General features: G+C 36.4%; 4 protein-coding genes and 2 pseudogenes across 6 annotated transcripts; 3 read left to right on the forward strand and 3 right to left on the reverse strand.

The window, feature by feature from the left end:
- Nucleotides 1-7197: 7197 nt before the first annotated feature.
- On the forward strand, nt 7198-7827 carry LOC306639868 (olfactory receptor 52P1-like; annotated as a pseudogene). Its single transcript has one exon. The product of its transcript is annotated as an olfactory receptor 52P1-like (transcript).
- Nucleotides 7828-13381: 5554 nt separating this feature from the next.
- On the forward strand, nt 13382-14007 carry LOC306640539 (B-cell CLL/lymphoma 7 protein family member A-like; annotated as a pseudogene). The gene has a single exon. The product of its transcript is annotated as a B-cell CLL/lymphoma 7 protein family member A-like (transcript).
- Nucleotides 14008-19212: 5205 nt separating this feature from the next.
- Nucleotides 19213-20148, reverse strand: LOC306640527 (olfactory receptor 52E1-like; the record flags this gene model as incomplete). The annotated part of the gene is made up of 1 exon (XM_079104812.1): nt 19213-20148. One exon carries the CDS (start codon nt 20146-20148, stop codon nt 19213-19215), a length of 936 nt encoding a protein of 311 aa, XP_078960938.1.
- A 19913-nt stretch (nt 20149-40061) lies between these two features.
- Nucleotides 40062-41015, forward strand: LOC306640465 (olfactory receptor 52E2; the record flags this gene model as incomplete). The annotated part of the gene is made up of 1 exon (XM_079104749.1): nt 40062-41015. One exon carries the CDS (start codon nt 40062-40064, stop codon nt 41013-41015), a length of 954 nt encoding a protein of 317 aa, XP_078960875.1.
- An 11707-nt stretch (nt 41016-52722) lies between these two features.
- OR52J3 (olfactory receptor family 52 subfamily J member 3) lies at nt 52723-53658 on the reverse strand (the record flags this gene model as incomplete). Its single annotated transcript, XM_079104811.1, has 1 exon — nt 52723-53658. The coding sequence occupies one exon, from the start codon at nt 53656-53658 to the stop codon at nt 52723-52725; it is 936 nt and encodes a 311-aa protein (XP_078960937.1).
- A 10753-nt stretch (nt 53659-64411) lies between these two features.
- Nucleotides 64412-65353, reverse strand: LOC306640513 (olfactory receptor 51G2-like; the record flags this gene model as incomplete). Its single annotated transcript, XM_079104798.1, has 1 exon — nt 64412-65353. One exon carries the CDS (start codon nt 65351-65353, stop codon nt 64412-64414), a length of 942 nt encoding a protein of 313 aa, XP_078960924.1.
- Between the last annotated feature and the right edge of the window lie 6736 nt (nt 65354-72089).

Below are 72089 nucleotides of genomic sequence, written 5' to 3' on the forward strand. Positions count from 1 at the left end.
ACAGACACACAGAGATCTGAACCAACACAATGGAGAACAGCAGGTCACTGGTAGACCTTTGTGACACACTAACATATTTACAAATTTCCTTTTGTTCACCTTTTAACTAAATTCCCTTCTTAAGTATATAACTTGACCTTCATCATACACTTTTGCTACATAAAGTTTGCCTTCTCTGTTATCAGTTCCTCTGAAGATTTCATTATTTCACCCTCATTCTTGAACTATACTTTTGTAGCTACCCAATTTGATTTTCCAGTTATAACATTCTGTTAGTCTTTTCCAGTCACTGTCCTCCTCTTTAAAATATTATTGCTATAAAACATCTATTGGCCAAATTGTCATTAATTCATAGATAATTATTCTTTCTCACTGATTTCTATTATGTCTTGTGCATTTTTTTGATATTCTGTTATTTCACATGGCTAAATCTCACAGGCATTGTTAAGTGATGAAACTCAGACACATAAAAACTACATGCTACATGAATGTGTTTGAATGGAACTAAAGAAAAGACAAAACTGCAGTGGAATAGTGTTCTGTCACTCATGCTCTAAGGTTCTACATGCAATTTTTATAAGCAGACTAAAATAAATAAATACTGTCATTACAACAACATGCATAAACCCGAAAGATATTATGTTAATTAATCAAGGCACAGAAAGATAATGCCACTTGTTCTCATATAATAAATGTGAAGAATCTTAGCTCTTAGAAACAGGAAAACAGGGCTACAAGAGATTAGAGACCTAGGACCAAGAGTGAAGAATCTTAGCTCTTAGAAACAGGAAAACAGGGCTACAAGAGATTAGAGACCTAGGACCAAGAGTGAAGAATCTTAGCTCTTAGAAACAGGAAAACAGGGCTACAAGAGATTAGAGACCTAGGACCAAGAGTGCATGGTGATTTAAAATGCAACATTTAAGTCAGAGGAATGGACTCAAGAAGTCATGTGTACACCATGATGAGGATTGTTAATAACAATATATTGTATACTAGAATATAGGTAAGGGAACTGATTAAAAGTTTCTCAACTTCCAAAAATTAAAAATGTGATTTATGTATTAAATAGCTTGAAGTCTTCATTCTAAAATATATACATAGGCCAACACATCATGTTGTACACTATAAATATGTAGACCTTTTCTTTCAAATTAAAAGAGTGAACAATTCTTGCCATCGACATATACCTATTTGTATATTTACAATATCAAAGTCAGTTCTCATTGCTCTCAGTAGTTAAGCTGTATAAAATCACTTGAATTCCTAATTAGCAAATATGAAACTATTCATTACAGTGTTAGGTTCATATAGCCTCAGATTATAGAATTTTCTCAAGTGATCAAAGTATAACTTTGTGTTATGGGTATGTTTTATTGGGAACATCTTATTTAATCTATAGTTCTTACAAACAAACCACACAATCTGATTTAGTGCTGGTGCTCAAGGGACCACTTGTATTATATAAGTATTTATGCTAACATCCTGCTATGATCTGCCACCACTCTTCTCAGCATTGAAATCCTGCTCTTCCACATAATTCTTTGTCTGTGCAAAGCATAGCAGGTATTTTAAAAATTCTTCTGCAGTGTCCTGACATGTATAACCAGCCTCTGTTGGAAGGTTTTTATTTTTTTGTGTGTGTTATTACCTCTTAAAACCTGCAATGAGATGCACCAGCCAAGAAGAATTGGTCATATCTCAACTCTGGTTAAATTGAATGTAAATGACTTTAACTCTGGTTAAATTGAATGTAAAGGTCTTCCAGCCTCATAAGAAGACTGTTCTCTATACCAGTTTTTAGTGGTTGTTATCTAAAGATACACAAATGTGCCCTTTTCTTCATCAATTAAGAAATTTTCAACAAATTGAGTTTAAAGATCTAATTAACTTTTATTAGTGATCAAATAATGGGACATCATTCCATCTCAAAACAGAGAGAACTCTGCTGAGCAGACAGAACAGTTGGGTTTGTAGAGTAGATTGAGCAGGAACAAGAACACAGAGTATGAGAAAAAAGTGAGTTGGTTAAGATCAGTTTACTTTCCTTGTAAGGGTCCAAAGAAAGGGACTTCTTTATGCTGCATGGTCAGGTCAACTGGTCCCTTTCTTACTGGTTGATGAATGTCCTATTTGTAGGAGAAACTGATCTGCTTAGAGATTTCCTATTAGCATCTCATTTAATTACACTAAGCACAAGTGACTCCTTGCTATTTTGTTCAGGAATACTCATACCTAGTGCAGTGCCTCAGTCCAAACCAAGGGTCTCCAGCAAATTTTATGTAACAGAACTTTCTTACATCTTTATCACACATGAAAGGTGATACTTTAAAACTGATAGGTCTCAGTTACAATGATCCCCTCCTTTCTGGGATAATATTTTGGATTCATTACCTTTGAAGTTATAATCTAAAGAACTGTAACCCATTTCAGGATGAAGATTATCTAATAAAATTATTTTCTCAAAGATTTTTTTTAAGGCAAATGAGAAATTTCTGGCACTTGGGAACAATGCATAGAACTTCAGCACTATACTTGGAGGCTGCTTTAAAGATTAGCATTTATAAAAAAAATGGAAAAGAGAGAGGACATGTTATCATAATAGATAGCATAAAGGACATTCATTTACATTATGAACAGAAACTAGATCTCAGATCCTTATCTTGGTCAACCTCAACTTGAACCATCCATGTCAGGAATTGAAAATTTTGACAGATATTTGCATGTTGAAAATGACTTTGACCATCAAAGTTGACTTAGGGTTTCAAATACATTTTAAGGACTAGACATATTTTCAGTTGAGTCTCAAATTATATATATGTAATTTCTATTAAATGCATACTTAAGATATACATGAACAATATAAAGAATTGATATAAAATGATAAAATCCCAAGTTTTACAATTAACAAAATTGGTGTCAAATTTTCCACATTAGTGTTTAGATGCAATTTAGTTCTCATCATTTTGTTTAATATAATTAGATTATTTTATGTGAGATTTATTCCGATTATTTACAAAAGGAATATGGTAAATATCACAACACATGCTTTGGATTATGATATAAAAATTTTGAAAGCTAATGTGATGTAAGTATTCAAAATTACACAAATAGAAAACTATGTAATAAAATTAATCCTGATATCCAGATGAAATAAATTATATTAGTATATTTTATACTTTTCTATTAAAGATAAAAAGACATTTTAAACAAAACTTTGAGTCATAATATTCTTTTTGTATACCAACATGTATATTTTTAGTAACCAATAATCCTGAGTTTCTGCAATCCTGCTGAGATGAAGACTTCCTAGACAGACAGTGAAGACTCACTCCCTCCCCCTTTCTGGATTCTCCATTTAATAGATGTTGACTAGTGCACAACTATAGAAATGAAAAGATATGTCCAACTTGTGTACAATGAATCAAAATGTGGTCTGTAAAAATTAAAAATTAATTTTAAAAAAAGAAATATATAGAAGCTGCATTCAGAATTCAAATCTAAAACTCCCAATGGTTTCTTACCCTGACACAGTGGGGAAGCCATCCACCTCCCTGCTCATGGAAGCTTAAGCACCTAGAAACTGTCTATGACTGAGTTCATTCAGAAAGGGAGAATAGAAGATGTGCTCAAGTCAGGTGGGTGCTCTTTTTGATCCACACAGAACCCTAGAAAGATAACAGCAACTCTCACCACATCCTGAACTAGTTGGACAATAGTCAGTAGGTTCCAGGGCTCTACTGAGAAGAACCAGGCACTGAAAACCTGATGAACATAAGATTTCTAGGGAGAATAAATGCTACTGATTTGGGGGCATCCTGAAAAGGTTCCATCTATTGTGCATCAATGCCATCTCTACTTTTATATCTTGAGACTGGGCTGCAACTTTCTTAAAAATACACATGTATGTGGGTTTTACTGTATAATTCAGTTCATCAGTGGAAGAAGGAAGTGCTTAAGGGAATATGCTGAGAAAATCTTAGAAATCTATGCATTTTCAACAGTTCCATCCTACTCAAAGTAGTCAGAAATGCACCATGCCATTTTACGTTTATAAAACCTTATGGGGTACATATAGTTGAGGATTTAATGGAAGCATTAAAACTCCATAATTGCTGGAGTTCAAATGTCAGGTTCACTAATTGACAGTAGAATAGCTCTGGGAAACCAACTGGTCAGTCTTAACTACTTTTCTTATCTATGTCATAGTAGGATCACCTACCCCAGAACTCCCTTGAGGACAAAATGGGAAAAAGTCAATAGTACAACTAATATATTACATAATAACAACATCTATTAGATGCTCAATTCATGTCAGATTATATTATTTTATTTTTGTGAAGAGATGGATATGGGGCACAGGATTTCCCCAAGAGTCATTATAGACCATTCATTTATTCTTCTCCAAAAGCATGCATATGTTTCTTTCTCTTCCATTCCCTTCCAATTTCCTCATCATGTAGTCAGAAGACAAATAAAGGCTAACTAGATTTAATATTGCTTGAAACTTATCCCTGTATATGTCTCGAAAACTCAATATCACAATCAGGAGATTGTTAGTATTGCACAGGGTTTGAGAATTTTTACAGACTATAATATATTAACACTGATAAATTTATAATTATTTAAGATTGCTTATCTTAAAATTATGCTGAAATTACTTTTCAGAAAAATAAATTACTCCTTCACCTTTCCCCTTCTATTCTGCATTTATTCAATAGAATGAAAAGTAAATATATGGAAAAATACAATTTCAATCCAGTAAGAATCTGAAATATAATAAAAAAAGACTTGATGAAATATAGAATACAATATGAAAATGTATGATTATGAGTCAAGTGCACATACCAAGTGACAACCAAGGAAGTTGTCAATGATTTTTCAAGTATTTAGAAAAATAATCTTAGAGCAGTTGATATGTGAATGGAGACTTCCTTCTAGTCAAAAGCTCATAAATGATTTTTATCTCTGGAAAAAGAAAAACACATTGAAGAATGACACAACATCATTGTTATCATCCAATGCACACAGATGTGGAGAAATGTATTTCAATGATTAGAAGAATCAGTAATACAAGACACGGGAAACCACATCAAATTAATGTCCCTGGTTTGTATTTTTATGCAATTAATGCTATTTCAACTCTGCATTTTTTATTTTATTATCTTAAACACTACAGGTGACCATAAATATGTTAAATACATTGTGGCTGTTACAAAAAACACACCAAAGTTGTGCTGGGATAGTAGTTCAAGGGTCAAGTGCTTGCTTAGCATGGGGAGGCCCTGGGTTCAATTCTCAGCAACACAAAAAACAAATAAATAAAATAAAGGTTAAATTCTTACACACACACACACACACACACACACACACACACAAAACAGTGACAAATGTAAATTATTCTGTCTATGCTCCACTTTATTCATCACATGTTTTAGCCTACTCCTAAGTTTGGTGCAAATTCACTTAGGTTCCTTTCTGTGTCTAAAAACATTTCAATTTCAGTGAATTCACATTATATCCATACATATATGTTTTATATATATATATTCCAAATAATAGTGGAAAATATCAAATCAATATACATTTTATTTGAATACCTTGGATATCAGTTCATAGAAACATGACTTACTTTCAGAATATTGAGTATAGCATAATCTAAATGTCACAAATTTTTAAATTCAACTATTACTTTTATGAAGAATCACTACTATTAGTAATTCAAATAATTAAATTATTATTTGATTATAGATATTGTATTATTAAAAAACTTTCCAATAATCTGGTTTCTCCTATATTCTTGTTCTGTCCAATATATACTTTTGGGTCAGAAATGACATTTCCAGACTTTCCAAAGCTCCCTTAACACAATATGCAGCTCTTTCCACAGGCAAAAGATAATCACTATTCCTACAGAGTTTGAAGTTCAAATAGTGAGAGCAAGCAGAAACTTGGGACTTTTTGAAGACTGGCTTAAGGGTTGTTTTTCATTATTACCGGTACTCCATAACTATAAATATCTATAATAATAAAGAAAGAGTTTCTGCAACATGCTAATCATAATTCTAAAAAAGAAAAGTTAGAAGAGTCTACTGAGGAACCTGTATGATTTTTAAATGCTGTTCTAATAAAAGGAATAAGTGCAATAAGTAAATTGCAGTATGGAGCTACTGGTAAGGTCACAAAATACAGAAGTATGAAGAGGAAAGGGGAAATCATAAACTGAAGCTTAGGTAGAATAGAAGCATGGAGAATGAATTTACTCAAGATCAAGTTTTTTTGACTAACTACATAAATGAAAGTAAATGATGAAACCTCAGACATCAGGTTGTAATCAAATTGTTTTAATAATATTCTGCTAAGGTGAAGAGTAACATGCAACTGTGTGGCCTGAGGAGGGTCATGGAAGTGCAATGATTTGTTCATTTCCTAACAAACTGTGTCAGCCTTCTCCTGTTTTCATCTTAATGAGTTTCATGCAGTTGTGAGTAAATGTCCTTGTGATCATTCCATAAACGACACATCCGCTGTGTGCTGCTTTTTCAGCACTATCTCAAAGCCACACGAGATTGCTTGGCATTTGTGTAAACTACTAATGCTACATCCTAAAAAAAAAAAAAAATATTTTTCTAGTCAAAACTTTCCTTCTGTCTCACACTTATAACTGCCCTATTTCTTCCTCCTACAAACTCTTAAACATTCTTTAATTCGTGATTGTTAGCCCCATGATAGGATTTTGACACATTTAACTTTGAATTTTTATACTTATTTTTGCACATTTAGTATCCATACATCATTCATATTAGAAATTAAAAATTCATATATCAATGTCAATATACTGGTAAAAAATATTAAAACTATTCCATGCATGCTTCAGAAGATTCCCAGTATTCAGTATATCTTAGTCAGAAGAATTGAATACTTCTTGAAGTTCTCAGTATATAAACACAAACACACACACACACACACACACACACACACCATTTTTATCTATATTTAAGTGGTAATAACATCTAACTCTGTAGACAATGAAAACTTTTCTATCTAAAAATTTACAGGTATGGTAATTACTCAATGACCCATAGTTTTTTGCATTTTGATTTTTTTGACCATCTGTAAAATTTGTAAATTATTATTTTGTCAGTTTAGAGGAAACATCCATAAAGAGCAAACTGGAATATCTGATCACATCCTTGGATGTCAGCATACAATAAGACTGATGTCCATCCAACAACTTTCATGGCTTTTGATCGTTATGTAGCCATTTGCTATCCACTAAGACACTCAGCTATCCTGACACTCAGTGTAATTGGGGAAATAGGTCTAGCTATTGTACTCCGGGGCACAACACTTCTCAGTCTTCATCCCTTTCTGCTACGTTGGCTTCCCTACTGCAGAACCAACATAATTTCCCACACCTACTGTGAGTTCATGGCCCTCATCAAGATTGCCTGTGCTGAGACACGGATCCGCAGAGCCTACAGCCTCATTGTTGCCTTCCTTACTGGAGGAGTGGACTTCATACTGATCATTTGTTCTTATGTGCTCATACTCCACACTGTCTTCACCTGCCATCCAAGGATGCCAGTCTCAAGACCTTGGGTACCTGTGTCTCCCATGCCTGTGTCATCTTAGTGTCCTATACCCCAGCCTTCTTCTCCTTTCTCACCCACAGGTTTGGACACCACTTGACTCCTTATGTACACATATTTATGGCTAACATCTATCTTTGTGTCCCACCCATGGTGAACTCCATTATTTATAGTTAGGACCAGGAGGATACGAGTCAGGTTCCTTGAATTGTTCAGTTCATCACACTATAATTAAGTGTTTTCACTTTTGATCAATATCTGAGTAAAACACTCTGTTATCTGTCTTAAAATATGTGATCTTTTCAAGATCAGATGGTGAAGAAATTTCTGTGTGATGTCATCTATCTAAAGACAGTATGTGTTATCACAGATGTAAGTGTTGATTATGAAAGCATACTAGCAGTATTTTCCAAATAAGTTGTGAGCTTACTCTAAAATGAGAAATCATTATTCCGCCCAATACTAATTATTGGAATTTTATCACTATAACTAACATGCTGTGTATATGAGACTACCAATTAACAGAAATACATGTATAATATCAGTATAGGAAACGTAAGTCTGAATTCATTTAGGGATTAGATTTGTAGAAAAGCAGGATTCCATGCAAAAATAGTCATTATAAACTATCATTTTCTGTCCTTCTTTGATTTGTTTTTTTTTTTTTTTTTTTGAGATAGAGTCTCACTCTGCTGTCCGGCCTGATGTTCAAGCCTCCTGAGTCATGGGAAGTATATGTGTGAGCCTTTATGAAAACCCTCTTAGTTCTTACTAGGATATTATGTTTACATTTCTGTTTATTCCTATATTATTGTTGCTTACCATTCTTTTGAGAGCTCTTACTTTGTCATCAATTATTTCTCATATATGAAATGAAGACTAGTTATATTTGTGCTATGTATGTTTCACATGTCAAGAGATAATGTGCTAATATTTCCAAAGATAAAAAAAATCCTGTGTTCTCTAAAATCTTTTCTTTTGAGACTATTAAGATGATGTGTTTTTCTGTAATTGGAAATATTCAATAGAATTGTATTTTTGCATAAAAAATTTAACTGCAGATGTGTAAATGGAGGCATGGAGAAATTAGTAAATCACTAGAAAAATGTTTTAGCCAAATACTTCACCCCTCAATCCAAAAATGTGAGGAGAATCAACATTTATTAACCCACTTGCTGGATTCCAGGTTCTCTACTGTGTGTTTTATACGCATAATTACTAACAACATTTTTTTTATATTTGGATATATTTATTTTTTCTCTTTTTTAATTTTTTTTAATTTTTTACAGACTGCATTTTGATTCATTGTACACAAATGGGGTGCATCATTTCGTTTCTATGGTTGTACACAATGTAAATTCATACCATTTGTGTAATCATACATGTACATAGGGTAATAATGTCTGTCTCATTCCACCATTTTTTATACCCCCTCCCTCTAATTTCCTTCTACATAATCTAAAGTTTCCCCATTCTTCTCTTCCTCCCCTCCCCAACACCCCACTATATGTCATTCTCTACTTATCAGGGAAAACATTCAACCTTTGGATTTTTGGGATTGGCTTATTTCACTTAGCATGATATTGTCCAATTCCATCCATTTATTTGCAAATGCTATAACATTATTCTTCTTTATGGCTGAATAATATTCCATTATGTATATATACCACAGTTTCTTTATCCATTCATCTGTTGAAGGGCATCTAGGTTGGTTCCACATTCTAGCTATTGTGAATTGAGCTGCTATAGACATTGATGTGGCTGCATTACTGTAGATGCTGATTTTAGTCCTTTGATCATAAACCAAGGAGTGGGATAACTGGGTCAAAAGGTGGGTCCATTCCAAGTTTTCTGAGGATTCTCCACACTGCATTCCAGAGTGGCTGCACCACTTTGCAACTCCACTAGCAATGTAAAAGTGTGCCTTTTTCCCCACATCAATGCCAACATCTATTATGGTTTGTGTTCTTGATAATAGCCATTCTGATTGGAGTAAGATGAAATCTTAGAGTTGTTTTAATTTCCATTTCTCTAATTACTGAGCTGTTGAACACTTTTTCATATATTTATTAATTGCCTGTATGTCTTCTTCTGTAAAGTGTCTGCCCAGTTCCTAGGCCATTTATTGATTGGGTTCTTTGTATTTCTGGTGTGAAGTTTTGTAAGTTCTTTATAAATTTTGGAGATAAGTGCTCTACCTGAGATGTGTGTGGAAAAGATTTTCTCCCACTCTGTAGGTTCTCTCTTCATGTTCTTGACTGTATCCTTTGCTGAGAAAAAGCTTTTTAGTTTGAGTTCATCCCATTTATTGATTCTTGCTTTGATTTCTTGTGCTTTGGGAGTCTTGTTGAGGAAGTCTGATCCTAAGCCAACATGATGAAGATTCAGGCCTACTTTGCCTTCTATTAGGTACAGAATCTCTGGTCTAATTCCTATGTCCTTGATCCATTTTGAGTTGAGTTTTGTGCAGGGTGAGAGATAGAGGTTTAATTTCATTTTACTACATATAGATTTTCATTTTTGCCAGCACCATTTGTTGAACAGGCTATCTTTTCTCCATTGTATGTTTTTGGCTCCTTTGTCTAGTATGAGGTGACTGTATTTGTGTGGTTTTGTCTCTGTGTCTTCTATTCTGTACCATTGGTCTGCCTATTTTGGTGCCAATACCATGCTGTTTTTGTTACTATTGCTCTGCAGTATAGTTTAATGTCTATTATTGTGATACCTCCTGTTTCACTTTTTCTACTCAGAATTGTTTTGGCTATTCAAGGTCTCTTGTTCTTCCAGATGAAGTTCACGATTGCTTTCTCTATTTCTATGAGGAATACCATTGGGATTTTAATTGGAATTGCATTGAATCTGTATAGCTCTCTTGGTAAAATGGCCATTTTGACAATGTTCATTCTGCCTATCCAAGAACATGGGACTTCTTTCCATCTTCGAAGGTTTTCTTCAATTTCTTTCTTTAATGTTCTGTAGTTTTCATTGTAGAGGTCTTTCACCTCTTTTGTGGATTAATTCCCAAGTTTTTTTTTTTTTTTTTTTTTTTTTTTTTTGAGGCATTGTGAATGGAGTGGTTTTCCTAATTTCTCTTTCAGAGGATTCATCACTTATGAATATAAATGCATTATATTTATGCCTATTGATTTTATATCCTGCTACTTTGCTGACTTCATTTATTAGTTCTGAAGTTTTCTAATGGAGTTTTTTGGATCTTCTAAATATAGGATCATGTCATCAATAAATAGTGACGGCTTTAGTTCTTCTTTTCCTATTTTTACCCTTTCAATTTCTTTGGTCTGTCTAATTGCTCTGGCAAGTGTTTCAAGGATGATGTTGAATAGAAGTGGTGAAAGAGGGCATCCCTGTCTTGACTAACAACATTTTTATATTTAATCATCATAGATACGTAAAGACAAATACTTCAGCATACTCATATATGTAACTGACTAGTAAGTCAAGAATAAAGATTTGAAGTCTTTCTGCTGAGAAGTCACAATTTTTCTATAATTTCACAATTATTTCTTGTATAGCCAAATCTCATCAAATACGGTTTTTAGAAACAGCTTTCCACAAACTCATTTGCTGAAACTGCTCCTTCCATACTTATAACCATGCTTAGTTTAAGATGTAGTTCACAAAAGTTTATTGACCAGAAGTCACTGGGGAGACTGAGATGCCTAAGGCAAGGTTTGTAATCAAGAAAGGGTTTCTGTGGTACACTCAATAAATAGATCTTTTCTTTCCATTGTGATTCCTGAAAAGATGGAGAAAAAATAGAAGCAGAGAGGTGTGCTTTCCAAATAGTATCTTTCATATTGATGAAGACTATTGTGGAGGTTTTGGGTTGGTTTTGACAGTAAACATCTCATTAAACCCTAGAGTTAGGCATGTATTCCTAATTGAATCAGGGAAAATTCATTGCATGGAGGAGCATGGAGAAACACAGGACTTCTACAGAAAGAAAACTTACTGAGAAGTAGAGGGGAGAGCTTCTTAATTCAACTCACTCAGTTTATTCTTTTTTCCCATTTTTTATGGGAGATTATACTTACAAATAATGGAATTCATTGTTATATAGTCATACATGCACAAACTCTAACAATATAATTTGGCCAATATCATTCATTCCCCAGTACTTCTCCTTTCCTTCTCCTCTTTTCTCCCCCTGGTCCCCTTTCTCTACTATACCAATTACCTTCAATTTTCATTAGAGCCCCCACCCTAACTTTCTTTTCCTTTTTCTTCTTTAGCATCCACATATGGCAGAAAACAAACCCTGGAGTTTCTGAACTTGGCTTATTTCTCTTATCTTTGTTTTAGTCGGCTTTACAGTTACTATGACCAAAAGACCTGATGAGAACAATGTAAAGGAGGAAAACTTGATTTTGGCTCATAATTTCAGAGGTCTCAGTCCATAGATAGCTGACTCCATAGCTAATCAGCCCAGGGTGAGGCAGAACATTATGGCAGAAGGGGACAGCAGAGGAAAGCAACTCAGGATATGACAGCAGGAAGCAGAAAGAGCGTTCCATTCAGGAAGGACAAAATGTAAACCCCAAAGGCACGCAGACAGTGGCCCACCTCCAGCAGCCACACCCTGCAAGCCTACAGTCACCACCCAGTCAATTCATATGAGCAGATTAAGTCACCAATAAGGTTACAACTCTCATAACCTAATCATTTCACCTCAGAACATTCCTGCATTGTCTCACACATGAGCTTTCAGGGTGCAACACATATCTATAACATAACTACAAAAGGTTCTCAAGTTCTCTCCACTTTCTTGCAAATAACAATTTTATTCCTCTTTATAGTTAAATAAAACTCCATTGTGTATACATATATCACATTTTCTTTATCCATTTATCCATTGACTAACATCTTGACTCATTTCCATGATTTGACATAGTGAATTGTGCTGCTATAAACATGAGTATGTATCACTATAGAATGATGACATTAATTTTTAGCATAAATTCCAAGGTTACTCAGTTTATTCTTAGCAAATTTTCAAGTTCATCACACTTTTCCAGTAGCATATAGTGAATAGAGTTATGGAGAAAAGATTAACTTTATGATACCTAAAATCGAGAGCAAAGAAAATCTGGGCATGGCAGTACAGGTCTGTAATCCCAGCATCTTGGGAAGCTGAGGCAGGAAGATTATAAATTCAGAGTCAGCCTAGGCAACTTAGTGACCTCCTAAGCAACTTAGTGAGACTCTGTCTCAAAAACAATTTTTTTTTTTTTTTTTAAGAGCTGGAGATGTGGCTCAGTGTTTAAGTGCCTGTGTTCAATCCTTGGTAGCAAAAAAAAAAAAAAAAAAAAAAAAAAAGGAAAGAAAAATATTTTGCTCCAGTAGTTTGAAAAAATTGATTCAAGTAGTGCTGGGGTTATAGCTCAGTGGTAGAGTGTTGCCTAACCCACAAGGCTCTGGGTTTGGTTCTCAGCGCCACATAAAAAATTGATTGAGTATATAAATATTCATTTTTAGATTAAGGACATGACATTGGAATAATAACATCTAATGATTACACAGTCTCTCCTCCATTCTTTATGTATCTTAACCCATCGATTCCTTACACAAACTAGACAAGATTTGTAGATTAATACTATCATTTTACAAATAAGGAAACTGGAACAGATAGTCAAAGAGGTCGTTAAGATGAAGGCGGTAGCTGTGTGTGAGTGAGCCGGTGGGCCTGTGGCCACCGCAGAGCTTGTGGCCACCGCAGAGCGTGAGCAGGACCCGGCGGGCGCTCCCCCGCCTCTCTCCCCACCAGAACCATGTTGGGCAGGTCGGTTGGAGCAGAAATCAGGAACCGGGCCAAAGATGATATCAAAAGGGTCATGTCGGTTATTGAGAAAGTGCACAAATAGGAGAAGTGGGCATCCGTTGGTGACCGTCCCTACAAATGTACAAGTGGGTTCCTGTGACGGGGCCAAAGGTTGACGACAAAAACAAGACTAAGAAGAAAGGCAAAGAGAAGTGTGGCTCCGAGGTCACCACTGTGGAGAACAGCTTCTCCCCAAGATGATGGACATGCACCACGATAACAGCAATCCCAGCTCCATGGCAGACGCCTCCCCCATCAAACAGGAGAACAGCAGCAACTCCCGCCCTGCGCCAGAGCCCGACTCAACCATGCCAGCGACAGCACAGCGCCAAAGTGGACCTGGCGCGGGCAGACCCGGAGGAGCCCCGCGAGGCTGAAGACGCTTCTGATGAGCAGAACTCACCGTCTTCCATGGAAAACTCGATGAACAGCTCAGAGAAAGTAGAACGGCAACCATCTCCAGAGTCGGGGCTGGCCGCAGAGATGTCCACAATCTCTCATAAAGATCTGGAAGGAGTGCCACCCTCTAAAGAGATGAAGGTGGAGGCCTCTCAACAGAACCCCAAAGAGATGTAGGCTTGGAGCTCAAACCTCCAGTCGGTGTTCCACAGCAGGCGCATCAGCAGGCTTTTTCTAGAAAAGTGCTGCCCCAGCGACTCCTCCTGGGTGCGAACAGGACTACTGAGGTTTCAAGTTTACCAAGTGCAAATCCAAGAAAACCCAGAACGGCGAAACTTCTCAGACACTGAAGAACTCTGCTGTGAAGCGAAACATGAAACCTAGAAGCAGCTGGCCTGTAGACCGCTCCAAGAGTGTCCATACCCTCTTGGAAGATTACAAGATTACATTTGTGTTTCTGCTGTTTCACCCCTTCTCCCCGCCGCCCACTTCTCTATTTAACAATATAAGCTCTTTGAGGGTAGTACTCATCAGAATTCGCTTTTTGTCAAGGACTTTTCACTGCTCTACCAATTCCTTCCGCTTTCTTTTTTTTTTTTTTTTTTTTTTTTTGTGCCTTGTGCTCTTGAGGTGACCTCTGGCATGTTTCCTCTGGTTGTTTTGCATCTCCCTTTACAAAGTGCCCTCTCCTTCCTGCTGAGGCAGTGGCGGCCACCTTCCTTGCCCCTCTCCTCCCTGCCCAGGACTGCTGTGGAGTAGGCAGGCAGGAGCTGTGGGACAGTAGACACAGCTGGCCCAGTTTCTGGAGGGGGGATTTGGGTACACCCTGAGCCCTGGGTGACCTTGACACCAGCTTCCAGGAACCATGGAGTCACAGGTGCCAGGGCCCAGTCCTCAAGGACTGGCATCCTCCGGTCCGGGCCAGGGTCCTCACCTCCTCGGGGTCTTGGTCTAGGTGTTTCCAATCTCCCAGAAGCCCAGATGGACATGAAAAGCCCTTAGATTTTTCTGGCAGTTCCACGTCTTGACCACCTCCATCACTGCTTTCTCCTGGACCTCTGAAGACAAAGTGGCTTATCTGGCTGACTGCATGTTTGTCTTTTTAAGACAACAGCAGGGCCAGGAGGTGGGAGAAGGCAGCAGGAATAGCCAGTACTGAACTTTTTCACAAAGAGTTGCTTGAATTTCAAAATCCGCAGAAACTTGGTGTCCTCTGAAACCTCCTTCCATCCCTTTCCCCAAACCTTGGGCCTACCCCAGGCCCCAGAGGCAAGATTGCAATGCAAGGAAACCCACTCACTTCTGCAAAATGTTCTGATGCTCAGAGCCAACAGTTGGACTGAATCTCATTCCCAGGACATGTGGTCAGCCCCTGCCAGGGATCCAGCCTTGATGGTTAGGCCTTAAAGATCAGAAACAAGGCACCAAGGAACTGGAAGATTTGCACAGCCTCCAGAAAGGAGCGACTGAATTTTCCCTTCCCTACTCCCGGACTATGCTGGGACAGTCCTCTCTAAGTGGAGATGCCTCCTGGATGAACCGCCCAGCTATTGAGTTTTGTGTCCTGATTTGCTCTTAGTTAACCTGGCCTCCTCAGACCTTAACACTTTGCCTAAGCTTTCTTTATTGCATGGGAGTTCTAATTCCCTTTGAGTTGTGTGTTTCTGGGGGGTGGGAGAGGGACTGTGGCTTTTGTTGGGGATGCTTGTTTTTGTTTTTGTTTTGGCTAATTGGTGCATATTCAGGTACCACTTGACATGTGGCTCTTTCTTCCAACCACCCACCATGGGAAGTGTCTGCCAGGTTCCATTCTCTAAGAGTTTCTGAGAGTGAAGCTCCTTTTTTTTTAAGGGATCCTATCTATTTCCTGCACTTCAAGAAGAATCAAAATGTTCCTGAATTTCAAATACCTCATGCAAAATGTCTTCTGAAATAAGGGAAGAAAAAAAAAGAAACGGAAAATATTAATGTTGAAGTTAGCAAGGCTGAAAAGTTCTGTCTTAAAAAAAAAAAAAAAAACTCCTGTACTTAACCAATTGTTCCCCTCAGGCAGTCAGTTCTACTGAGAACTGTGTTCTGCGCCTTGGCATGAAAGTGACTTGAGGCTCCACTTCTCAACATATCTCAAGGCAGCTTTTGCTTCCAGATCCTGTACAGTTAGGGTAACGTTTTCCTTTGCAGCAAAATGCCATTTTGATAAAAGATGAATTTGGATATTTATTTCTGTTTTGGAAAACGTGAGGTTACAACCCAGACAGCTAAAGGAGACTCCAACACAGCATCCATGGGGACAGGAAGGCAGCCAGGGCCTCCTCTGCTCATGTGGCCTCTCTGGACAGCCGAGGGGAGCTGGCCCGGTGAAGGATGAAGACGTCCACGGTACTGAGGCTGTCATTAGCTTTTCTCTGAAGTGCCTGAAGGTATAGGAATGGGCCAGCATTGGGACCAACTGGGCCCAACAAGGCCATGCCAGGCAAAGCGCAGTAACCCTGCACTCCAAGCTGGCTGGGAAGACCTTCCACTCAGAATGGTTGGACTGCAGAAATCCAATGTGCTTCCTTCCCCAACACACTCCGTTCCTCAGAACCGCTGCTCCCCACCCACATTGCACCCCTCACCCTCGTCCCCACCACAGAATCTAAGACCTTTCAGCCTGTAGAGCCCGGGCAGGGAATCCTAAGCCAATACCTTCCGCATACATCAGGCCCCGTGGCCTAAAGGGCTCCCAGGGCAAACTTGATTCTCCCCCTATAACTTGAAGGTGGGGAAGCTGCAGCTACACATTCCGCAAAGTGCTGGCACTTAAACCCATAACTTGTAAGGCTGATGACGCATTCATGTGGGATGGTGACCTCCCATCATCAAATGGTGTCATGGTTTAGAATGTTCATTATGGCTGAGGACCTGGTTAGAGGTATAAAGAACTTATTTTTGCCATTAAACTATATTTTCCCCTCTTAAAAGATTTTCTGTTTTTGGTGTGTTGGACAGCTGTATAATTTTTCACTTATTTATTCCATCAGTAGATATGGTTTGTACAATGTACAATGGTTCCATTTCACAAAATAAAAATAATTCAAATCATAAGTTAAAAAAAAAATGATAAAGACTATATTTGAACCTAGGAAAACCCCTCAGGTTTTTCTCCTTAGAACTCCACCAGGTAATCATCAGATAAACTGGGAACAGGTCTAGACCCCTGAGAAAGTCTTCATCATGGGTCTGACATAGTAGAGGGGAATAGTTGCCTATATATGGTGGGAACTACACCCACCTAGTTGCTTCTTCCTTCTCTGCCCAGGGGAGCAAGAGTCTTAAGTTACTAGGGCAGAGTACATGTGAAGACCCTTGCTGCAAAGAGAAAGGAGTAGAAACAAACCCTATAACCATGGCATATGGCAGCATTATCCAGTCTCCTACAGATCGGGAAGGGGCACAATCACTGGGAAGCCAGGACCCAGGACCCAGAAACAGCACCAGCCTAAGACTGAAGTTCAACCACCATAACAGATAACAGAATATCCTCCAGCTCCCACCACCATACAAGCAGGCAGCAGTTTTCCCAGGGAGCCTCAAGAACTTGAGAACTGGGTGGATCTATGATTCGCGAGCAAAGGGAAGACTTCAAACTGACAGCTGGGTAGACACTGAAAAAGGCCCTTTGTAGCCTGTGCTGCAATCACTACAGAATTTTATAGCAATAAGAAAAAATGGATGAATCAAAATAGTTGTTTATTCATTAAATAAATTGATATGTAGTTAACAATCTGACAGAAAACTCCAAGCCCAAAAGGCTATACTGGGGAATTCAACCAGCTTTCAAAGACTACTTTATATAAATATCCAATATTTGAAAGAGAGTAAACACTTTTAAACTCACTCAAAATACAATGAGACAATAAAATGTTGAGGTTATGTTCTAAGTAAAATAAATAGAAAGATAAGGGATGAGTTCAGTCTCACACAAGGAGTCCAGGAAAAGCAACAGAGCATTAACTAATGGATCTATTTCCAAAAAAATTCAAATTTGGGATTCAAAATTACAAATTCCTTCTAAGAATTTGTGACATTATATTCTCTATTATAATAGGATTTTTTTTCCTTTAAAGTACATTCTATAGAATATGCGTATCATGGGATATTCTGTGAAGAATATTCTAGCCAATCTCCCCTTAAAGTTTTAAATGATTATTTGTGATTAAAAAACTCAGAGGTTCTACAATAAAAGTATTGCTAGAAACTTAGACTTTTCTAAGATTTCACAAATTTTCTCTTGAACACTTTACTCACATAATGTCAACAATGTCACATGGACTAGATAACACTGAGGGATAATGTATGGAATTAGAGTTCCATTAATAGAAATAAACAAAAACCCACTTAGGTGGTTAGACCTGGAACATCACAGGGACTTTAAACATTCCATAAGAATGAAATTCCTCTAAACATAGCATTTAAAAAAAAGATAATAGACAAAACTGGAAGAAAAGAGATATCAATAAGTTTGACTCTATAAACATAGCCAACAAGTAAACAATGCATGTTTAAAAATAAAAAGACAACAAATTTAATAAAATTGCCAAGTTTCTCACATAATTATCATATTCAAAGTATCAATTTCTTACCATCTGACATTAACATAGCAAAGTCAAGAAACCATTCTTTTTGATACTGAATCCAGGCCTGTGGAAAATAATTTGGTATTTGTTATTTTATACCAACACTAATCAAACAGATCTTTTTTTTTTTAAGTTAAAATATGAAAGTCTTTATTTTTGTTTTGTTTTGTTTTGTTTGTTTGCTCATTATGTGGAGTTTGCTTGGTTTTGATTTCAGCTCTTTGTAACTGCAATGTGCTCAGTCACAATGAAAGCAGGACAGTGTTGGTTTTCTTCCACAGTAGAAATCAGAATAATTTATAAACAATGGAAACATATAAATACTTTACATTTGCATGAGACTTTGGATTGCAAATTTATTTTGGGGTTTAGGAAGGAGACCTAACAGTCAAACAATTGCTACTGATAATCCTTCCCTAAGATAGATTGGTGTACCTTCCTAATGTTTGTCTTCCATTTTGAACATCACGAATTACATTTCTGTTTCCTTTTTCTTCCCTTCCCCTATCCATTTTTTTTCCTTGTGGTATTGGCAATTGAACCCAGGGACATTCTGCCACCGAACTCCATCCCCAGTCTTTTTCTCTTTTCTTTTCTCTTCTTTTCTTTTATAGAAAGGGTGTTGCTAAGTTTCCTAAACTGGCCTTGAACTTGTCAATCTTCCGGCCTCAGCCTCCTTAGTCCCTGGCATTTACAAGTATGTGCCATCATGCCCAGTTCACTACTCCTTTCTTAAATTATTCTTTAAAACACCAGAGTTGCTTTATTTCTTGGCAAACATTTTCAGCACCTGGTCTCTAATCTGTTTAGTTCTGACTCCATAAATTACAGGATTGAGTGCAGGTGGAATGACTACGTAGAAATTGGCTAGAAGGATGTGGATGTAGCGTGGTATGTTCCGGCCAAATCTATGGGTCATGAATGAAAAAAATGCAGGAGTGTAGAAAGTCAACATGACACACACATGAGAGCCACAAGTGCTCAGTGCTTTGAGCCGGGCATCCTGAGAAGAGAGTCGAAATACAGCCTGAAGAATCTGGACATAGGAAATGACAATAGCTATGATGTCACACACCAGGATAGAAATGGCACATAAGCCATAGATGATGTTGACCTTGATGCTGGCACAAGCCAGGCGTGCAATGCCCATGTGCTCACAATAAGTGTGTGGGATGACATGGTGTCCACAAAATGGTAACCGCAGGATGAGTAGAACAAAAGGAACGGCGAAGGATAAGGGTCTCAGGAGGATTACCCAAGCAATGGTGACCACCACCTTGGTAGTCAGCACTAACGTGTAGCGAAGAGGGTTACAGATGGCCACATAGCGGTCGTAGGCCATGGCCACCAGCACAGCTGACTCCATACCAGTGTATAGGTGGATGAAGAACATCTGGATGAGGCAGCCCTCAAATGTGATTTCTCTCAGGTTGAACCAGAAGATACCAAGCATCTTGGGGATGGTGGATGTGGACAAGCCCAGGTCAATAGACGACAAAATGGCCAGAAAGTAGAACATGGGCTGATGGAGACTGTGTTCAGTCCGAATCATATAAAGGATGCTTATATTCCCAAATACAGCTGTCAGGAACACGGTAAAGAAAGGAAAACCAATCCAGGGATGCATATTTTCCAGTCCGGGTATCCCCAGAAGGAGGAAAGAGTGTGGATGAAATAGGGTGGTATTAAGTGAAGCCATTTTTTGGAGCTGTCTATATTAAAATACATCTAAGGCCAAATTCTTTTCATTCACTGAGTGAGTCTCATCCTTTTTGTGCACACCCAAAAAAAGAAAAAAGAGAAAAGGAAACCTCAGTCGTATTTACCCGTGTATCTGCAACATAAAAGACTTGAAAATACATAGAGTTTAATGGTAAAATGTGGTATGCTTCCTCACAACCACTCGCTTTAATTCAACATTTCAGTTCAACGAACTGGTTATCCAGCATTTACTTGCTGAATTCTATGCAAAGACTGATTGCAAATGATGAACAAGAGAAGGGTTCCTTTCCTCATGAAACCTAGAGTGTTAGTGATTTAAAGTTAGTATTAGTGGTAGTTATCAGTTACACAAGTCAGAATTTAAATTAAGAAAATATTTTTAAGATAAAATTATTCCCTTCCCACTTTAAATACACAAAAACAGATCCTGGAATTTTTATACTATTTCATAGAAGAATTATTTGGTTTATGACTATATACTTTATGAACAAATAAGTAGGAATTGAGATAGACATGATAAAAGTCATTATGATTGTACACAGGCCCTATTTCTGTGCTGTGCAAATATAATTTGAAGAAAACAGCAATGCAGCAAACTAGAATATCCTAAAACTATTTTGAATATGCGTAGATATCCTAGTATTTAAGCTTCAGAAACTATTTCTCATCCTATAGTTGTCTTTTGATCTCTCCAATATACTTTGCCTTGAGATTCTACTACTGAAGCCATGGTAAACTATGTATCAGAACAATACTCTTATTGCGGTCTGCTTGCAATAGAAAACACATACACACTCTTCATTTCTGACCTAATGATAGGCTTTGCTGCTTTTAGGTATCTTCTGGTTGACACTGTCAAGAAAGAAACGGATTTACACACAAGTACACACAAAAGCAGTAATGTTCAAGTTTATAAGACATTACAAAGTTGTCAGGTAAGTAAGGTAGTTTATATACATCACCCCTTGACACTAATTATACTATTTTCCTACTATACCAAGTTGTTCTTAGGATATATCCCTTAATGAAGCTAAACACTACTCAAGAGCTCTCTTACACACATTTCTCAGCATGTGTGTGCATGTATGTGCACACATGTGCCTTACAAAGATTCACTGCACCTCAGATCTTGAAAAAATTTCCTAAAAAGTCTTACAAAGAAGAATTTGATCACAGCTATTAGAAGGAGACAACAGCAAACGAATTACTAAATTGAGAGACTGGAAGAGGTTTTCCAAGAAAGAAAAAATAACTGCTTAGAAAACTATCCCTAATTTGAGCAGGGTTCACTATATACAAGGAGTAAACTAAGGGACTTGGGTAAGAGATGTAGTAGATCTTCATCTATAACCAGACTTTTTCTCTTAACTTTGTTCCAGCTAGCTTGACAGTTTTGTGTATGATTATGATAGAATATTAAGAAATAGACATGGAGATTGAGTTCATGTTCTGCAGCTCATTGCTGTGTGATTCCTTTTCAGGAAATTAGGGAAAATTGTTTTCCTTATGCCCACAAGGTGGATCGTCAAAAAAAAAAAAAACAGAAAAAAGAAAAAGAAAGAAAGAAAGAAAAAAGAAAAAGAAAACGCTATAGTGAGCTTAGTTTCAACACAGCTTGTCTGGAAATCCCCAGCAGGAGTAGTAGATATTAAATCTCTATCCTCTCTTTATCTATATATAACTACATTAATAGAGTTAAAGGCAACTGATTTTCCTTAACTTTAGAGATTTGCACATAAATCGAGTTATACGCTTAGAGACTACACCATTGCAAAATGATTAGAACTACCTGGGGGAAAGTAGCAGATTTGGTTGTGTTTTACATGGTTGCAAAAGATGAAGGATAATTTTGAATGGTCTCAGATAAGTCAAATATGGTTCTTCCTTCCTGTCAAACAGGCTTGGGCTGGGGCCATTATCATAACTTTAAGTTACATTACAAGGGATTGAAGAAGACATACCAATGAGAAATAATTAGAAAATATGAAGAGAAAGAACCTTCGTAGATCAGTAAATAGACAGGATCCAGGTCAGTGAATAACTACAGTCCACAGAAAAATTAGCAAAAATGTCAAATGATACATGAACTTCATGTAGAGACTACACAGAAAGAATGAAAGCCACAATTGCTCAAGTGTACAAAAGATTATACCAACATGTTCCTACCATCAGTTCTCTCACAATTTTTACTTGATCAGAAAGCTTTCATTTCTTCCCACTAGTACATCACCTACTGCTCTTTTCTTTGTGCTCAGTTAGCCATAAGTAAGAATCCATACTAAAATGTTACTCATCAGCAGTGATACCTGGAGGAGTGATCATATTTCCCTTAACATTCTTCTGAACTCCATTTGCATAGGAGGGTGGTGCTTCATATTGTGGTCATAACCTCCAGAGTGAGACCTTAGGAACATCCTAGGGGACTCTGGAGATAACAAAGCTCTGATCAGAATTAACTCTTTCAATGAAGTTAAGAGATAGCAGAAATAGATAATCCATGTTCTGATTCCAGCACTGAACTCTCAAATTTAGGATTATCTTAATTCCAGGGGCTGCTGCTGCTGCTGATGATGATGATGATGATGATGATAAACTCCTTAAACATTTTTTTTTTTTCCAACAGGGACCCTGAGTTTTGTTTTTGGGTCTTTATCCTGACCGCCTTAAGCAGTGTGGGACCATTCCAAGCCCCTTAATATGTTGGTTAATGACTGTGTTGCAGCTGAGTTTATCTTTTTAATAGTGTACAACTACCACATTAACTCATATTTCACATAATTATGGTATTACAAAGTAAGGAAGCACGCTATGACCATTATCATGACTCGATATTTAGCCTTATCCCAAAATTAGAAATCCGTACAATTTTACATACACTGGGATCTGTCATGCCTTTCCTCTAGAGAGTTTCTGTCAGTGATGGAAACCAGAAACAAAAATGCAGAAGACTGAAACTAGTCATGTTGTCATCTTTTTCCCACTGACTGTTTATAAAACCACGTACAAATTTCATTATTCTCTTAATCTCAATGTTGAAGCCAATATAAGAGGAAATTTGTCAATTATGTTCAATTTCTTTTGTATTATGAGTTTATTATCCTACTCAACTGATACAGAGACAGAAGTAGAGAAGGGCAGGAAAGTTCTATAGAGCTAAATTTTTAGGTTTCCCTTCTAGAAGACTTGCCCTTGAGTGACAGGGACTGATTTAGACTCTCAGAAAGTTAATTTTCATGGTTCATTCTCTAATGATTCAACAAATATGAATCAACTTTGCATTTGGCACTGTTTCAGGCACTATTTAGGATTAAACAGAACTGATGAAATACTTTTTCTCTAGTAAGAGAAGAGCAACAGACAGAAGAAATAAGGTTAGTATAGAGATGATAATATGAATTATATGGAAACACAAAATGCAGAGTAGGATGGGGATGGTCATGGTAAGGGTTGGCAATTCTAAGAACATCAGAAAACTGACACTAAGAATATGCCTTTTAAGCAAAGATTTGAAAGAAGTGAGGAAGCAAGTCATGTAGAATCTGGGGGAGGATGGGGAGAAGTATCCCAGGCAGAAAGAGCAGCAAATGTAAAGGGAAGCTGTACTATGTTGGTGTGGTACAGGAAAACACATTCCATAGAATCAAAGTCTCTATGATGCAATAAAATTAGGAACCCTCAGAACTCCATTATCACACATTTCATAGGGGCTGTCTCTGAGCAGGATAATACCTAAGTAGATCCTCACAGTGTCTAGCAATCAGGGTAGATCATGAAGGTTATTTGAGTCAATTCAATTACTTGTTTTCTTTTCTTTTTTAAAAATATAATTTTAAAAGTATGGTAGCAGAAGAAACAAACACATTATCAGGTTTTCAATAGTTATTCTTTAAAAAGTCGACTGATAATGCCTGAGTGTATTTACATGTCTTCTCATTCTTGCTTCTATGAAGTTATGATAACCACTGCTAAGAAGGATCCCAAATTTACAAAGGAAACCAAGAACACCATATAAAGGACACTTCAAGAAAATTCCAAGTCAATGTTTCTGATGAACACGGATGCAAAATCCTCAACAAAATATTAGCAAACCTAATTTGGCAGCATATAAGATTCACATACCATGACCAAGTAGACTTTATTTCTGGGATACAAGGTTGTTTCAACAGTTCTAAAATTTTTAAAAGCAGAATGAAGGATAAAAGTCATCCTCTTGATAGATGTAGAGAAGGTGTCTTCTCAGAAAGAACTTCAATAAAGTGAAACACTTTTATACTTTTCAGTATAAAACACTGTCAAAAAAAGTCAAAGGGGACATAAATAGAGACACCTTCCATGTTAATGGATTAGAAGGCTTCATATTCTTAAATTTTCCATATTAACTAAAACCAACTGAAGATTTGATGTGAACCCTATAAAAATACAGATGCTATTTTTGATAGAAATAAAAAAAATCCTTCATAAGGAATCACAAGTCAAAAGCCAAAGAAAGATTCAGCAAGAATAAAGTTAGAGACCTCACACTTCTAGATGTAAACATATTTGTATAATCTATAGTAACCAGAACAGTATGATACAGGCACAAAAATAGACACAATCCAATGGAACAGAACAGAGAGTTCAGAAATAAATTCATCCACATATGATCAACTGATCTTTGTTAAGAGTTCCAAGGATACACAGTAAAGTAAAAATAATCTCTTTGATAAAGTGAATATCCAGATGCAAAAGAATAATATTGCACCCTTATCATATATCATAAACAAATGTTAACTCAAATTAGATTAAAAAAACCTAAGAAATGATGACATAAAACTCCTTTAAAAAGACCCACGTGGAAACATCCCTGACATTTTCTAGGTAATGATTTCCTGATTATGGGAAAAAAAAAAAAAAAAAAAAAAAACCACAAAAAAAAAAAAAAACGTTAACAGAAACGTTGAACAGTAAGGGACAGTTTAAGACACAAGTTGTGGTTTCAGATGTATGCTTACCTCCAAATTCATCAAACTATGTACATTACATATGTATAACTTTTGGTAGTGCATCAATTATACCTCAGTGATGTAGTTTTAAAAGACAGAACTTATAGAAATGTATTATCAGTAGTATGAGGCTTTAGAATAAAATGAAAAACTTAAAAAGAAATGGAAATTCCATGATTACCTTGTGAATCTACATGAGCCCTTCATTAATTCACTCTGTGTTGGAGTACAGTAACTGATGCTCCGTGTTCTTTTATAATCTCTGACTATTATTTAAAAACAAAGCATACTTGTATATTCAAAAGTAAGCATTCTTGGGAAGAGCAACTCTGTTCTAGTTTTAGCTATTTCAATCAACTAAAACATTGCATTTGTTATGTTCTTAAACCACCTGTTTTTTTTTCTTTATCCTTCATTTTTTTCAGTTGCTCCCCTTATTTTCCTGTCCCATTCCATTTTCCATTTCTCACTTATGGTTAATCTTAAAAGCAATAATTTATTCCTTCAAATGTTTTATTGACTTTAATGTGCTTATATTTAGGGGTATATCCAATAGGCAAAAATAGAATAAAATTAGGCTAAGGCAGGAGAATCACAAGTTCAAAGCCAGCCTCAACAACGTAGTGAGGCCCTAAGCAACTTAGTAAGTCCTGTCTCAAAATTAAAAAAAATAAAACAGACTGGGGGTGTTGCTCTGTGGTTAAGCACCCCTGGATTGAATCCCATTGAATCACTGTTACAAAAAAAAATAATAAAATTATATGTTAGAATCCTATATACTTACCACTAATTTTAAGTGCTTATTAACATTATTTTTATTATTTGTTTCTAGTAACTTCTATTCTATTAGTTGAAAAAGAAAAAACCTTCAGGTACAGGTTGTTGTCCTTATGTAGTCCTAGTTCTGTTATTCAGCCTCACAAATAATACTAAAACATTCTGGAAGTTATTCTTATTTAAAGGTATCCTGTTGGCAAATTTCTTCCCTAGTTAGAACAGTTCACTCTTTCTGGAATATTCTCATAATTGTCCACCATAGACCTCCTTCCTGTGTGGACTTAAACATTAGTTTCTTTTGGACTCTTGCCAGTCATTCAATCTTGGCCACATCTTTACATTCATTTGCATTAAGAGGGGAAACATTTCTTCATTTACTTCCATTTGTTGCTAATCCCCCTCTTGTCATTCTACTTATGGGTTCTAATAAAGCAAGGGAAAAAAAAAAAAAAAAACAAGAAGCCAAATACAGGTACATTATTAGATCAAGGACTCTTGCTTAGACCTAAATGCCTCAAAAACCCTCCCTATTTTACTCAACTCTAAATTGAAACTGGCCAAACCATATGAAAGAAATCAAATGCATTGATCCTTGTCATAAATTTTGTAAAACTTTGTGTGAAATATTTAGCTGGTCTAGAAAGATGTAATTCACTCACATTGTAAAATTTATTTCATAGATGATTGAAAGGGATGATTTTTCAAGAGATTTCGAGAAATACATGTGTAACACAGATTTTACAGGAATAAAAAAAAGTCTGCAGCAGGGAACTTCTTTTTGTTGTCGTTTTAGGATATGGAGACTTAAAAAAAAAAAATAACGAAAATGGCACTGATTATAGCACAATGATGTCCACAACCAGATGCAAAGGATTGCCTGATTTCTGGGATATTGCTCTGAAATTTTTTTCTCAGGATAATACAAGTGGAAGAAGGGAATGATAAAAAGCTGTTGGTGATTTAATCAGAGATGCTGTCTCCAGTTAGCCAAATGTTAGCCCCTTAGTCATTAATTTCATTCAGAATTCCTGGTTGCTCTTGCTCAGGAACTGGGTATATTATCAAGATGGTGTCAACAGGAAGACCATCAAGTATGTAGCAGAAGGTGCTCAGCACAGGTATGAGGTGAAGCCCTTCCAGTCTGCAGCTGTCATGGAGCACATGCAGAGCTGGTTGCTGAATTATGGATGAGCCCAAACAATGGTAAGGTAAAGATTCATAAAAACAGGAAACACTAAGGTTGTATAAACATGTACAGGAGCATATGTGCTCTGGACACAGGTGTGGTAGGGTCAGGAACCTGCCAAGGGCAAAGGACAGCAGCAGTCCCTGGGTAGGAGTAGGTAGCAAGGGTCTAAGAAATCATCCTGCGGAGATGTGGAGGTTGCAAACACATGAGGAAATCTAAGCTGATCTCCAAGTCCCTAGCACCTGCTCCATGTTCATATCAGACTTGAAATATAAAAGATAAATTCAAAGACAAAATTATTTCTTGTTTGTTCTAATTTGTTATACATAATAGTAGAATTCATTTAGAAATATCATACAAAAATGGAGTATAACTTCTCATACTTCTTGTTGTACATGCTGTAGAATCACACCAGTCAGATAATCATATATGTACACAGGGTAATAATATCCAGTTTATTCTACTACCCTTCCTACCCCCCCACCCTCCCTCACTACACTCCGCTCTATCTAATCCAAAATACCTCTATTTTTCCCTATTATTTTAAGAATTCAAGATGGCAACCACAGAGCATTACCCCAAACATGAACTGGGCCCTGTTTCAGAGCAGAGAGATATGCACTGTCCTGGGCACGTACTCATGAGGCACTCCTTAGCATTAGCTAAGCTCTGTGAGTTCAGCTTAGGGGATATATGGGGCAGTTATTATTTGGGGGTAGAAAAAATGGGAAATGACTGTGTAGGAATGTACCAATAGCAGAAACTATGAATGGGAAACGGATTGGGGTTAAGATTAGAGGGCACGTAGGGGGAGCACAAAACTGAAGAACTTAAAAAAAAAAAAAAAGAAAGAAAAAGAAGTGGAGGTTAAATGATCTGTCCAATATATTTCTTTTTTCTTTTTTTTTTTTTAAGGGGAGCACTTTTTTAAAATTTATTTTTATTGCAAACAAATGGCATGCAGTTTGTTTCTCTGTACATGAAGTAGAGGCATACCATTTGTGTAATCATACATTTATCTACAGTAATAGTTTTTGACTAATTCTGTTATTTTTTCCTCCCCCCCACCCCTCTTTTTCCTCTATACAGTCCCTCCTTCCTTCATTCTTGTCCCCCTCCCACCCCACATTATGTGTCATCATTGCTTATAAGCAAGATCATTCGTCCTTTGGTACTTTGAGATTGGCTTATCTCACTTAGCATGATATTCTCCAATTTCATCCATTTGCCTGCAAATGCCATAATTTTAATATTCTTCATCGCTGAGTAATATTCAATTGTATATATATACCACAGTTTCATTATCCATTCATCCATTGAAGGGCATCTAGGTTGGTTCCACAATCTGGCTATTGTGAATTGAACAGCTATGAACATCGATGTGGCTGTATCTCTGTAGTATGCTGATTTTAAGTCCTTTGGGTATAGGTCGAGGAGTGGGATAGCTGTGTCAAATAGTGGGTCCATTCCAAGCTTTCTGAGGCATCTCCACACTGCTTTCCAGAGTGGCTGCACTAATTTGCAGTCCCACCAGCAATGTATGAGTGTACCTTTTCCCCCACATCCTCTCCAACAGCTATTGTTCCTTCTGTTCTTGATAATCGCCATTCTAATTGGGGTGAGATGGAATCTTAGGGTAGTTTTGATTTGCATTACTCTTATTTCTAGAGATGTTGAACATTTTTTCATATATCTGTTGATTGCTTGTAGATCATCTTCTGTGAAGTGTCTGTTCATTTTCTTAGCCCATTTGTTGATTGGGTTATTTGTATTCTTGGTGTAGAGTTTCTTGAGTTCTTTATATATTCTGGAAATCAGTGCTCTATCTGAAGTATGAGTGGCAAAGATTTTCTCTCACTCTGTAGCCTCTCTCTTCACATTGCTGATAGTGTCCTTTGCTGAGAGAAAGCTTTTTAGTTTGAATCTATCCCAGTTATTGATTCTTGCTTTTATTTCTTGTGCTATGGGAGTCATGTTAAGGAAGTCTGATCCTATGCTGACATGTTGAAGATTTGGACCTACTTTTTCTTCTATAAGATGCAGGGTCTCTGGTCTGATTACAAGGTCCATGATCCATTGTGAGTTGAGTTTTGTGCAGGGTGAGAGATAGGGGTTTAGTTTCATTCTGCTGCATATGGATTTCCAGTTTTCCCAGCACCATTTGTTGAAGAGGCTATATTTACTCCATTGCATATTTTGGGCACCTTTGTCTAGTATGAGAAAATCGTATTTATTTGGGTTTGTGTCCGTGTCCTCTATTCTGTACCATTGATCTACATGTCTATTTTGGTGCCAATAACATGCCCTTTTGTTACTATTGCTTTGCAGTATAGTTGAAGTTCTGGTATTGCGATACCCTCTGCTTTACTCTTCCTGCTAAGGGTTGCTTTAGCTATTCTGGGTTTCTTATTCTTCCAGGTGAGTTTCATGATTGCTGGCTCAATTTCTGTGAGGTATGTCATTGGGATTTTAAATGGAGTTGCATTGAACCTATATAGCACTTTTGGTAGTATGGCCATTTTGACAATATTAATTCTGCCTATCCAAGAACATGGGAGATCTTTCCATCTTCTAAGATTTTCTTTAATTTCTTTCTTTAGTGTTCTGTAGTTCTCATTGTAGAGGTCTTTCACCTCTTTTGTTTGATTGATTACCAAGTATTTTATTTTTTTCAAGGCTATTATGAATGGGGTGGTTTTCCTAACTTCTCTCTCTGAGGATTCATCACTTATGTATAAAAATGCAATAGATTTATGAGCATTGATCTTATGTCCTGCTACTTTACTGCATTCACTTCAGAGTTCTAAAAGTTTTCTAGTGGAATTTCCCGGTTGCTCTAAATATATAACCATGTCATCACAAATAGGGATAGTTTGAGTTCTTCTTTTCCTATTTGTATCCCTTTATTTTCCTTGGTCCTTCTAATTACTCTGACTAGAGTTTCGAGGACAATGTTGAATAGAAGTGGTGAAAGAGGGCATCCCTGCCTTGTTCCAGTTTTTAGGGGGAATGCTTTCAGTTTTTCACCATTTAGAATGATATTGGTCATGGGCTTAGCGTAGATGGCCTTTACAATGTTAAGGAATGTTCCCACTATCCCTATTTTTTCTAGTGTTTTGAGCATGAAGGGGTGCTCTATTTTATCAAATGCTTTTTCTGCGTCTATCACAATAATCATGTAATTCTTGACTTTAAGTCTGCTGATATGGTGAATGACATTTCTTGATTTCTGGATGTTGAACCAACCTTGCATCCCTAGGATAAAACCCAATTGATCATGGTGCACTATCTTTTTAATATATTTTGTATGCAATTTGCTAAATTTTTATTGAAAATTTTTGCATCAATGTTCATTAAAAATATTGGTCTAAAATTTTCTTTCCTCAATGTGTCTCTGTCAGGTTTAGGTATCATGGTGATATTGGTTTCATACAATGAGTTTGGGAGAGTTCCCTCCTCTTCTATTTTATGGAATACTTTGAGAAGTATTGGAATGAGCTCTTCTTTAAAAGTTTTGTAGAACTCGGCTGAGAACCCTTCTGGTCCCGGACTTTTCTTTGTTTGTAGGCTTTTGATGACTTCTTCTATTTCATTAATTGAAATTGATCTATGTAAACTGTGTATATCCTCCTGGTTCAGTTTAGGTAATTCATATGTCTCAAGAAACCTGTTGATGTCTTCGAGATTCTCTATTTTTTTGGAATATAGATTTTCAAAATAGTTTCTAATTATGTTTTGTATTTCATTCGTGTCTATCCTGTTATTTCCTTTTTCATTCTGAATTTTAGTAATTTGGGTTTTCTCTCTCCTTCTCTTTGTTAGTGTGGCTAAGGTTTTATCAATTTTGTTTATTTTTTTCAAAGAACCAACTATTTTGTCAATTTTTGATTGTTTCTTTTGTTTCAATTTCATTGATTTCAGCTCTGATTTTAACTATTTCCTGTCTTCTACTATTTTTGGTGTGCTCTGTTCTTCTTTTTCTAGGGCTTTGATCCATAGTATTAGGTCATTTATTTGTTGATTTTTTTTTCCTTTATTCAATGTGCTCCATGAAATAAATTTTCCTCTAAGAACTGCTTTCATAGTGTCCCATAGATTTTGATATGATGTATCTTTGTTCTCATTTACCTCTTAGTATTTTTTTATTTCCCCCCTGATGTCCTCTGTTATCCATTCATCATACAATAGCATATTATTTAATCTCCAGGTGTTGGAGTAGTTTCTGTTTTATACTCTGTCATTTATTTCTAATTTCAATCCATTACTTGGTAGAATACAAGGTAGTGTCTCTATCTTCTTGTATTTGCTAACATTAGCTTTGTGGCATAAAATATGGTCTATTTTATAGAAGAATCCATGTACTGCTGAGAAGAAAGTGTATTCGTTCTTTGTTGGATGGTATATTCTATATATGTCCGTTAAGTCTAATTTATTGATTGTGCTATAGAGATCTATGGTTTCTGTGTTAAATTTTGTTTGGAGGATCTGTTCAGTGGTGAGAGAGGTGTGTTAAAATCACCTAGTATTATTGTGTTGTGGTCTGTTTGATTCTGGGAATTGAGAAGGATTTGTTTTATGTACATGGGTGAGCCACTGTTTGAGGCATAGATATTTATGATTGTTATGTCTTCCTGATTTATGCTTCCCTTAAGCAATATGAAATGTCCTTGTTCATCCCTTCTGACTACCTTTGGCTTGATATGAGGATGGATACTCTGGCTTTTTTGCTGTGTCCATGTGCATGGTATGTTTTTTCCCATCCTTTCACCTTTAGTGTGTGGGTATCTCTTTCTATGAGGTGAGTCTCTTGCAGGCAACATATTGTTGGATCTTTCTTTTTAATTCAATCTGCCAGTCTATGTCTTTTGATTGATGAGTTCAGGCCATTAACATTCAAGGTTATTATTGAGATATGATTTGTATTCCCGGTCATTTGGCTCATTTTTGTTTTTTTGACATGAATTGGTTTCTCCTTTATTTGGCTGCTCCTTTAGGGTAGTTCCTCCCTTTGCTGATTTACATTATTGTTTTTCATTTCTTCCTCATGGAATATTTTGCTGAGAATGTTCTGTAGTGCCGGCTTTCTTTTTGTAAATTCTTTTAGCTTTTGTTTATCATGGAAGGATTTTATTTCGTCAACAATCTGAAAGTAAGTTATACTGGGTATAAGATTCTTGGTTGGCATCCATTTTCTTTCAGAGCTTGAAAAATGTTGTTTCAGGCCCTTCTAGCTTTTAGGGTCTGGGTTGAAAAATCTGCTGATATCCGTATTGGTTTTCCCCCTGAATGTAATTTGATTCTTTTCTCTCGCAGCCTTTAAAATTCTTCTTTATTTTGTATGTTAGGTATTTTCATTATAATTGGCCCTGGTGTGGTTCTATTATAATTTTGTATATTTGGAGTCCTATAAGCCTCTTGTACTTGGTTTTCCATTTCATTCTTCAGATTTGGGAAATTTTCTGATATTATTTCATTATTTCATTGAACAGATTGTTCATTCCTTTGGTTTGTTTCTCTAAGCCTTCCTCAATCCCAATAATTCCTAAATTTGGCCTTTTCATGATATCCCATAATTCTTGTAGATTCTGTTCATGATTTCTTACCATCCTCTCTGTTTGGTCAACTTTGTTTTCTAGGTTAAATATTTTGTCGTCAATGTCGGAGGTTCTGTCTTCCAGGTGTTCTATCCTATTGGTTATGCTTCCTATGGAGTTTTTAATTTGGTTTATTGTTTCTTTCATCACAAGGATTTCTGTTTGTTTGTTTTTTTTCAGTATCTCTAACTCTTTATTGAAATGATCTTTTGCTTCCCACATTTGCTCTTTTAACTGTTGAGCGGTGTGATCATTCAAAGCCTGCATTTGCTCTTTCATCTCATTGTTTGCTTCTCTGATCATTTTAATTATGAACATTCTGAACTCCCTTTCTGATAATTCTTCTGCCATGCGATCATTGGATTTTATTGCTGTAGCATCTAGGTTTGTCTGGGACAATTTCTTCTCTTGTTTTCTCATATTGCTCAGGTATGTAGCCTTCTAATAGTGAAACTCTGAGATATTGCAGATTTCCTCTATTGACTAATATTATCCCTGTAGATTTCCAATAACTCACCTCCTAGCCTTCAGTAGTCTTAAGTCTTGAAGGAATTTGATAATGCGGTGCTCCACAAGGAAACTTCCCCTCTAGGGGTGGTGGCCTTCAGGTGGGGTATATTCCCTGTCAGTGGGCAGAGGCACCTCCACTTGTTGACTGATGGTCAGTCAAAGGGGGACTAGACTGCAGACTGGGGCACGTCTGATCTGGGCCTGTGTCTCTGGTTCTACTGCCCTGGTGGGAAAGCCTCGCCCAGTGGGGAAGACTCACCCAGTGGGGAAGTTTTGCTGGGCAGCTCTCCTCCCAGAGGTTCCCTTCAGTCCAGAACTACCACCTGGACTGGGTAGCCCTCCTCTGTGATGTTCCCAAGGGTCCAGAACTACCGCCTGGGTTGGGGAGCCTGGCCCTGCGAGGGACTCCCTCACTGCATGGCCCTCCTCTGCCACGTTCCCTGGGGACCAGAGCAACCATTTGGGCCAGGGAGCCTCAACCTCACCGAAGCCTCTGGCTGTGCATCCCTCCTCTGAGAAGCTACCTGCAGTCTGGTCCTGCTGCCTGGTCCTAGGACCTTCATTCTGCATCGAAGCCTCTCGCTGTGTGACCCTCCTCTGCAATGCTCCTGTTTGACTGGGTTCACGGCTCCAGCAGGGGAATCTTACTGGGCCACTCTACTCCACAAAGTTCCCTGCATTCCATGACTGCTGCCCCAACTGGGGAGACCACCCAGTGGGAGAGACTCACCTGGTGGCTCTGAGTTGGTCCCCAGTCTCTCAATACCTCTTCTTCTTGACTCCTGAGTCCTGTCAAAGGGCCTCCAGTTTCTGTAGGTGTCTCAAGAAGGGAGCCGCCCTTCCAATGATGATGGCCACACCCTCAGGAACAATTCAAAATGCCTGCACCAGTCTCTAAAGAAGCTGGGGAGCCCCAGCGAGGGTGCACTGAGTCAGCACAGAGGCAAGTGCAATGTCTCTCAGCAGTAGGGGGGCAGGCAGGCAGGCTCAGCGATGGCATCTGACATTGGTGTGGGGTTCAGATGGGATTGCTAAGTGAAGATGTCCAACCTTGGTGTGGAGGTTGGGCCCAATATATTTCTACTTAGGAAATTTCTAAAGTTATAAGTAGAACAGAGGCATTGACTAGATAGGTAAAATTATATTTTCTCCATAAGTGATGGTCCAGAATAATGAGGACTTGAACCCCATCTACCATTATTTTGCAATACAGAGCAAGTTGATGAAAGGGTCATAGAGATTTACAAGGTAATTAGAAAACTGCTCTGTCCTGCCTTTATTTTCTTATAAGCCATGGTGCTCTTCATGATTCAGGCCCAGATTAGAAACCAGAATCCCCAGAGACCTTTGTTCTGTAAAACACTGGCTCTAGGGAATTTTCTAGTGAAAGTTCTTCCCAGGTAAAGAGCAGTGCCCTCATAAAAACAGGCTTTGACAAAACAGAGACAAGAATCTGTTTTGATGCTCGGCCTGGTGAGTATTCCCTTTCTCTTAACATAGAGATGCACAAGGGGAAAGAAGAAGTATAGAAGAGATGACAGGAGACAAGGGTGATGTCTTAGGGAAAAAGAAGACTAAGGATGAAACTTTGGGAAAGAATGGGATCACAGCAAGTAAAGGCCCTGTAATATAAGAAAAGCATTTAGATTTCATTCTGAATCCAGTAGGTGTGACTTTTGGAAAAATTGGTCTGTTTGATGTCTAATGCTTGAGGGATAACATGACCTCTTTGGAACATGGTTTGATGTTTTGAAGGAATTATCTGTTAAAAAAATGATAACAGATTTAAGAGTTATTACCTTTACTATCTCTGTTTTCTAGACTAAGAAACCAAGTTGTAGAGATATTACATTACTTGTGCAAGTTCACACAACTAATAAGCGATACTTTTGTTATGTACTTCTCTTTAAATCCAGAGTGACTCAGTCATGAAGATAGGTTTCAGCACAGCCTGGTGCAGAGCTCATGTTCTTAAGCCTTGGGAAAAACTGAACTGTAACAGTTTCAAGAAACAATGGTGATTTAAACTATTACCTTTAGAATGTAGGCAGTGTACTGGTTTGATACATTTTTAGAAGAGGAATCAATAGTATTTTTCTTTAAGTAAATGGGGAAAGGGAAAAGATGATACTCATATTTTTTTAAATTTTTTTTTAGTTGTAAATGGACACAATGCCTTTATTTTTATGTGGTGCTCAGGATAGAATCCAGTGCCTCATATGTGCTGGGCAAACGCTATATCACTGAGCTACAACCCCAGTCCCCTATTGACCAAATAGCTGCATGATAATGGTATTCACAGAATTAAACAACAGCAAAAGTAAGATTAAGTTATAATTGGCATTTGGTGGCATCAGTGTTGGGAATTCAATTTTAGAAATTTTTAATTTGTAGTGTTTGGGGGGAAAAAAGTGAAAGTAATTTCCTAGGAGGAATTTGGCTATGTGAATCTCAGGTTCAGTGAAATAAATAGTATGGACACATTTATTTAGGAATCTTTATTAGAAGGATATCTATCAAAGCAGTGACTATGTAATACTAGAGAGTTTGAAGAAGTCAGATGCATATAACTTTCTCAGAGGTTATTCTGAGCAGAAAGTTTTTTTCCCAAAAACTGGACATATTTTATATTTCACTAACAATTTAACTTACTGACTTTATACTTGTAATTTCATTCAAAATGGATTTTTAATACATGAAGAATATTTCAAGTGGGCTGAGGATATAGCTCAGTTGGTAGAGTGCTTGCCTCACATACACAAGGCCCTGGGATCAATCCCCAGCACCACAAAATAAAAAAAAAAAAAAAAAAGACAAAAAGCAAATAATGTTTGATGTAATATGTGAAACTGGCTAGACCTTATTTCTCTGAAAAATATTGTAGTGCCTGATTATCATTTTAGCAACATTTTACATGTTCTCATATATTCTGAAAAATAATGCCCAGAACTGTTTTGTACTTTTATGCATTTTTCATGAACATGACTTTTTGTATGCAGATACGTTTTTCTAGTAGTCATTTACTCTATTTTATCTATTAAATATGCTAAATTTTAAAGTTGGGGTATAATCTTTTATAACATTATTTACCTTCTTATCACTATCCCTAAATTGGGATACTCGCAAACCCCATGTGGATTTTCTTTCACATTTCCAAATTTTGTCACCTTCTTTAATTTTGTGTGAGCGCTTTTCTTTGGAACAATCAAAGCATTGAGAGAGAGAGAAAGAGATAACAAAGGTGGGAGGGGAAAATGGAACTAAAGCAAAAGATTAAGAATTACCCATATTTAATGAAGGTCAAGAGAACAAATATCTTTAAAAAGACTGAAAACATAAAAGAGATGAAACTAGAGAGAAAGAAAAATTGGAAAAGTGTAATTCTTATTTTTCTAGAGCCTACAAATTGCATTATATAATTCTGTAGTGATAGATGGCGTCATGTGTCAATGATAACATTCATAGGGAAGCATTTGGTGATGTTATTGAGGATTTCTCTGTACACATGGTTCAGAAGCTCTTACATTTGAGAAAATTTATTAATTTTATAGCAGGTTAAGCTTAATTTAAAATATTGTTGTGGAATGTATTTCACTGTTGGTAGAAAAGTATCAAAAACTGATTTTAAGAAATTTTTTAATAAATATTCTTGTTTATAGACAATACATTAGTGTTTATAAACATACATACATATGGGAGGAGGCCGTCATATTGCATGAGCTTCAATTTCAATTTTAAATTGCCTCAAAAGAATTGCAAATAATACAACACATTTATTAGTATTTATTTAATAGACACATTCATGAAATGATCAACAGTAAGAGTACAAGTTATAATTGGTCTAAGAAGTTTTTATAGTCATTCATTATTTTCATACTGACTTCTAAATTAAAACAATGAGTTCTAATAAGTGATGCTTGGGTGCAAAAATAAATGAATATATCCCATCTGCCACTAAGGGATTAATATTTTATGAACTTTTTAAAATTTTCACATCCACAAAGTTACATTATACATTTGCAGTTCAATTAATGACCACACTTGTATGACCAGCATATACTATCAATAGATATTATTAACATCCCAGAATTCCCACTCAAACTGATTGGAATATCCCACAAAGTAATAACTACCGTGATTTCTTAGACAATATATCAATTTTTCCTGCTTTATAGCTTTATATAAATTGTTATTTCTTTCTCTCATCTTCATTTTGTAGTATTCTTCCATGTTGTTGTATACAGTTGGAAATTGCTCATATGTATGGCATTTCACTGTATAAATATATTGCATTTAATTTTATATTGTGATAGACATTTGATGAGTGTTTCACATTTAAAACAAGACACAGACAAGTAGACATGAACGATAACTGTAATAAGAGAGTTTGGTATTAAGTCTTTCAGGCCCCCAGAAGAAGGCAGGACCAAGTCTGCATGAGGCCAAGGAGGAAAGATCAGGGTGTTCTCACAGAAACACCAGAAGAGCAGAATACCTCTGGCAAAGAGTGAAAGTGCAAGATGATTTTAAACACAAGACTGTAGGCATCTTGATTTGGAAGATGAGATTCTAATTAGCAATTCTTCCTTTAAAGCATTGATGTCCCTGTCTACCAGGGACCTTGGTAATTTTCAAATCTCTTGTCAACAGATCTGAAACTACTCTTACTATCCTGTCTCACCTCCATATAACTGTAGATAATATATACTTCCCTGAAGCATTAAAATTTTTGTTCTTAAGACAAACCAATACCCACCAGAGTGCAAACATTTCTTTAACCTAGAAATCAGATGTTTTTCCCTTCTCCATAGTCCCTAATTCTATTATAGAGCTTTCTGCAAGCTAAGCAATCACTTTACCACTGAGCCATGTTCCCAGCCCCTGATGTGTGCCCTAATGTGTGTGTGTGTGTGAGTGTGTGTGTGTGTGTTGCTTTTATTGTAGTTTTCTTCTACATCATTTATTCATGACACATTCTGGCTACCTACCTAATATTTAGACTTTGCACCATTACAGAATACAATAATATGACTTAGGAGACATAAATTTCCCCCATTTTATTTGCAATCAGAGAATATAATGCCATTTCTTCCCTCCATGGAAATGCCAGATAAGTACCTTATTTTTATTCATTAATAATCAGTCCTACATCTATTACTGAAAGTAAAGTTTCTATTCACTGAGAAATTATTGCATAAATGTAGACTGGAAAAAGGAAATTTTCATTGTTGTTTTACTATTTTCCACTCAGAATCCACAGAAAATTTTGTCTCCCATGAGTGAATTATATTTTTACTCCTTCAGTAATCAACTGTCATAATTTTTTTTAAAGAATCACATATCCCAATACAGATGGAAATAATTTTTTAATGTTTCCTCCTCTGGACCTGCCACAGATCACCTCCTACTCCTGGCTTTGCTTCTCTTCACATGCTTATCACCCACAGGGCACTGCTCGTTCTACAACCTATTTATCACAGGTGCTCCTCTGGGGTTTGTTTCTTTATACCAAGGCCTAGATAATGGCCTAACATTTTTTGCTTGGATCATAATTAGAATATTGGAATTCTAATATTAGAATATTGGAATTGGAATATTCAAATGGTCAGAAGAGGGAATTTTTGCTACAAGATAATTATACATATGGGTGAAATGTTTTGTTAGTAATTTACGATAAAATGTTATAAGTAAGGCACATGTAGACAGATAATAGGGATTTAGATAACTTTTGAAATGAATGAATGATCATGAATCTAATTTTCCATAGTTCCTTTTGCTTCTCTCTCTGGGTTTTACTTTAGCATTTCATCAATATTCATCATTTCCTGAGCAATGAACTGTAGATACAAATTTATGTTAATCAGGTAGATTCTCTGAGTTTTAAACACAACTGTGTATTTGCATACTGTGTGTGGAAGATTATTTGCCTGTGACTTATCTATATAGTACATATAAGTTATACATTGTTCTTTTATTTCTTTCCATTTTCCTTCCATTTTCATTCACCACTTTCTTGCTTAGATTAATTACCATTAGATCATTTTAAACTTCTGAGAAGCCTCTTAAACTGCTAAATTCTTAGATTGCCTACATCATTATGGAAAATTGATATTCTTCATATTTATTGTAAGACTAGAGATGATTTTTTCCCAAATAAAATATAAAGTTTTATAAATTGTGGACAGTACTATAACAATTGGTAGCTTATGTTGCTTTTTCACTTTTATTTTCACTATTATTCTCTGTCTCATTTTATAATTATATGAATGAAAAAAATTAATAAATGAACAGATTTTAATCCTTTAGAGTGATTTTTAATATTTTAGCATTTCTCTTGATAAATGTGTTTATTGAATGGATATTACCCATTTTCCATTTCACCTTACATGTTGTCATTCAATCAACTGAAATTAATTCCCAGCACTATATTCAAAGGTTAGCAGACAACTAAGTTGGTCAAAATTCAGGAGGGTTCTGGTATTGATGATGGTGATAGTAAGACAGTTGCTAATGAAGAGAGTTGAGACGTAAAATCATTTCATAATATTGGTGATAACATTATTGATAAGGCATCAAAGAAGAGAAAGCTAACAGAGTTTAAAGTCACATGCAGAACATTTAATTTTCATTTACTGTATAATTATCTTTAGGGACTTATCCATGGATTCATTTATCTGAAGTGCTCTGTATTCAGTGAATTTCAAATTGTCAGAATTATTGGCAAAAGAGCATGTATAAAAAGGTATAATATTCCTTATATTATCTTTAGGTATCAAAAGCTGCAGATTTGGTATACATACCAATATGAAGACAATGGACTAAAGCATTCCCAAATAGGATGTACCTTTCCAATGACAGTCAGTCTCACCCCTCTACCTTCTTGTTGCTGGGGATCCCAGGACTAGAGGCTCTTCACATCTGGATTGGCTTTCCCTTCTGTGCTGTGTACCTGATTGCACTCTTAGGGAACCTCACCATCCTGTTGGTGATCAGGGCTGAGAGCAGCCTTCACCAGCCCATGTTCTACTTCCTGGCCATGTTGGCTACCATTGACTTGGGGCTGTCCACAGCAACCATCCCTAAGATGCTTGGGATCTTCTGGATTAATCTCAGAGAGATCATCTTTGAAGATTGCCTCACCCAGATGTTTTTCATTCACAAATTCACCCTTATGGAGTCAGCAGTCCTCTTGGCAATGGCTTATGACCGCTATGTGGCCATCTGCAACCCTCTCCGATATAGCACCATCCTCACCAACAAGGTTGTTTCTGTGATTGGTCTTGGCGTGTTAGTGAGGGCAATTATATTTGTCCTTCCATTTGTATTTCTCATACTCCGACTGCCCTTCTGTGGGAATCACGTCATTCCCCACACCTACTGTGAGCACATGGGTCTTGCTCGTCTGTCTTGTGCCAGCATCAAGGTCAACATCATCTATGGTTTATGTGCCATATGTAATCTAGTGTTTGACATCATAGCCATTGCGCTGTCTTACATACAGATTCTCCGAGTTGTTTTCCGTCTCCCTTCCCAGGAAGCCCGACTCAAGTCCCTCAGCACATGTGGCTCTCATGTTTGTGTCATCCTGGCCTTTTATACACCCGCCCTCTTCTCCTTCATGACACATCGCTTTGGTCGAAATGTCCCCCGCTATATCCATATACTTCTGGCTAATCTGTATGTTGTAGTGCCACCAATGCTCAACCCTGTCATCTATGGGGTCAGAACCAAGCAGATCTATGATCGTGTGAAGAAAATGGTACTACAGAATCAAGGAACAGAAAAGGAATAGCACCTAACACAAAGGATGTTCCACCTGCAATTTTATGAAAACTCAGACAGAGAAATGCTTTATTATAAAAATTATGCTCCAATGCTTGACTACATTGTCTCTTTCAATATTTTTATTATATTGAAATATACTCAATATTTAAATGCACTGATTTCTACAGGATTTTCATACTACACTTCTCCATATCTGTTGGTAGATTCTTGTTCTCTAACTTCGATTCTCTTATATTTTTATTTTAGAAGGTTATCTGATTTTATCTATTCTTTTCTTCATCCGTTGATATGTGTATATCAGATTTTATCTATTGTTACTAGAATAATTAATATTTCTTGGAGAATCTTCTCTCAATGTAATTATATTTAGTTTCTGAATCTCTATTTTCATAATTTGCAAGATGCTGGAGAGAAAATGATGACTTATTTTCCCTGGCTATGAAATTTATAGTTTTAAATTATTCAACAAACTCAACTTAAAAATATCCATATTTTTTATATAATTAGGATTTACATTTGTCTTCCCTTTCAGGAAGCAGAGAATTTCTATTCATAGCAATTTGGTAATTATAGTATAAGTTTAGTATAAGTTTGCTAGTAAAGTCATGCAAATTTACCTGTTTAGTCTTATATGCACTATCTTATATGCACCATATTTTATTTCAGCCTCAGCTATGGCTCGTTTACAACCATAATTTTCTGCTTTTTTATTGTAATGCTGTTATTACTGTATGTCTCATTTAGTGTGATTTTATACATGTTTACAATAACTTAGTCATTGCCTTAGAGTTATCCATGCAAACTGTCAAAATCTAACATAAATTCACAGTCTTACCTCTTTATGTTAATAAGAATTATAAAAGAATTTTAGGGTATTTACCCACTTTTTGATTTATATTCTATCGTTGATGTCATCTACTTTTCCTTATACATTTTAAACTTTACAGGCATCTGGTTATGGTGTTAGAGTCAACAATCATTTTAATGTTCCCAAGTATTGACTTTTTTATTCATTCCTCCCTGAATTGTCAAAATTCCTTCTGTAATAAATTTACTCATTTCTGAAGAATAAACCTACTTCTTTGATGTAATTTTTTGAAAACAAATGTCCTCAGTGTTTATTTGCCTAAAATAACTTTATCTTCTTTTCAGGATTTTTTGAGGATAAAGAATTCTAAATTAGCTTTTATTTTTCTTTCAGACTTTTGAAAATGTTCTTATATTGCATTCTACCTCCCAAGTTTTGGCTGAAATATCAATTATAAAATGCATTGTTATTCTTTTAAAAGTAATATGTCTATTCACCTTTTTGGAATTTATGATTTTCTCTTTGAAATGACTTAAGTTCTATTTTACTTAGGTTTTAGTTGCTTTTTTAATCTTTTACTTATTTCTTTAGTTTTGCAAAATTTTTTGCCATTTACTCATCAAATAATTTACCTGTTCTTTCCTTTATCTCCAATTTCATGAGTAGATCTTTTCATTATCTCCCATTACTTTAATCAATATTTCAAAATTTCCACCCTTTTTTCTATTTTAGAGATTTTTACTTCGCCAATTTTCATCTTTCTTCAAGTCCATCTGTTTTTGAGGTATCTTCATTTTCAGTTATAACATTTATTTTCTTATACCATTCAACTGTATGCCAACAATATCAGACTCTTATTTTATGCATTTGGATATATAATTTAAAATTCGATCATGTCCATCACTTAGGTTCTAGGCCTTTTCTGTTTCACCCTCATTACTTCACCCTTTTAGAGTTCAGGTGCCCCACCTATATCCTTCCCAAACTCTCCCTCGTGAACAGATTATAATATCCAGTGCTAATCCTCCTCGCCCAATAAATAGCTCCAACTCTTTACTCAGTGTTTCATCTTTTTGGTTCCTTTTCCAAAACTGATAGTTTCCCCTAGAGGAAAAAGCCCCTATATTCTAGTTTAAGCACTTGTAACTTGACTCTGTAGTTTTTCAATTTAATTCCTGACTTAACATGATTTCATCTGGTTTTCTGTTTTTTTATTAGTGTAAAAATTGGGAGTAATTTTCTAACTTGCCACTATCGAAATGTATTTCTTTTACAGGATCAGCACCACACCTATGCTTTGTATTGTTATAGATGTAACTTACAGTGTGTTTATGAGCCTGATGCTTCCTGGTTTCCTATAGCAACATGAGTTGATGCTTTTTATTTTATATCACACTATAATATTATCATGAATTAATAACATAAGAAAATTTGCTGGTTTTCTTTCTTATTTCCCACAGGGCTGCAGTATTTTTGGAAAATATATTTGAAGGTAGGAATAGCACAATCTAATTGTTAAAATTAGCATGGAGATTTAAATGAGATTATTATGAACACTTGACAGGAGAAGAGAATGCACTGAAGATATTTTGATTCTCTGTGAATAAGAACTGATAAACTAATGAGGATTTTACAGATAAAAACTATTTAAGAGCTACATAAGAATCATAATTGAAAAGAAAACACACAAAGATAGGAGTCATTCAGAAAGAAGACTGAAATAACTTTAGAGAATGTCTTGTGGAAGTCCTTTATTTTGAAGATAGATGGCAGAGTAATATATGGGCTTAGTAGATTGTCTCCCAAGCCATATAACCTTTACTTTAGGGTAAAGAAGTTTGTATTGAGTTGTTGTCCTAAAATACTACATTGTTTGGAATAATTGTTAGGATTTTTAATATAAAAACATGGGGCTGGGGAGATGGCTCAGTTGGTAGAGTGCTTGCCTTGTATGCACAAGGCCCTGGGTTCGATCCCAAGCACCACAAAAAAAAAAAAAAAAAAAATGTAGTACATTAGACTGAAATCTAGCAGACAATCCTTATGAATACATATATTTTCCTTTAATAATTAAACTTCTGCAAAAATACTAAAAATGTGTGAAGTGGTCAGAAAAGGATGCTTCACAGAGATGCCTTATTGGTCAGAAAATTTATGATAAATGAATACAAACACTATTTGCTATGAATTATGTGACATTCACCATGGAATGAGTTTTGCAATCATTATATCTTAAAAACTCAACTAACTGCTTGAATTATTACTGTTATGATTATCCTAGAAATGAATAAGCTAAAACCTAGATAGGTTAATTTTTATTTTATTAATCACATTTCTCTAGGCTGCAGCCTTTGTTGACTCTTAGCTCTTTTTTTCCATTTTAAAAGCCAGTAATGGAGAGTGGAGTCCTGCCCAGGTCCCCATACTCTGTCATAATTTCCCAGGATGTGACACAACCCTTATGATGTAAAGTTACAATACTTTACCACAATAAAACTGGTTCTTTTTATTTTCTCATTTTATTATCCTTTCAAATATTTACTTAAGACATCATTAAATATAGGAATTTCTTCAAACATATCCTGATCTCTCAAAATCCTTGCATCCTTTTTCAAAGAATTTTATTTTACCCAATATTATAATCTAGACATTCTTCCTAAACCACATCAAAATTCCAAGTTACTTGACTCATCTAAATGAATTCATACTCTATTATCCACAACTTCTTAAATCAGAATTCATTATAGCTTTTATATGTTGTAGTTTGCAAAGTAAAGAAAATCACTGGAAATTCCTCAAAGTCAGGGTGAATGACATGGTCATCATTGTATCCAAAACATTCAATAATTCTGAAAATAGACTTTTAACAAAAGATCTTGACTTACATTAGGAGAAAGAAAAAATACTTGTGAAAAATTGACAGTCTAGCACAACTTAATACATTACAGTTTGTGGACAAAAGAAATAAACCAGAAATTTCAATAATGTATAGACTTTTGTTAATATTATTGCATCAATATTGCCTCATTAGTTTTGTCAAGAAGGCTATTCTAATGTAAGATGTCAGCAATAGGGAAATTTGAGTGTGAGTATGTGAGAGCTCTGTCTTTTCACAAATTGACATATACGTAAAAGTATTCTAAAGTAAAATATCTGTTTTTTTTAAAAATTGCAATGAATCGATAGGTCTTTAGGGGAAGAATTCTTTTTCCACATTTTTTATGGTGCATTATAGTTGTACAAATTAATGGGATTAATAGGATTTGTTATTACATATTCATATACACGCACACAATATAGCAATATAATTTGGCCAATATCACTCCTCAGCATTTCCTCCCTCCCTCCCTCCCTCCCTCCCTCCCTCCTACACTGTGGTTCCTTTCCTCTACTGATCTCCTTTTGATTTTTAGGAGATTCACCCCCACCTTTCTTTCCTTTTCCCTCTCTAGCTTCTGTATATGAGAGAACACATAGGAACCTTAATCTTCTGAGTTTGACTTATTTCTCTTAACATGTCTCTAGTTCCATCCATGTTTCCTGGAAGTATCATAATTTCACTTTTCTTTATGGCTGAATAAAACTCCATTGTGTATATGTACCACATTTTCTTTATCCATTCATTCATTGATGGACACGTAGGCTTGTTCCATAGTTTGGCTATTGTGAATTGTGCTACTATAAAAATGGGTATGCATGTATAACTGTAAGATGACTAATTCTTCAGAATGAATACCAAAAAGTATTCATATAGCTGGATCATGTAGTGGTACCTGCCTAGTCTTTTGAGAAGACGCCATACTGATTTTCATAACCATTGTGCTAATTACAGTCCCACCAACTGTGTAAAAGTATCCATTTTTCTCCACATCATTTTCAACATTTATTACTATTCATATCATTGATGACTGCCATTCTGATTGCTATGAGATGAAATCTCAGTCTAGTTTTGATTTGCATTTCCCTAATTTCTAATGATGTTGAACATTTTTCATGTATTTCTTGTCTATTTATATTTCTTCTTTCTAGAGTGTCTGTTTAGTTTGTTTGTCCATTTATTAATTGGGCTATTTGATTTTTGTGGTGTAAAGTTTTTTGAATTTTTTTTATATATTCTAGCTTCAAAATCAATAGAAGTAATTATTAAAAGATAAGGACAAGCCATCTAGTACATACCTACAGAGCCAGGGGGAAGTTACATCTCAAATACATGGAGGAACATGAATGTTTCTCTAGTACTTGTGATTTTCAAACCAGAAGCAAGAAGCAACAAGGGGCAAATTCCTGAAGAATTATGGGCTGCACAGTTGAAGCTGTTGAAGGAAGCCCTGGAATGCTAATTTTCCCAGTTACTAGGAACATAACTGAAAACTCAGCTAAGTCCCTCTGGTTCTTCTCTTGTCCAGTGAGAGCTTCCTTGCTCCAAATCAAATCCCCCTGCAAGGGGAGCTCTCACCAAGACTGACAGATGCAACAGGATCAAGGTTTACCAGAAATTTCCTGCCTCAGAGCAAGTCAAATTTAGAAAGTTGGTGTGTTTCTCACCATGCTGAATCAAGGTGTTCTCAGGTCTGCATCACTTTGTGGAGACTCCTGGGGAGAATCTGCTCTATTGTTGTGTCTAACTTCTCTAGGTTGCTGCCTTCCTTGACACATGACCCCTTTTCTCCATTTTCAAAGTCAGTAATGGAAAGTGGAGTCTTTCCCATATGGCCTTGCTCTGTTATCACATCTCCTTTGAATCAGATCTTGCTGCTTCCATTGTCCACTTTTAAGGCTCCTATGATTATGTTGGATCCCCCCCCAATAAGCCAGGATACTCTCCCTATCTTAAAGTCAGCTGATTAGCAACCTTAATTTCACCTATCACCTTATTCTCCTTTGCCATGAAACTTCACGTGATCATGAATTCTGGAGACAAGTATTTGCATAACTTCAGGGGTTGTATTCTACCCATCATCACTGTAGTAAGCTTCCTGAATTCCAATATCCATTTCATAATATTCATACTGAAAAACTCAACCTGCAAAAACCATCCAGTCAGGATTTTGAAGAGTCCAGCTAAGAATCACAAAGACAAAGTAAATTTTGTGGAAAATTGTCACCAAATATTCAAAGATTATTCACAACATTGAAAAAGAGAGTTAACAGATTAGTAAGGAAATGTGTGAAATATAATCAGCAAGAAACTTGTTTTAAATACATGCAGTTAGCAGTCTTAAAGAGATACGTGAGTGAAAAGAAAAGGAGAAAGGGACCTAGAGGGAGACACCCAGAAATTTACAACCATGAACAAACATCTATTATTATACAAAGGACTGGACATAGAAAATGTCAATGTTTGAAAATAATTATATCAAAGGTTTGAGGAGAAGAATGTAAAATACTGAAAACAAAAATGATTAGTTTTAAAAATAGGTGGATTTTTCAGAAAAACAAATGTAAACTAGATAAAATGATAAAAGAAAGATAAAATTCAGCCGCTTGTGGTGGCACATGCCTATAATCCCAGCGACTTGGGAGACTGAGGCAGGAGGATTGCAAATAAAAAAATAAAAATAAAAATGACTGGGAATGTGGCTCAGTGGTTGAGAGCCCCTGGATTTAATCCCCCGTACAAAAAAAGAAAAAATAGTAAAATTGATGAATAAAAGATAGTTTATATTTTATTTTTAATATGATGTAAATCTGTTGATGTGATGAATTATGTTTATTGATTTCCGTATGTTGATACAACCTTGCATTCCAGGGATGAGCCCCACTTGATCATGGTGCATGATCTTTTTAATATGTTTTTATATGCTATTTGCCAGAATTTTACTGAGAATTTTTGCATCTATGTTCATCAGGGAAATTGGTCTGAAGTTTTCTTTCCTTGATGTGTCTTTGTCTGGTTTTGGTATAAGACTGATACTAGCCTCATAGAATGAGTTTGGAAGGGTTCCCTCCTTTTCTATTTCGTGGAATACTTTGGGGAGTATTGGTGTTGATTCTTCTTTGAAGGTCTTATAGAACTCAGCTGAGAATCCAAATGCCTGGACTTTTCTTTACTGGTAGGCTTTTGATGGTGTTTTCTATTTCATTACTTGTAATTGATCTGTTTAAATCAATAGACTCTAAAACAAAAATCATATGATAATCTCAATAGATGCAGAAAAGCATTTGACAAAATACAGCACCCCTTCATGTTCAAAAAACTAGGGATAGTAAGAATATACCTCAGCATTGTAAAAGCCATATATGGTAAACCCAAGGCCAACATCATTCTAAATGGAGAAAAGTTGAAAGCATTCCCTCTAAAAACTGGAACAAGATAAGGATGCCCTCTTTTAGCACTTCTATTCAGCATCATTCTTGAAACTAGTCAGAGCAATTAGAAAGAAATTAAAGGGTTAAATATAGGAAAAGAAGAACTTAAATTATTACTATTTGTCAATGACATGATTCTATATTTAGAAGAGCCAAAAAAATTCCACCATAAAGCTTCTAAAACTCAAATGACTTCAGCAAAGTAGCAAGATATAAAATCAGCACTCATTCAAACACATTCCTATACATCAGTGATGAATCTACTGAAAGAGAAATTAGGAAAACTACCCCATTCATCATAGCCTTAAAAAATAAAATAAAATAATTTGGAATCAATCTAACAAAAGAGGTGAAAGATCTCTACAATGAGAACTATAGGACACTAAAGAAAGAAATTGAAAAGACCTTAGAAGATGGAAAGACATCCCATGCTCCTTGATAGGCAGAATTAATATTGTCAAAATGACCATACTACCAAAAGCATTATACAAATTTAAGTCAATTCCTATTAAAATCCAAATGATATTTTTCATGGAACTAGAAAAAGCAATCATGAATTTCATTTGAAAAAATAAGAGACCCAGAATAGCCAAAGCAATCCTTACCAAGAAAAGTGAGGCAGGAGGCATCACAATACCAGACCTCAAACTACACTACAAACCCACATAAATACCATTATCTCATACTAGATGAAAGTGCCAAAAACATTCACTAAAGAAGAGATAGCCTATTCAGTAAATGGTGCTAGGAAAATTGGAAATCCACATGTAACAAAATAAAATTAAATCCCTATCTCTCACCCTGAACAAAACTCAACTCAAAGTGGATCAAAGACTTAGCCCCTAGACCAGAGACCCTGAACCTAATAGAAGAAAACGTAGGCCCAAATCTTAACCATGTGGGCTTAGGATCTGACTTCCTTAACAAGACTCCTAAAGCACAAGAAGTAAAATCAAGAAATAGTAAATTGAATGGTTTCAAACTAAAAAGCTTCTTCTCTGCAAAGGAAACAATAACATGAAGAGAGAGCCTACAGAATGGGAGAAAATCTTGACCACATGCACCTCAGATAGAGCATTAATCTCCACGATATATAAAGAACTTCAAAAACTTAACACCAAAAAAAACAACCCAATCAATTAATGTACTAAGGAACTGACCAGACACTTCACAGAAGAAATACAATCAATGAACAAATATATGAAAAAAATGTTGAACATCTTTAGCAATTAGATGCAAATCAAAACTATTCTATGATTTCATCTCACCTCAGAATGGCAAATATCAAGAATACAAACAACAATAAATGTTAGTGAGGATGTGGGGGGAAATTACACCCATACATTGCTGGGGGGACTGTAAATTGGTGCAACCATTATGGAAAGTGGTAAGGAGATTCCTTAGAAAACTTGGAATGGAAACCACCATTTGACCCAGTTATCCCACTTCTTGGTTTATACCTAAAGGACTTAAAATTAGCATATTACAGCAATGCAGTCACATCAATGTTTATAGCAACTCAATTCATAATAACTAAATTATGGAATCAAACTAGATGGCCTTCAACAGATGAATGGATTTAAAAATGTGATATATATTATAAATATATAAATATTTATAATACATTTATTATAATTGTGATATATATTATATATTATATATATATGTTGCTAATCAGCTGACTTTAAGATAGGGACAGTATCCTGGATTATTGGGGGGAATCCAACATAATTATATATATATATATATATATATATATATATAAATAAATGGAATATTACTCAGTCTTAAAGAAGAATGAAATTCTATCATTTGCCAGTAAATGAATGGAACTGGAGAATACCATGCTAAGTGAAATAAGCCAATCACTAAAATCTAAGAGTCTGATATGCATATGCTAATTCACAAAGGCAAGGTGGCTAGGGAAGAATAGGTTTACTTTAGGTAGAGTGGATTGAAGGGATGGGAGGGGTTATGTGGATAGGAAGAATAATAGAATGAATCAGACATTATTACCCTGTGAACATATGTAACTATAAGGCCAGTGGGATTCTACATCATGTATAACCAGAAGAATCAGAGATTATATTCCATTGTATATGATGTATCAAGTGCATTCTACTGTCAGGTATAACTAATTAAAACAATTTTAAAAATTGACATAAGAATATGGAAAGAAATATGGTAAGAAAAGATTAAAGAAAGTTTGAAAAACTCTTAGAATTAACGTAGATATAGAATTTCAGAATGTTAGGACCTACCAAATAATGAACACGATTTGAAAATTGTAAATCTACATTCAAATATGAAAATTTCAGTATATTAAAAATAAGCATTCTATCTAAAGAACAGGAAAAAAAATTGAAAAAGTAAAAAAAGGGATTGGCATCATGAGTTTTGTTAATAGCACAGGATGCTAGGGGCAACAGAGCAGAACAATAAATACAGAAAGCTAGTGGAATAGAACTTTGTTCCAAAACTCTAATTTTTTTTTCTAATTTTCAAATAATAAGACAAATGAGGAATTATTTAGATGTAAAAATATAATTAAATATTTTCAAAGAAAAAGGGCACTGTGATTGTCCACAGAGTTGGGCTGGGGAATACTTTATATTTCCCATAAAGACCTTTGAAACCCAGAGTAAGAAGATATGATTGACAGTCTGCATTGAGAAAGAAGTTATTAAAATATATTTTATCAAGTTAAGATGGTCATTTAATATGATGTTTTTAAAATCTGGAAATAAGATTCCAGATGACAGCAGCAGAAGAAAAGCAGAAAAGGTAAAAGGGAACTATATTTTTGTTTTATTCAAAATAGGGTAGTTTTAATGGAAATTATTTTAATTGGAAATTTAAAAATAGAATAAGAAAATTTTAAATTTTAATACTACTCAGTAGAAGAAGGGATATAAAATGCAATTTGAAAACATCAGTGGAAAAGACAGTTTTTTTAAAAAAATGGAACTAAATTAAATAATTCACAGCATGAAAATGAGAAAAAGGAAATTATTCAAAAATATGAAGTTTTAAAAATGCTGAATCAAAAACAAAGATCAACAAAGAAGAAATCTGCTCTGATTGATTAAAATTATATCACGTAAGAATTGTACTTCAAAGAATAAAACAATGTGTTACTATAAAGTATAAAAGAGGATTCATGGACAGGAGCATATTTTTTAACTAAAAAGTTATGTAAATATGTATTAATAGATGACTACATAATCAAAATCAGTGTTACACAACAAAACGTGAATTATTTTAACCTATGTAAATTAATAAATAATTTAACAAAAATAGTATGTGTGGTTGTAAAACTAAAAATTTATACTCCAAAATCAGATAAACCCATTCAAGAATTCACCTCTGGACAAATGAGAGAAAAGCTGGGTGGGGCAGTTCTAATGGTGATTTTTACTTCAGTGTTGTGTATATTTAGTTGAGCATTATCTCTGAGATGGGTGCAATGTAAGGGCTCTTCATTCTTGTTTGCAGGAAAAATAATATTTGTTATATTTTTTCTTTAGCTTTCTTAAATAGACTTGATAAGAAAATAATTATAATTTCAAAAACATGTAAAATGATGTTGACAAGTTTGGTAACACAGAAGTTCATTGCTTGGTATTTGGCGATTTTATTAATGAACTCCTTAAAAGTCCTCACCCAGGCTCATGTGAAAGGAGCTATTCAGAACTAGAATTGCCACTTTTACATTCCAGTCTGGAAGAACTAGTGATATACCATGGTTCCAGGATGAAAGGCTTTGGATTTGGGGACAGAGCATTTTAGTGCCAAATATAGACTGAAAAAACAGAACTGCATAAAGTGATGGGAAAAGACCAGTATGTATCACGGAGAGAGAGATACTATAGGTAGCTAGATATCAGAACTCACTTATGCTTCTGCCAGGGACTCAATGCAGATGGTTAATCAGTGATATGTTATTTTTGATATTTGTGAGAAATAGTCTTGAAATTATATATTTGCTTTGGTTATCCAAGCACTGTATTTTATGGATTTGGCAGAGGATTTCTCTTGAACTTACAGATTTGGCAATGATTGTTTTGAACCTAGGAACATGGCTTTACAAGAACACGACAGAGTAAAAGCTTCACAGAGTCAGACTTTTGGGTTAATTTGGTGTCTTGATTTATTCTCAGCAGTTAAAATGATTCAAGATATACAACAGATGCAAAGTGAATGTGAATTAAATCAATAATGAAATGTGTACATGCATGAACAGAAGAAAACAGGAAAAGAAGGGAGAATGGGAATAGTTGATACAGTCACATTTCCAGTGCCACATATCTTGAATGGAAGAGCTCAAGAGGCCCAGTATGATATGTTCATTCCCAAGTCATTTGGCAAAGGTCACACAACTTCTTCCCAGGATATTCCTTTCAGGATACTCATCAGTCTTTCAACTTGAGATGCAATGAAGTGTCTACAAGGCTCTGAATCCATTTGTCTATTGCCAGGAACAAACCAACTTCTATTGCACTTTGGCAGTAAAAAGGGAAGGAACAGGAGACAGTCAATAAGGCAAGGACATGAGTCTCCCAAGAAGGTTCAAAATTCTTAGTAAAGGCACAGAGTGTCATCTTTTAGTAAACACATGAAGCACTCGCTCTCGTATCTGTTTGGTCCTAACACCATAGATAATGGGATTAAGGGAAGGTGGAATAACCAAGTAGAGGTTTGCAACCAAAATGTGAATGTACTGTGGTATGTTGTGTCCAAATCGATGAGTAAGGAAAGAGAAGAGAGCTGGAACATAGAAAACACAGAGGGCGGCCACGTGAGAACCACACGTGCTTAGAGCTTTTAACCGTGCATCCTGTGATGGGAGGCAGAAGACAGCACGGAGAATGTACATATAAGAGATGCTGATAAGAACCAGGTTCAGAAGAAAGAGGGAGATCACGAAGAGCCCATAGGCAGCATTGATATGGATATTTCCACAGGACAATTTGGCAATGCCCATGTGCTCACAGTAGGAATGGGCCATTACAGGAGCCTGACAGAAAGGTAGGCGGTAAATGAGATAGATGAAGGGAAATACAATCAGAGCTGGGCGAATTACTATGCACATGCTGATGCCCACCAGCACCCGAGATGTCAAGATGGTTGTGTAGCGGAGAGGAGCACAGATGGCCACGTAACGGTCAAAGGCCATGGCCATCAGGACTTCAGCCTCCATGCCAGTGAGGGTGTGAATTAAAAACATCTGAGCGACACAACTTCCAAAGTTAATCTCATGGGCATCAAACCAGAAGATACCCAGCATGCGAGGTACAGAGGTTGTAGAAAGGGCCAAATCAACTGTTGAAAGGATGGCCAGCAGGTAGAACATGGGCTCTCGGAGAGATTGCTCTGCCTTGATGACTGTCAGAATTGTGGCATTGCCCACGAAAGCCACAAGATAAATGGAGCAGAAAGGCAGAGAGATCCAGGTATGGACCTCTTCCAGACCTGGGATTCCAATGAGAAAAAATGTGGTCGGGTGAAAAACACTCCTGTTATGGTACAGCATCCTACCCTGGGCAGAATAGGTGATGCTCTTCCTCCTGTTGGGGGCAAAAAAGAAGAGAGGAAGGTCAGAGGAAAAAGGCGATGACACATAAATTGCTGGCCCTGTGTTTCAGCAGAGTTAAGTCACCTTTTCCATGAGAACAGGCCTGCTATTGAAGTTTGTACAAACATCCTCTTGGCAATTAGAATAGCTCAGGATATGGTCAAATTCAGTTTTCCTTCTGCCTGTTGACTGCATTCTAGTTGTGAACATGGAGGTTTGCCGCAAACTTGGGGCAGATTTCCAATTATTAGACTTTTCAGTTCCCTTTTGAAGAAAATAGCATTTTTTTTTTAACTCTGCGAAGTCATTCTTTGGTGAGAGACTCTGGCACAAAATGACGACACTACAGAGAAAGTCAAGAGCGCCTTTAGGCAGTCCATAATCGAACAAAACCATAAACCCAGGTACGTAGGCATTCCCACACTCAACACCTAAGTTCTTCTTCTGACTGCTCATTATTGACAGACATAGTGATACATAGAAAAGCTCTGACCCGAGCCCAATAACTTCTCACACATGCTCAAACAGACCACAAAAAACACAGCTGGATGTTCTTCTCAACTGTTGGCTACTCGAGATGCCTGACCAGGAGTGGAGATCACTATTGTGGATGGCATACAGACTACAGGGAGGACCAGGCAGAAAAGGCATAAGGAGGGCTGGCATCAACACACTCCTGTCCATGACCACATCAGGTACTCTCAGAAGAGCTGTTAATTATTTTACCTCTGTTAGGAAGCCCACACTTACTTGGTCAGTCCTTCTGCCAGTTCCAGGAACTAGAAGTGTAGACAGAAGCAAACCCTGGCAGCTCAGATGGTTTGGGCACTTCTGAAGGTTTTATTTTGTTCTGTTTTGTTTAAGTTTTCTTGGATAGCGGTGCCTCAATGGAGAAGGAATCACCTTCTGCAGTAGTCCAAAGGGAATGGAGAAAGATGAATTAAATTAACACCTTCAAAATGCTACAAATGAACCAAGCTATTTAGAATGAGATGAAGAGAATTTTCCTGGGACCTGTGAAACCGTAGTTATAATTCAAAATCAAGCCTAGCCACCATTGTGTTCATCTTGGCATAGCTTCATTTTCTAACAACTTTTAAAATTCTTTTTTTCAATACAAGGAACATATTCAGGTGAAAAATATAAATAAATTCACCATCCTTTTGAGTTTATCCCAATATAGAGAAAGCAATTGGTGCAATGTGCATTGTGTTCAATAAAAAGTAGATACTCTGGTTGCTCTTACGACAGTGTTTAACTTCCAGAATATATATTTTTTTAAATAAACTCAAATAATCCAATCACTAATGTGAAAAATAAACATATTTCTCAAAAGAAAACAAAGTCAACATCCTTAGCAGTTAAGGGAAAGCAAATCAAAACACTGAGATTTCATCTCACTCCAGTTAAAATGGCAATCATCAGGAATAGAAATAACAGTAATTGCTGATGAGGCTGTGGGAACAAAGTACACTTACACATTGTTGGTAGGACTACAAGTTGTTACAATCACTTGGAAAGCAGTATGGAGATTCCTCAAAAGACTGGGAATGCAATCACCATATGATCCAGCTATCTCACTCCTTGGTATTTGTCCAAAAACATCACAATCAGCATACTATAATGATATATGCATACCAATGCTTACAGCCACACAATTCACAATAGCCACATTATGGAACCAGCCTATGTACCTGTCAACAGAGAAAAAGATAAAGAAAATGTATACATAAATACAGAATGGAGCTTTTCTTAACCATAAAGAAAAATGCAATCATGTAAAGTGCAAGTAAATGGTTAGAACTGGAGAATGTCATGCTGAGTGAAATAAGCTAGACTCTGAATATCAAGAGTCAAATGTTTTCTATCATATGCAGAAGTTATAGATAAAAAAATAAGAATTAAAAAAGGTGGGGAGTTCTCATGAAAATATAAAGGGGAACAATGGAGAAGAGGAAGAGGAGTAGGGGCAAGGAGGAGGGGTGGAAAAGTAAAGCAACTCTAGAATGAAATTGATCATTTTATGCTATGTGCACGTATGAATGCATTATGGTGAACTTCAACTTATATATAGCTATAATGTACCCATTTGAGTAAATAAATAAAAAGAATCCAGTAAAATAGAGGCAGGGGATTAGGGGAGGGAGGAGTGGAGGGCAAGGGCAAGTACTGGGAATTGAATATGAGCAAACTATATTATAAGCATTTATGATCATCTCACAACTAACCCTACTATTTTGTATAACTATAATGTGCCAATAAAAATCTTAAAAAAAGACAAATTCTGGCTGATTAAAACATCATTGTCCGGTAGAAAAAACATGGCAAGGCCAATGCTATCAAGCCCCTGGGGCTCACTTAAGGTTGACCTACGAGTCCACTATAACAGATGTTCTCAGTTAGACTCACTGCATTTACTGCTATAGAAATTGAAATAATATAATGCAATTGATAGGATATTATGGCTTATATCTTTATGAGAGAGTTCATACATAACTGTTTTTATATTTATGATTTAATGCATGCATAAATCATATATATTATGACAACACAAAATGTCTTACAATTTAACACCTACATTTCTTGTCTGCTTTGTGCAGGTTGGTCACACAGTCTAGTCTTGGCCTTCATAGCCCAAATATCTCTCTGTGTACTGCCACATCCACACAGCAGATGTCAAGAGCTGATCCACCTCAGTCTTCCACAAAACATCAGACAGCCCAGGACTTGACTCCCCTTTTTGAGTAGAGCCTGTAAGATATGCTTATATCAGTTTTCTCACACCTATGGGACATCAATTTTAATCTTGACATAGCTGTGGGACTAAAGCCCTCAGAGACTTCTCACAAACTCCTAGATCCTACTACAAGGACAGAAAAGCCCAAGGAGCACAGAAGCAAATTAAGAGGTATGAAAATAAACATCAACAAGTGGTGATAAAATACACATTTAATGTCATTTGTATTTGATGGTGTATAAACAGATAACTGTTTCTCCATATGAATATGATTATGTGGCCCAATTCTACCATCCTTCTACATCTAGAAGAAACTGGCTGATTCAGTTTCAAACACTTTATTTAGTATCAAAGTATTCTTCTTTAAGTGTCACGATTTCTCTTCATGGATAGTTTTTTTTCCTACTATAACTGCTTTGAGTATTCCCTGATTAACATAAAAACACAGAAACTTGATCTTTTATCCAAAATGTTTTCTGTATAAGAATATCCCACTTTCACCACCAAACTTTCAAATATATAATTAAAAAAAAAAAAAAAACCCTAGTGACAAATATCTAAAATTTCAATCCTGGAATAAGACTGCTGGTGTTCATATCCTGGTTTGTCACATTCTAGTTTTGTGATTGTGGGTATCTTATATATCATTTCTATGTCACAATTTTCTTATCTACACAATGAGAATAATAATTGTATTTCCAGGGCTGCGGTTGTAGCTCAGTGGTAGAGAGCTTGCCTATTACATGTGAGCCACTGGGTTTGACCTCAGCATCACATATAAATAAACAAAATAAAGTTATTGTGTACATCTACAACTAAATATATATATATATACATACATATATATATATATATATAAATTGTATTTCTATTAAGTAGATATGAGACAGGAATTAAACTTCTTAGAGGCATTGTAACCCGGTCTTGTAAATAGTAAGTTATCAAATATACCAATTTTTAAATAATTATTTCTGGATTTCAGTTTGCAAGAACAACTCCATGCATGCTATTTATTTGTTTTATTTTTTATATTTTTGTGGTGCTGTGGATTGAACCCAGGCCTCATGCATCCTAGGCAAGTGCTCTACCACGGAGCTATAGCCCCAGGCCCTTAGATGTTATGTATGCAAAACAAATTGAGGAATCATGTATACTACCAATTTTACAGACATTCTTCTTCTGAACTCTCTAATGAGAAATAATTTCAACCTAATTTTGAAGTCAAACATGCAAATATTGTAGAGTCTCTATTTTGATGTGACTTTTTGGAATGAAATAATCACTATATTACCAAGTTGAGGTTTCTGTGGACCTCCCCAGGAAAACATGAGGCTTAAGAAATAAAGCACTGAATGCAAGCATGAGCAGCACCATCCTTAAACTGATTCTATCTTCTCCATCATTCCATACAAATGTTTACATTATCTCCGCCAAATTCACAATTTTTTTCCTGTGCATATATAATAAAATATTCTCTTTGGTCTGATCAGGTCTTCACATCTAATCAAAATCAATCTTCAGTCATTTACTCATAGGCACTTTTCTTAGATGAGGAAGCATCTAAATTTGAATGCTACTCAAGGCATTTTGGGTCCATGTGTGTGTCACGGGGCCAACTTTGGGATCAAGACAAGGTACAGGATCACAAGGCCAAATATAAAGACAAAATTGTCTTCAATGACACCATTTGGTTAAGAAATTCTTATACAAAACCAAGTCAACACCTTTATTAATAGGAGAGCCAATAAATCTCCTTTAATGGCCAACGCAGATTATTTTTTTTTCAAAAACCTGCAATGTATCACAACAGATAAAAACAGAATAACTTTTTGTTTCTTTGAAGGCTTCTTTCTCTGAGGCCTCAGTGCTGTAACTCTACGCATTCCTTCCCAGCACCATAGAAGTTGATTTCACCTAGTGCAATTGGTGGGATACTTTTCCTTGGACATGACTTTAAGCAAAAAATAAATGGTAGGAGATAAAATAGGTCATGATGTAGTGATATAATGACCAATCCATCAGGAAGGCATAACAGTTAAAAGCATGTATGCATGTGATAACAGACCATCAAAATATGTGAAGCGAAAACTGACAGAGGAGAAATAAGCAATGGAAAATAATAGTTAAGACTTTAATATGCTGCTATAAATGATATCTAGAACGAGGCAGAAGATCAATAATGAAATAGAAAACATGATCAACACTGTAAATCATCCCACTCAATAACAATAGAATACACAATTTTCTCAAGACACATGGAATATTCTTTAGGATACAACATATGCTAAATCACAAATAAAACCTCAATACATTCGAAATACTATAAATAAAATGAAGTTTTGAACCACAACAGGATAAGATTAGAAAGCAGTAACAACATACACACACGTAAAAAAATAAATAAATTAATTAATTAAATAAAATAAAACACAAGAATGACAAAAACACCCATGTAAGAAACTCACAAAAATGTCAAAAGTAAATAGAATATTTTTAAATAATAAATTAGTAAAAAAATAAGTCAAACTGTTAGGAAATAATTAGATACATTTTTACTTTGGTACTTCTAGTTTTAAAAAAATAATGACAAAATGTACCAAAATTTGCAGGATGCAGCTAAATCAGTTTTTACAGAGGAATTTATCACTTTAATGTTTATATTCTCTAGCAATTAAATAAATGCAACTTAAAACTACCCTGGGATTTTATCTCACTCCAGCCAGAATGGCAATTATCAAGAATACATTTGACATGATGGATTACATTTATTGATTTACGAATGTTGAACCATCCTTGCATTCCAGGAATGAACCCTACTTGATCGTGGTGCACAATTTTCTTAATATGTTTTTGGATACAGTTTGCCAATATTTTGTTAAGGATCTTTACATCTATATTCATCAAGGATATTGATCTAAAATTTTCTTTCCTTGATGTGTCTTTTCCTGGTTTGGGTACGAGAGTGATATTAGCTTCATAGAATGAGTTTGGTAGGGTACCCTCTTTTTCTATTTCCTGGAATACTTTGAGAAGTATTGGAATGAGTTCTTCTTTGAAGGTCTTGTAGAACTCAGCTGAGAATCCGTCTGGTCCTGGGCTTTTCTTGGATGGTAGATTTTTAATGGCTTCTTCTATTTCATTGCTTGATAATGATCTGTTTAAATCATGTATGTCTTCCTGGTTCAGTTTGGGAGAAGAATATGTGTCTAGAAATTTGTCAAAGTCTTCGGTAGTTTCTATTTTGTTGGAATACAGATTTTCAAAGTAGCTTCTCATTATGTTCTGTATCTCAGTGGTGTCTGTCATGGTATTTCCTTTTGCGTCATGTATTTTAGTAATTTGAGTCTTCTCTCTCCTTCTCTTTGTTAGTATGGCTAAGAGTTTGTCTATATTGTTTACTTTCTCAAAGAACCAACTTTTTGTTTTGTCAATTTTTTGAATTGTTTCTTTTGTTTCAATTTCATTGATTTCAGCTCTGATTTTAATTATTTCCTGACTTCTACTACTTTTGCTGTTATTCTGTTCTTTTTCTAGGGCTTTGAACTGTAATGTTAGGTCATTTAGTTGTTGAGTTTTCATTCTTTTCTGGAATGCGCTCCATGCAATGAATTTTCTTCTTAACGTAATCCATCATGTCAATAGACTTAAGGATAAGAATCATATGGTTATTTTGATTGACACAGAGAAAGCATTTGACAAAATACCACACCCTTTCATGCTCAAATCACTAGAAAAAATTGGGATAGTAGGAAAATTCCTGAACATTGTAAAGGTTATTTATGCTAAGCCCATGGCCAACATCATTCTTAATGGAGAAAAACTGAAACCATTCCCTTTAAAAATGGGAACAAGACAGGGATGTCCTCTTTCACCACTTCTATTCAACATTGTCCTCGAAACTCTAGCCAGAGGAATTAGGCAGACTAAAGAAATTAAAGGGATATGAATAGGAAAAGAGGAACTTAAGCTGTCACTATTTGCGGATGACATGATTCTATATTTAGAGGATCCTAAAACCTCCTCCAGAAAACCTCTAGACCTCATCAATGAATTCAGCAAAATAGCAGGCTATAAAATCAACATGCATAAATCTACAGCAATTTTTATACGCAAGCGACGAAACAGCTGAAAGGGAAATGAGGAAAACAACTCCATTTGAAATAGCCTCAAAAAAAAAAAAATAAAACACTTGGGCATCAATCAAACCAAAGAGGTAAAAGATATCTACAATAAAAACTACAAAACATTGAAGAAAGAAATTAAGGAAGACCTTAGAAGATGGAAAGATCTCCCATGTTCTTGGATAGGCAGAATTAATATTGTCAAAATGGCCATACTACCTAAAGTGCTATACAGATTCAATGCAATTCCAATTAAAATCCCAAAGGTGTACCTTACAGAAATAGAGCAAGCAATTATGAAATTCATCTGGAAGAATAAGAAACCAAGAATAGCTAAACCAATCCTTAGCAGGAAGAATGAAACAGGGGGTATTACAATACCAGAACTTCAACTATACTACAAAGCAATAGTAACAAAAGGGCATGGTATCGGCACCAAAATAGACAAGTAGATCAATGGTACAGAATAGAGGACATGGACACAAACCCAAATAAATACAATTTTCTCATACTAGACAAAGGTGCCAAAAACGTGCAATGGAGAAAAGATAGCCTCTTCAACAAATGGTGCTGGGAAAACTGGAAATCCATATGCAACAGAATGAAACTATACCCCTATCTCTCACCCTGCAAAAAATCAACTCACAGTGGATCAAGGACCTTGAAATCTGACCAGAGACCCTGCATCTTATAGAACAAGAAGTAGGTTCAAATCTTCACCTTTTGGCTTAGGATCAGACTTCCTTAAGAGGACTCCCATAGCACAAGAAATAAAAGCAAGAATCAATAACTGGGATAGATTCAAACTAAATAGCTTTCTCTCAGCAAAGGAAACTATCAGCAATGCGAAGAGAGAGCCTACAGAGTAGGAGAATATCTTTGCCACTCATACTTCAGATAGAGCGCTAATTTCCAGAATCTATAAAGAACTCACGAAACTCTACACCAAGAACACAAATAACCCAATGAACAAATGGGCTAAGGAAATGAACAGACACTTCAAAGAAGATCTACAAGCAATCAACAAACATATGAAAAAATGTTCACCATCTTTAGTAATAAGAGAAATGCAAATCAAAATTACACTAATATTCCATCTCACCCAATAAGAATGGTGATTATCAAGAATACAAGCAACAATAGGTGTTGGCGAGGAGGTGGGGAAAAAGGTACACTCATACGTTGCTGGTGGGACTGCAAATTAGTGCAGCCACTTTGGAAAGCAGTGTGGAGATTCCTTAGAAAACTTGGAATGGACCTACCATTTGACCCAGCTATCCCACTCCTCGGCCTATACCCAAAGGACTTAAAATCAGCACACTACAGGGATACAACCACATCAATGTTCATAGCTGCTCAATTCACAATAGCCAGATTGTGGAACAACCTAGATGACCTTCAACTGCTGAGTGGATAAAGAAACTGTGGTATATGTATACAATGGAATATTACTCAGCTATGAAGAATAATAAAATTATGGCATTTGCAGGCAAATGGATGAAATTGGAGAATATCATGTTAAGTGAGATAAGCCAATCTCAAAAATCCAAAAGACGAATGATCTCACTGATAAGCGGATGATGACACGTAATGGGGGGTGGGAGGGGGGCAAGAATGGAGGAAGGAGGGACTGTATAGAGGGAAAAGAGAGGTGGGAGGTGGGGGGGAAGGAAAAAAATAACGGAATGAATCAAACATCATTACTCTATGTAAATGTATGCATATGCAAATGGTATGCTGGTACTCCATATACAAACATAAACAACATGTATCCCATTTGTATACATAAAAAATAAATTAAAAAAATACAAATAACAATAAAAGTTGGCAAGGATGCAGGAAAATAATTCACTCGTACATTGTTGGTAGGCCTGCAAATTGATGTAGCCACTCTGGAAAGCAGTATGGAGATTCTCCAAAAAACTAGAAATGGAACCATCATTTGATCCAGCTCTCCCATTCCTTTGTATATATCCAATTATTTAAAATCAGCATACTACAGTGATGCAACCACATCAATGTTTATAGAAGCTCAATTCACAATAGCTAAGCTATGGAACAAATCTTGGTGTCCTTCAACAGATGAATTGATAAAGAAAATGCGGCATATATACACAATGGAATATTATTCTGCCATGAAGAAAAAAAAATGGAATTATGGCTTTTGCCAGTAAATGATGGATCTGGAGACTATCATGCTAAGTGAAGTAAGTCAGTCCCCAAAAACCAAAGGTCAAATGTTTTTGCTGATAATGTGGAAGCTAACCCACAGTTTGGGGGTGGGGGGAAGTTTGGTAGATTGGACAAAGGAGAATGAAGGGAAAGGAAGGGGTATGGAAATAGGAATGATGATAAAATTAATCTAACATGATTTTCCTGTGTACGTATATGAAAATACCAAAATGAATAGCACCATCATGTATAGCCACAAGAACAGAGTCCTAATTAGAATAAAATACATTCCATGCTTGTATAATTGTATCATAATGGATTCTACTGTCATGTTTAACCAAAGAGAATCAATTAAAAAAGGAGAATAAAATACAAGCCACAGTCCAGGATATTTACAAATTACATAAATAACAAATGTTTTATACCAAGAATATAATTCTGATATCGAAATATTTGTATACTAAATATGAACAGTTCTATACATAGTTGATAATATAAACAACGTTGGGGTCAGTATTTATAGGTAAGTGAAGGGTGATAGAAAAATGGATATGTTAGTGGATCATACTTGGAGATGTCAGCATAAACTCATACTGCTTGATGTAGATAGAGATGGCTACATAGAGGAATATTTATAGATATTCCTGTGTGTATGGACAGGTTACTATGCACGTATACCTTCCCTTTCTTTGTCAGATGAGAAAGGACTGAAATCAAATACACCCTATTAGCAAGAAGCACATTCAGCACCCACATCCTGGTTTCATACACCATTCTTAAAAAAAATAAAGACTACCTAGAGAAATAACAGATTCAAAGGGTTTGGCAGGCAATATAGAAGATGATCCAGGAGCATCTAATAACATGAGAGAGCAAGGGCATGCTAAAACAAAACAAAACAATAAAGAAGTAAGGGAAGTCCTACATTAATGGGTACATGTCAAAGGGATATCAGTATCAACTAAAATAGCTCTTTTGTGTCAAAGCTGGAATAACTTGAAAAAAATAAAATATATTTGATTATAATCAAATATGTAAAATAAATATCTGTAAGTCCATATTATTATATGTAAACTGCATGAATGAGTTTGGCTCAACTTTGATTTCTTTTAGCATACTTTCAGTATGCTAAGTTTTATTCATTATTATTTTCTTTTGCTAATAGCCTTTACTGCTGGAAATATTTTCTTTGTCTTGAACAGAAAGTAAAAACAGTATTAAAATATTTTTATACTGCTGTAGGTAGTGTAGGGAAATACTGTTGATCTAGACTGCAAGGTCTACATTAGACAGATTTTTTTTTTTTTTTTTTTTTTTTTTGCACCAGGAATTGAACCGAGGGGCACTCAATCACAGAGTTGTATCCCCAGTCCTTTTTTATTTTTAATTTTGAGATAGGGTCTCCCTAAGTTGCTTGGGCCTCCCTAAATTTAGAATTTTCTCAAAGTCTAAATCTTCAGAAATTGAAGGTTTCCCAAGGGATACAAAATAATTTCACTATAAAACGGTGCCTTTATTCTCTTTATTGAAAAAACAAAGATTTGTTATTAGTAAAGTTTAGATACTGAAACTTGAAGCAAAATATTATTAGTAACATTTACATGCAAGTCTTCATTACTAATAAACACTCTTATACAGACAGGATGGGAGAAAAATTGTGTTTTAGAGTCTCTGGATTCACCTATACTTTATGTTTCTTGAATTTCTTGAGGATTCGATCACGAATCTGCTTAGTCTTGACACTGTAGACAATGGGGTTCATGAGAGGTGGAACCAGCAAGTAAACATTGGCCATGAGCACGTGGACAATTGGGGAAGCGTTCTGCCCATAGCGACGGATCATAGATAGCCCTATCATTGGTGTATAGAAGGTGAGTACAGCACAGACATGGGAAATGCAGGTATTGAGGGCTTTCACTCGCTCTGCCTTGGAGGCTATACTCAACACTGTGCCCAGGATGAGGAGATAGGAGAGGAGAAGGAGCACCGAATCAAGTCCCATGGAGCAGATGACCACCATGAGACCATAGATGCTGCTGACCCGGCGACTGGATACAGTTGTCTTTATCAGGTCCTGGTGCAAGCAGAAGGGGTAGGAAAGAATATTGACAGCATTATATTGAAGCCTCTTCAGGAGGAAAGAAGCTGGAAAGACCAGGGCCAAGGCCCTTCCTGCAATTGCCAACCCAATCCCAGTGATTACGTCATTAGTTAGAATGGTTGCGTAGCGCAGAGGCTCTCGGATTGCTACAAAGCGGTCAAAGGCCATGGCCAACAGCACAGCTGACTCAATTATTGAAAATACATGAATGAAGTACATCTGGACCAGGCAAGCATTGAAAGGTATATCCCGGGAATGAAACCAAAAGACGCTGAACATGGTAGGCAAGGTAGTGGTGGATAGACCCAAGTCAGTGAGTGCCAGCATGGACAGAAAGTAGTACATTGGTTGGTGGAGCGAAGGCTCAGTTCTTATTATGAAGAGGATGGTAATGTTCCCTGCAATTGAAGTGCCATAAACCAAGAATAGCGGGAAAGAAATCAAGCCATATCTGCTTTCGAGGCCTGAGAAGCCTGTCAGGAGGAAGCGAGGGTATAGGGCAAAATCATTGAAGACAGACATTGCGATGACAGAGGCACCCTCGGTCTACCTGGAGAGGAAGGAACATGAAAAATTGAGATAGAAGTCCACGTTGTAAGAAGGAGAAATGCTTTGCTGATCGCTGCTCTGTGTTTAGTGTTTTCAGTCACTCCCCTCTGCTATTTACATTTGATTTTCACCAGTAATATTTTACCAATTAATCTACTCTTTTTTCATAACACATGTATTAATAACCTATTAGAGAAAATCTGGTAGTGCTAAAAATAGGGAAATGAGAAATGTCTTCAAACCTTAAAAACTAGTGAGTAGAAAGCTAAAATTAGATGTTTGCTTAAAAATTTTAAAGGTGATATAAAAATATAAGATATGAAATACAGATGAAGATTGAAGCTCATCCAGAAAGGTCAGGGAAGACTTAATTAAGATGATTCTTAAGTTAGGTCTCAAATGACAATTACTAGTTAGATGGAATCAAAGGGATATGATCTGCATCCTGTACTGATGGGCACCCATGTCGTTGTAGAGTTATAACTGAGAGTGTAGTCGTTCTCCTCATACCTGGAGATGCATTCCAAGATCTCCAGGAGATGTCTAAAACTGTAGGTAGACTTATTCCTGTATGTATTGTTTATTCCTACCACACATACCTATGATGAAGTTTAATTCATAAATTAGGTACAAAAATAGATTAATAACAACGAGTACTAAAATAGAATGATTACAACAATATATATCAATGAGTTACTTTAAACTTATGAATTATTTCTACAAGTTTCTATTTACTATTATTAGACAATGGTTCATAGCAGATAACTGAAATGGCGGAAAACAAACTAGGGGTAAAGAGGGAACTGTTGTATTACTGTAGTTACTAGTTATTGTATTACTGTACACTGTACTGTATACTGTAAGCTATATAATTGAGTAAAACTATAGGGCACAAGTGGCTCTCCCAGGTGCTTGTTGAAACCAAGTTTTAAAAGTAATGAATCAGAATTTATGAAGGTACTTGCATGTAAATATAAAGAAATCATACCCATTCTTAGAGGACCCTGTATACTAACTGCAATAAAAAGTAGTCAACTGACCAGATGTATGTTATGTCAGTGCCCAACTAAGACAAATGATAAGAATAGTCTAAAGATTGACAGAGAAAAAGCATGGAAATTATTATGGTAATAAAAATTAATGAAAGTAAAATCTAACAGTGTAATAAGGATATATAGTTATAAATGTTATATTCAAAAAAAAAGCACAAATAATGTGGATTATCATAGGATAAGAGAAAGAAAGTAATCAAACAAATTCATTTACTTCTTAGAACTTTGGTCATTTATTGAAACAGACATTAAAAAAAAAAAAACCTGTATGAAAATTTGGAAAATCACTGAGTGAGATGAATCCAATTAGCTTATGATAAATTTGAGGTATGTATGTTGGGGAGGTAGTGGTATATTGTCCCAAATAGAAGGTTGAGAAAGAGGAAATTACTTCCATTCACAAGGAATTAGTAAGGGTTTCTAACAAAGCAAGAAGAGAGAGAAAGACATTTTTCAGAGAAAAAAAAAAAGAAAATGAAAATAGAAAAAGAATGTAATGTTGATTTATAAGACGGGTTTAGAGCTTGGGTCCTGAGAGCTCAGTTGCACAACAGATCAAATGTTCTGTGGTGAATACATGAGACAAATACCCCCATGAACTGGGGAGGACAGGCATTAGAGTAGGAGTCCTGACAGTCCCATCACTTAAGCATGTGGTAACCACCCAATTCCAGTTACTCTGAGCACCAGACATCAATAAACTTTTTCTTCACATAGCATATTCTTTGTCAAAGCTTTGCCAAAAATCTTATGGCCCATTCTCCAAACTGTCCTTCTCTACCAATACAACCAAACCTTATAGTTTCCTCTAATGGACCTAATTATAAAATAACTAATTATGTAACATTCTACAGGGATAACAGGAATTTTCCACTCTGATACCATTCTCCTTCCTTTTTAGGAGTAGATACAATGGAGAGAAGAGAATAATTTATATAATTTCATCTTAAATATAGAGATTTATAAATCATAACATGTTAGGAAATGCTGTTCTTTATGCATCACCCTTATTTTCCTAGCTTTTTATATCAAACTTCTAGTCTCCTTCATCACTAATCAAGAACTATCATCACTTTGACACACACACAATTGTCTTCTTCTTTCTTGATACCCATCATCAAATCCTCCAATATTCTTGGGCCTTAATCCTCCTGGTGATGTTCAGTCTCCCCTCTTCGAGAACTCCCCCCGACTTGTCTGTAAAAACATCTCTGATTTGGAGTATTCAGTCTGTCTTCCTTACTGGATGTGGACACAAGCTCCGTATTCTCAGTGGCCACCTTTCAGAGGCAGAGAATGTCAGGTAACAACTGGTATCTATCATCTCAACTACCCAGGACAAATTACTAAACTTCATTGAGCTTGAAATACCCTGAAAATTGTATCACTTTGTGTAACATTTAATAGATTCAAGCAAATGTATTAAAGTGCTCCTCACAAGTGTCTGGGACATAGGAGATGCTTTGGGCTCAAGTAAAACAAAATTTTAATTGTGATGATGAAGTAGCCATTACCTTATGCCTATCAGCCACCGAGGGCAGTGACTCAAAAGGCGTGATCTGAAGGGCCCTTGATGACACTGTAGAAGCAGAAGCCCTGGGGCTCCTCTTCAGAATTGTCTTGCCTAACCCCTTGGTTTTACTCACAGTATCATTAGGTGTGTGTGAGACACATAAGAGGAAGATAGAAGAGACATTCAAACCACCAACAATATCATCATCAACTTCCTCAGTGTTAGCATTTTAATTTTTAGTTAATATTCGATAGCAATGTTTTGAAAAAACAGGGATTTCAGTACAATTCTCACCTTAGGTACTACCTGTGCCTGGAGATGAGTTCACAGTACTATTCCATCACAGAGCTGTTCTGAGCAGCTATTGAGGGTAACAGTTGGCCCCTTTCTGGGGAAGTCCATCATTAGCTCTTGCCTGTCCCAGAGCAGTGATGTCACATGAGCAGAAGTCACTCATACCTCTTGACATTCCCTACCACTTCTTGGATCCTTTAAGTATTTAATGTACTAATATCTTACCTGTTCTTCTCACTGCAAAGCTTCTTTCTGGCACAACTGAGCCCTCACATGCAGACAGCCATTCACCCTGATGCAGGCTGGCTGGGTTTTCAGACTGTCAAACTTTGGGACTTCTTGTAGATACAGAAAGTACTGAATATGGGCATAAGAAAATAAGGCAGACAGCTCTTCAAGGAACTGTAGATGTCCTGAGCAAAGAAACAGTCTCTTCTGTGAAGACAAACCAGGATAGGGTGATTTCATCCTCCACCATCCTGGACTTGATCCGGCTAGGTGTTCTGCCAGCACCACATATCTGCTTTTAACTACTCTCATCTGCCCTCACTCTTGACTGGAATATTCCCTTGAGACCCCTTTCCCCCCGCCCTCAGCATAACCCTAGGGAAATATAAGTTATTTTTACTGTTTGAGGATGGGAGGTGAACACACTGTTCTGGATTCCTGGATTGATAAGTAATTGAAAAGCTCTGAAAATCATATAATGAAGAAAAATAATGGATTTTTGTCAAAATAAGGAAAAGTTTGTACTTTGAGAAAACATGTCAGTAACTAGCTATTGAATGCTAAGAAAATTAATTTAGGCTATATTTTGCAACTGCACAACAGGAATAGTGAAGCCCATCTTTGTTAACTTATTGTAAAGAATGTAAACTAGTTGTATATAAAGTGCAATTTTATTATTCAAAAGTAGTACTTATGATAGCAATTATAAATCATAAAACTATGTGATCCATGTGCAGTTGACCCATAATACCCAGTTCTTCTACCAGACCCCTGAAAGAAGGGTGATATTTCAATATCTTTACTTAGCAACAATTCCTATTTACACTGTCCCACAAATCTGTCTCTGAGTAATCCTGAGTTGTTATATTACATGGAAAAGACAAAAGTGTGATTGCTCCATATCCTCTCTGTCTAGCAATTAATTAATTAATTCCCAAAGTACAATTGTAAAGCACATGTTACCTGTTTTTAAAAATTATACAGTGGGGTTTAAGATGGCGGCCTAGAGGGTGGCTGCATTTCATGTTGCTCCAGGACTCGGGATTCAAAAGAGGAGATATTGAGAGACTTGGGACCAACTCAAAGCAGCCGGATGAGTCTCTCTCATTGGGGAGGCGTCCTGGATGGGATGGTAGTCCCGGAACGCAGGGAACTTTGTGAAGTACAGCTGTCGGCGAGACACCCCTCCCCCCACTGGAGCAGTGAAATCCGACAACTGGGAGCGTTGTAGAGGAGGCCGCTCAGCACAGCGCTGGGACTCGGAGCAACCACTGGGGCTCGGGTGGCTGCCCAGGGGAGGAGCGGCGAGGAGAGCTGTGTGGACTAAGAACACCGAGGCCTGCCCTGAGGAGGAGGGGGAGGAGCGTGGCCGCTTGGATTCGGAGTGACTGCACCAGAGCTACAGGCGGTTGCCAGAGGAGGGGCTGCGTGGAGAGCTGTTTGGACTCAGACCACTTCTGAACACTGGGGCCTGCCCGGAGGAGGAGTAGGAGGAGGAGGAGGAGCGCGGCGGGTCGTTTGCACTCGCAGTGACTGCATTAGAGCTCCAGGCAGCTACTCAGAGGAGAAGGCGAGTGGTGAGTTGTTTGGACTTAAAGTGACAGCGCCTGAACACAGGGGGGCTGCCTGGAGGGGAAGCGCGGTGGGTCGCTTGCTCTTGAGTGGCCGCACCGAGCTCCGGGCGGTTGCCCAGAGGACACGTGCAGCGGGTCACATGGATTCAGAGCCGCTCAGAGCGACCGCTCCTGAACACTTGGGGGGGTTACCTGGAGAAGGAGCAGGAACGGGGAGGGTCATTTGGACTCGGAGTGATTGATTGCCCAGGGCTACGGATGGTTGGTGAGAGGAGGCATGCAGTGAGTTTCTTGGACTCCTAGTGACCGCACCGGAATACTGGGTGGCTGTCTGGAGGAATAGGTGTGTGACAGGTCTCTGGGACACAGAGCGATTGTATGGGGCCCCAGGTGGCTGCTCAGAGGAGGGGCCACATAGCCAGGTGATTAGGTGCAGAGCAGGGTCCCAGGATCTAGGAGGCTTCTGGGTGGAAGAGCCGCACAGAGACACGCTTAGGGGTGCAGCGAAGGTTCCAGGACTGCAGGCAGATTCTCTGAGAAGGGGCACCCTAAGGAGATTCATCTGCGAAGGGTGAGGCTCCCAGGCCCAGGAGGTAGGGCCGGGCCCCTGGGAACTTTACAGAGGAAGGCAGCCCAGCCCAGGCGGTAGCTGTAAATTGAGGGGAACCTCGAGGAGGGGAACTGACCAGCAAGACCTCCCCACCGCGGGAGTCTTCCCTGCCGGGTGAGGTTTCCCCACAAGGACGGTAAAACCAGAGACTCAGGCCCAAACAGGCCTTGCCTCAGCCTGCAGACTAGTTCCGCTTTGGATGACCATTGGTCAACAAGTGGAGGCACCTCTGCCCACTAGCAGGGAATATACCCCACCTGAAGGCCACCACTCCTAGAGAGGCAGCTTCCTTGTGGAGCACCATGCTATCAACTTCCTCCAAGACTTCAGCCAAATGAACGCCAAGAGGGGATATATATAGAAATCTTCAGGGACATTGTAAGTCAATAGAGGAAATCTGCAATATCTCAGCGGTCCACTGATACCTGAACAATATGAGAAAACAAGGAAAGAAAATGCCGCAAACAAATCTAGATGTTACATCAATAAAACCCAATGACAGCATGGCAGAAGAAATGACAGAAAAGGAGTTCAGAATGTACATAATTAAAATGATCAGGGAAGCAAACGATGAGATGAAAGAGCAAATGCATGCACTGAATGATGAGATGAAAGAGCAAATGCAGGCATTAAATGATCGCACCAATCGACAGTTAAAAGAGCAAATACAGGAAGCAAAAGATCATTTCAATAAAGAGTTAGAGATAATGAAAAAAAACCAAACAGAAATCCTTGACATGAAGGAAACAACAAACCAAATTAAGAACTCCATAGAAAGCATATCCAGTAGGATAGAACACCTGGAAGACAGAACCTCAGACATTGAAGACAAAATATTTAACCTTGAAAACAAAGTTGAACACACAGAGAAGATGGTAAGAAATCATGAACAGAATCTACAAGAACTATGGAATATCATGAAAAGGCCAAATTTAAGAATTATTGGGATTGAGGAAGGCTTAGAGAAACAAACCAAAGGAATGAAAAATCTATTCAAAGAAATAATATCAGAAAATTTCCCAAATCTGAAGAATGAAATGGAAAATCAAGTTCAAGAGGCTTATAGGACTCCAAATACACAAAATTTCAACAGACCCACACCAAGGCACATTATAATGAAAATACCTAACATACAAAATAAAGACAGAATTTTAAAGGCTCTGAGAGAAAAGAACCAAATTACATTCAGGGGGAAACCAATACGCATATCAGCAGATTTTTCAATCCAGACCCTAAAAGCTAGAAGGGCCTGGAACAACATTTTTCAAGCCCAGAAAGAAAATGGATGCCAACCAAGAATCTTATACCCAGCAAAACTTAACTTCAAATTTGACGATGAAATAAAATCCTTCCATGATAAACAAAAGCTAAAAGAATTTACAAAAAGAAAGCCAGCATTACAGAACATTCTCAGCAAAATATTCCATGAGGAAGAGAT

This window comes from Sciurus vulgaris (assembly GCF_902686455.1).
Source record: "Sciurus vulgaris genome assembly, chromosome: 11".
NCBI classification, from domain to species: domain Eukaryota; kingdom Metazoa; phylum Chordata; class Mammalia; order Rodentia; family Sciuridae; genus Sciurus; species Sciurus vulgaris.